The sequence below is a fragment of the Ovis canadensis genome, chromosome 12 (genome assembly GCF_042477335.2).
Source record: "Ovis canadensis isolate MfBH-ARS-UI-01 breed Bighorn chromosome 12, ARS-UI_OviCan_v2, whole genome shotgun sequence".
Lineage (NCBI taxonomy): Eukaryota > Metazoa > Chordata > Mammalia > Artiodactyla > Bovidae > Ovis > Ovis canadensis.
In genome coordinates this window covers 81822472-81893403 of record NC_091256.1, presented here as the reverse complement: position 1 = coordinate 81893403, position 70932 = coordinate 81822472, and the positions used below count along the sequence as shown (strand labels likewise).

General features: G+C 45.7%; 2 protein-coding genes and 1 long non-coding RNA gene across 9 annotated transcripts; 2 read left to right on the top strand and 1 right to left on the bottom strand.

The window, feature by feature from the left end:
• Window positions 1-36907: 36907 nt before the first annotated feature.
• Window positions 36908-41708, bottom strand: LOC138415744 (uncharacterized). Of its 4 annotated transcripts, none has more exons than XR_011247385.1 (5): window positions 41490-41708; window positions 40030-40107; window positions 39579-39863; window positions 38676-38847; window positions 36908-37465 (listed from the first exon to the last, which is right to left on the bottom strand). It is a non-coding gene; the product is annotated as an uncharacterized lncRNA (long non-coding RNA). The 4 variants fall into 4 exon arrangements; XR_011247386.1 differs by lacking the exon at window positions 41490-41708 and adding an exon at window positions 40761-40857 and having other exon boundaries at window positions 39617-39863; XR_011247384.1 differs by lacking the exon at window positions 41490-41708 and adding an exon at window positions 40761-40849.
• Window positions 40460-55321, top strand: ATF3 (activating transcription factor 3). 4 transcript variants are annotated; one of them, XM_069544201.1, is made up of 4 exons: window positions 40460-40585; window positions 48817-49060; window positions 52377-52484; window positions 53881-55321. In XM_069544201.1, the coding sequence occupies exons 2-4, from the start codon at window positions 48821-48823 to the stop codon at window positions 54076-54078; spliced, it is 546 nt and encodes a 181-aa protein (XP_069400302.1). In that variant the 5' UTR covers window positions 40460-40585; window positions 48817-48820; the 3' UTR covers window positions 54079-55321. The 4 variants fall into 4 exon arrangements, with proteins under 4 accessions (XP_069400302.1, XP_069400301.1, XP_069400304.1 ...); XM_069544200.1 differs by lacking the exon at window positions 40460-40585 and adding an exon at window positions 42279-42637; XM_069544203.1 differs by lacking the exon at window positions 40460-40585 and adding an exon at window positions 42407-42637 and having other exon boundaries at window positions 48947-49060.
• A 5497-nt stretch (window positions 55322-60818) lies between these two features.
• Window positions 60819-62803, top strand: GARIN4 (golgi associated RAB2 interactor family member 4). The gene has a single exon (XM_069544444.1). It carries the CDS (start codon window positions 60942-60944, stop codon window positions 62697-62699), a length of 1758 nt encoding a protein of 585 aa, XP_069400545.1. The 5' UTR covers window positions 60819-60941; the 3' UTR covers window positions 62700-62803.
• The last annotated feature ends 8129 nt before the right edge of the window (window positions 62804-70932 follow it).

The following is a 70932-nucleotide window of genomic DNA, read 5'->3' as shown; positions in this document are numbered from 1 at the left end:
TCACTGCAGGTATAAGAACAATGGGGCCAACTTAGTCTGAGGCATTGTGATGGCAGTTGAAAGATATGTAGTTGGACTACATAAACTCTTGGAAAACACAAATTCCACCCAGATACATGCTTGAAGGTATAAAAGAAATTTTTAGGAAAGATTAATTCTGCTATTCCCCCTCCCCCGCCCCCAATGGGAAAAACATTCACTTTCCTGTTCATACAGGCAAGAGCAGATTTCCAGATTCTGTTAGGGCTTCAAGGATAGCTCATTCTCTTGTTCTTTCCATTCCTGCTTCAGCTTCTTGGCCTTGTCTCCTTCTTTTCCCTCTTGCCGCCATCCCTCAATAAATTATTTCCTTTTGTTCTGGCTCCCATGTTGCTTTCTCTCCAAAGCATTTCGTCTCATCCTGTAAAATGTCTAAGGGTTTCTAACCAATTGTCATTCACATGGTGAGCAGTCAATAAAAGCTGTTGTTTTTAATGTAAAAAAGAACACGTCTTTAATTATAAGCTCACATATAAATAAATTGTTTGCAAATAAATTGTTAATTATTTTTAACCCAGCAAGCTTAATCATACACAGAAATGCTCCTGTTCACTTTGGAATGTCTTTGATGAAGCAGTAAAAATCAATTCTATCAAATCTCATCCCTTGACTACCCTACCTTTGAATATTCTATATTTGCATCATGGGAAAAAAAGGAGTGGCCCCCAGCAAAGAATTCACACTAAGAACCCTAACCTGCCCTCAACTGAGAGGCCCAGCTGTGTTTTTTGTGGACTATCTGCATTAACTGATTTCTCCTCTCCCCACCCATGGAAATAATATTCTTAGGCTTACTTCAAGCAGTAAATATAAACCAGTTTATTCATGACTAATCAATCCAAAAATGGTTGTAAAAGAGGATCAGGACATATGGTCCTATCCCGAACATCCGAAGATGATGCCAAGAAAGAAAACCTGTGGGCTCCCAGTGGCTGTCATTTGGTGCTTGCTGCCCTAGGCACGCTCTCCAACAGGGTAAACCCAAGTTGCTTCTAAGGTTCTGAACCCCCACTGGTGTTTCAATCAGAGCCACACGTCCAGGACAGTCTTGATTTCACACCTCCTACTCCATTGTTTGGTACACTAATGCTTGCCAGGCTGGGAACCCTAATGTGGGGTTGGAAGACACAGTCCCTGTACATTAAGGCTTCTTAAGTAAAAAGACTCTTCACTTTTGATCTTGATATATTTTATAAATATTTGTCAATGATTTAATGCTCATGTGTGTTTAGTCGCTCAGTCGTGTCCGACTCTTTGTGACCCCATGGACTGTAGCCCACCAGGCCCCTCTGTCCATGGGATTCTCCAGGCAAGAGCACTGGAGTGGGTTGCCATTTCCTTCTCCAAATGTTCATGTAGTAGTGTTGTTAAGGTAGTAGCAAGTTGCTGAATATTTGAGGTCCAAATGTTTAACATATATTCTAAGATAAACTTGGGCTGTTTAGACCCCTCATAGACTAAACTCATTCTAATTTTCCCCCATATTCTCCCTTCATATCTTTTCCCCTTCTTTCCTTCCCTCTCTTCCTTCTTTTCTCTTTCTTATGCTTTGTTTGTTCCTTTTAGTAGATGTCTTCCTGAAAAAATGTATCTTGAAGAAGATAAGAAAAGCTAATTAAGTCTCCTGGGTCTGGACGGATTATTTTCATCATGCATTTTTTGACTGTTTCAATTTCTGATCATGTGCCTATATACTTTTTCCCAATTAAAAAAAAAAAAAAAAGGTTAACTGAAACAGTATTTTACACTTTCTCTTTTTATTTTTTTACATGTCTTTCCCCCTCCCAGTTTTGAGGCTAGCCTATTTGTTCTTCCCAGAACAGCTTCCAAAGGGAAATGGGAAACAAGGAAAGTTGATAGGAACCAAATGCCCGTGTGTCCACAGCATTGATACAAGGGAATGGGTTAGCCTAACAGGATGAAGGAAATTTTGGCCTTTTGTCCTTTTTTTCTAACTCAAGATGTAAACATATTTCCACACCATTAATTATTTTATAATATCATTTCACATGGTTGTGCAGGAGTGCTAAGTTATATTAATATCTTGTACTGTAACTTATTTCATTAACACTCTCTGTATTAAGCATTTGTGTTAACACCAGATTTGTCAGTGTTTCAAATGATGCTGCAATAAACATTTTTGTAGCTAAATCCTTGTGCATAACTGTTCTTGTTCTCATTAAATATCTCTTCTCAAAGGAGAATAAATATATTTCTCAAAGGAAAATAAATCAAAAGGCATACAACTCCTAGCGCCTTTGATGTGTATATTGCTCCTGATATAATTTAAAATTTCTGTAAATGAGAGAAAATTTCTGTAAACAAGAGGAAATTTCCTTCATGTTTGTTAAATTTGATTTACAATTTATGAACTTTGTGTTTGGAGTCTTTGCCCTCATATCTGTTGGTAGCTTAATATTTGCAATGATTTAGAATGTTTTACACATATAGCAAACTTATAGACAAAACCCTCCTTTTCTAATATTTTTTAAAAACATAATTAATCTCTGGCTTGATATTTGCATTTAGTGTTGGTCATATTTATATGTTTTTGACACACAAAGATTTTTGGGTTTAAAGTGATTAGGGCTTCCCTAGTGACTCAGATCTATCAATATTTTCTTTTCTGAAGAATGACCCTTTCCACATAGAACTTTGAAATTTATTTCATATTTCCCTCTAATAAAAAAGTTTTAAAGATAAAGTTTACATACATATTTACAAGTCGATTATTCATTGAGGTTTGATAAATGAAAATGCATAAATCTACAAAGATTTAAAAATTTGAAGGGTACGATTTCTCTTTAAGCTGGTGGTTGCACATATTGAAGAATAGATGTTAATCATTAATATATTCACATAATATATTAATCAGTGGATTGTACACTTTAAATGGGTGAATTGTATAGCATGTGAATTTTATCCAAATAAAACTATTAAAATATGTACAGAAAGAAATTAATATCATCCCAGAAAGTTCCCCAGTGTCCTTCCCCCAGAGGTCCTTACTCTTACTTTACACCAAAGGCAACCGCAGCCTGTAGTTTCTTCTCTGTCAGTTAGTTTTGCCTGCTTTAGAACTTTATATAAATGGAATCATGCAGCATGAACTCTTTTGTGTACAGTTTGTTTCACTCAACATGATATTTAAAAAATTCATCTGTGTTGATGTGTTCCAAGACTTTCTTTTGGTTGTCAAGAGTAATAGTTCATTATGTGTCTATATTACAGTTGCGTGTCCGTCCTCTACTGATGGACATCTGAACTATTTCCAGTTTGGGGCCATTATGAACATTCTTGTACATGCACTTTTATGGGCGTATGCTTTCCTTTCCTTTGGGGAAATACCTAGAGGTGGAATTGCTGAGTCATGGTGTGAATATTCGGAGAAGGCAATGGCACTTCACTCCAGTACTCTTGCCTCGAAAATCCCATGGATGGAGGAGCCTGGTGGGGTGCAGTCCATGGGGTCGCTAGGAGTCGGACACGACTGAGCGACTTCACATTCACTTTTCACTTTCATGCATTGGAGAAGGAAACGGCATCCCACTCCAGTGTTCTTGCCTGGAGAATCCCAGGGATGGGGGAGCCTGGTGGGGTGCCGTCTCTAGGGTCACACAGAGTCGGACACGACTGAAGCGACTTAGCAGCAGCAGCAGCAGCAGCAGTGTGAATATGAGCTTCCCTGGTAGCTCAGACGGTAAAGCCTGTGATGCGGGAGACCTGGGTTCAATTCCTGGGTTGGGAAGATCCCCTGGAGGAGGGCATGGCAACCCACTCTAGTATCTTGCCTGGAGAATTCCATGGACAGAGGAGCCTGGGGGATTACAATCAATGGGGTCACAAAGAGTCGGACACAACTGAGTGACTAAACACAGCACACGGTGTGAATATATGCTTTCATTTCTTTGGGGGAAATACCTAGGGGTGGAATGGCTGAGTCAGAGGACGTATATATATATGACTCAGTTTTATAAGAAACTGCCAGACTTTTTTCCAAAGTAGTTGTATCATTTTATACTCCCACCAACAATGCATCAGAGTTTCAGTTGCTCCGTATTCTCGTCAACTTTTGATGTTGTCAGTCTTTTTCATTTTAGCCATTTTCTATTGGGTGTGCAGTGGTGGCTTATTATAGTTATAATTTACATTCCCTTGATGATTTAAACTACTAAACTCTTACTTTATTTATTTATTTATTTTTACTAAACTTTAGAAAATGTATTTCTAGTCGTTTTAGTTTTAATGGTTTTATATTTATATATTTACACCTATTTACCCATCTAATGTTATTTTTATTATATGCTCAGTTGCTAAGTCGTGCTCTACTCTTTGAAACTCCATGGACTGTAGCCCACCAGGCTCCTCTGTCCATGGGATTTCCCAGGCAAGAATACAGGAGTGGGTTGCTATTACCTTCTCCAGGGTATTTTCCTGATCCAGGGATCAAACCCATGGCTTCTGCCATGTCTTCTGCTTTGCAGGTGGATTCTTAACCACTGAGCCATCTGAATCTTTAAATTTATATTTTCTTAATAGTCAACCCAGCATAGTTTATTAAGTAATAATTTTTCCCTACTGACTTGCAATGCTGTGTTTATTGTAGATTAAGCTCTTGTGGTTATTATAGTTTCAGAATATCTATTCTGTGCAACTGATTTGTACATTTATATATTTGTTCTTTCGTCAGTTCCACACCATTCTATTTACACCTGCTTTCTAAAATTGTTTAATACAGGGCAGGGCCACTTTCTCATCATTCCTTTCCATGTTCAGCATTTTCTTTGCTGTTTATACCTAGTTATTCTTTCAGTAAACATTATTGTGATAATATCAAATTCTAAAAAGAATCTTATGAAATTTTTATTGAAAGTATATTGAGATACAAACTAATTTGAAAAAATACCGACATTGTTGCCATGGAACAATATCCAAATTCTCTTCTGTATTTGTCAGTAACATTTTGTAGTTTTTATTATATAGATCTTTTACTTTCTCATTAAAGCTATCCCAGGGAATTTAATAGAGGTTTTCAATGTCATCATTGCTCATTTTTACTACTGCAGTTTGAGTTTTTAAAGTTATACCTTCTAACTGGATAGTATTTCTATGTAGAAAATCTACTGGCTTTTGTATCTCTTTTTTACATATAGTAGTTTTCTGCTAGGATGTATACTGTTTAATTGGTGAGAATTCCTTCCAGTTAAAAATCAAATAAAATTGGCAATGAACTGTATCCCTGCTTTGTTCCTGATTTTAATACTATTACCTTAGTATTTCATTCTCACAGGTGGTTTTGAAATAAATATTTTGTTATTGTTAAGGAGTTCTTAAATTTCTGGTCATTTTAAAATAAGAACTAGTTGACTTTTCTGCATCTGTTGAGAATCTCATTTGGATTTTCTTTTTAAACTGGTGGATGCGATATATTATACTGTTGGATTTTTCAAATATTAAGACATAAAACCTTTTCACTCTAGGTTAAATCCTTTTGGGGTTATTCTCTTGATACTCTGTTATCTGTGTTTGGATTTGTTCTCTATGTTCATAATTTAGATAGATTCATTATTTTCTTTTTTTGAGCTTTTTTTTTAGGTTTTGACATCAAGGTTATCTTTGTGAAGTAAATTAGGTACACGCTCCAAGTCTTTCAGTGTTTTTAAATAACTATTGAAGCATAGTAATTACCTAATTCTAAAGATCTGAAAGATTTTCCCCATACAGTTTTCCAGGCCTAGACATTTTCTCCCAGGAGGCAATTCTCTCCATCTTTTCTTCCCTTAGTTTCTTCAGTGTGATTAATGTATTTAGGCTTAATATTTCCAATTTTTGCAATATGTGTATTTACAGAAGATGATTTCATCTAAGTTAAACTTCATAACTTGCAATTTTGCTAAGTGTTATCTTATGTTTAAACTATATCCTCATCTGACATTGAATCCCTTCTTTATATTTCCATTTTATTATTTGCAAGTTTTCCCTTTCTTTACTTTCTCTAAACTTTGTCTATCTTATTGTTTTTAAATAAGCCCTCAAATTAATTTTATAAATTTTCCTATATTCTAACTCATTTAATCTTGTTGTTGCCTTTATTTTTTTCTTTCTCTTGACTTTTGAGGGATTTTATTTTTGTTGTTTTTGTTATTAAATCCTTGGACTGAAAGCTTTCATTTTACCTTTCCTTAAAGATAATGAAAACTTGGAGACCATGATTTCATCTTTCAGGATACTTGAATAGCATTTCATAAATTTTGATACGGTGTGTTCTTACTTTAGTTATCTTCTCACTGCCATGATCTTATACTTTAATTGTTATTTTGTTTTAATTTCTATTTATTAATAGTGTTAGTGCCCTGTGATCAAAGAATTCAGCTTGTGTAATTACTGCTTCTTAGACTATCTCCTACTTATGATTGTATGCATTGCAAATACCTTCTCCTGTTTTATAATTTCTTTCTATTGTGTTTGTATGTCTTTTTTTCTTGTGCATAATCTTTTGATTTAATGTAATCAGATAGATCCCTCTTATTTGGTTGTTTGTATGTTTGTATATTATATAAGAAATCTTTCCCTTCTTGGTGATAATAAATGTATTTTCCTACATTTTCTTCTCAAAGTTGCAAGCTCGCTCTCACATTTAGGTCTTTAGTCTTTATGGCTGGGGGCGTAGGAGGCTGTTTTCTCCTGTTTCCCACGTGGGTAACTAGTTTTCTCAGTCCCTCTGTTTCCCCCACTGTTCTGTGATGTACAGAGAGTTTCCTCATGTGTCTAGGTCATTCCTGGGATTTTGTTCTGTTCCATTCATCTATTTATCCCCTGACTCAATACCATCACAGTCTTTTAAAATATCAGAATATCTAATAAGACAAATCTATCTTCTTCTTCAAAGTTGTCTTGACTCTTCTTGTCCCTTTCACAAGAATTTCAGAATTATCTTATTAAGAATCACACACAAATACACACACATTCTGAGGATTTTAAAAATTAAAATTGCTGTAAGCCTATAAATCTATATGGAGAAAATTGACATTTTTATGATACTGAATACTCTAATGAACATGGTATTTCTCTAAATTTATTTAGGTCTTTATATTGTTCAATAATGCTTTTATAATTTTTTTCACAGAGGTCTTGCACTTGTTTTAATAAATTTAATACTAAGTGTCACATAATTTCTACTATGGTGGATAGAATTCTTTTTTTCCTATTATATTTTCTAATTAGTGACTACTGCTAAGAATGATATTAATTTTGTGTGATCTTTTTATCTAGCATCCTCATTGAACACCTTTTAACTCTAAGAATTTCTCTGTGAATCTTCTTGAACTCTTTGTGTAGACAATTACATTTTCTACAAACAAGAACAATTTTCTTTCTCTTTTGGTCTCTGTCTCCCTCCTTTCTTTGCTAGTGCAAAGAAGACCAGTCAAGACCCTTAGTACTACGATGAATACAGGCTTATAACTGGTATCCTTATGTTATTCCTGACTTAGTGGACATGCCTCTAAAACATAACGAGTTGGTATAATACTTGTAAAATTTTCATATATAGCCTTTGTCAGGTAAAGAAAGTTAACTTCTATACCTAGTTTGCAAACATTTTTCTTCAACCACAAATGAATTCTGCATTCCATGAAATGTCTTTTCTGCATTTATCAAAACGACACTAAAATATAAAAAATAAAGGAAAAGGCTTTATATCTCTTTTAACCTTTAGTAGGGTTTGTAACTTCAAATTATACTTTCAATTTCAGACTAAATCCTATTTGGTCATGATGTCTTCCTTAAGATTTTATCTCTACATGAAAAGTGAGAGTAAATAAATTTTTCTTTACTTGTACTTTACTTGTCTGACTTTAGTATCTCAAAAAATAAGTTAAATAATGCTCTTCCTTTTTTCTCCCTCATTCTCTGAAATGAGGTTTCTTTTGTTTGTTTGTTTCTAAACAGTGTTTATACTTTTGAAGATCTAGTAAAACTATTTGGGCCTTGTTTCTTTGAAAGATGGAGACCTTTTGATTAACAATTTTTTTTATTAGCTAAGGCTTTATTCTGATTTCATCTGAATAAATTACCAAAATTTATTTGTTCTTTCTTAAAAATTACCCATTTCTTCCACATTTCCATATTTATTGACATTAAGTTTTTAATAGCATTCTTTTACATATTTCTTTATCTCCATTGAATTTATTTCTAACCTCTTTTTATTCTAATTTTCTGTTTGTGGGGTTTGATTTTTTTTTTTCCCCATTTTTCAGTTTTGCTCAAGGTTTATCTATTTCTGTAAGTTGTTTCAAGAAATCAACTTTGGGTTTTATTCATTCTCCCTAAATAATATTTATTTAATTTTTCCTATTATATTTATGATTTTCATATTTCTGTTTAGATTTTTCTGCTGTTCCTGTTTTCTTAAGTTGATCACTTTATTTACTGAATATATTTTTAAGGTATTATGTATCCATTGTTCTTTTGATTACAGCAAAGGCCCCAGCACTTTTTTTTCCTCTTTATTTTTTTAATTGGAGGACAATTGCTTTACAATAGTGTGTTAGTTTCTGCTGCACAACAACATGAATCAGCTGGATGTATACACACAGCCCCTCTGTTTGAACCCATCCCCACACCATCCCACCCCTTTAGGTGGGACGAGCTGAGCGCCTGGGCTATACAGCAGCTTGCCACTATTTTGCAGATGGTAGTGTATATATGTCAATCCTATTCTCCCAGTTTGTCTCACCCTCCTGTTCCCTCTCTGTGTCCACAGGTCCCTTCGCTGAGTCAGTGTCTCTTTCCTGCCCAGCAAACAGGCTCATCTGTACCATCTTTCTAGATTTCCATTCATATCCCAGCACTTTTTAGTAAACTGGTGAATCCTGCTTCCTATCTTGTTATTTTTGTTTCAGAGTTGTAATTTCACTCTTTTTAAATATTAAAAAAAGGTTTTGGTTTTTTTTTTTTTTTTTGCAGTCAATAGCTGGCTATATTTACTAAAGTTTAGTTTAGTAGTTCTTTTAGTGACGGTCAGTAATTGGTAAACCCTTGGTCTTGGCATGTCTGAAATGTCTTTCTCAGGATATTGAATTCTGGATTGACGATTACTTTCTCTCTTCACTTGGAACATACCCCTTGTCTCCTAGTATCTATTGTTGTCATGAGAAGGCTGCCATCAAACTAATTTTCATTCCTTTGCAGGTAATTCATCTTTTATCTCTGTTAACTTCAGACTGTCTTTTTCCTTAATGTTCTGAAATTTTGCTACCATGTGTTTAGGTATGAATTTATTCTTATTTCCATGCTTGGTACTCAAATGTAATTTTGATTTGAAATCTTCGAGTCTGAAAATGTCTCAGAACGATCTCTTTAAATACTGCCTGAGTGTCCTCTCCTTGCTCTTCCTTCAGAATTCCCCTTAGATAATGGTCAGTGCGTGTCTCTAAATCAATCCTCCACACCTCTGAATATTTTCTCTTTCTCTGCCTGGACTGTGGGTGTGTTCCTGGCACCCTCTCCACCTTACTACTGCACTCTTCAACTTTACTCAGACCATAAATTTTCTCATCCAAGGCATCTTAAATTTCAATGATTGCATTATTCACTTCTGAGGTTTCTAGTTGAGTCTTTAAAAATAATAATAAACCTGGTATTGTTTTTATCTAGTTTGTTTTATAATTTCCTAATTTTTTTTATCCCTCTCTTTAGATACCTTAGATGTACTTATTCTAAAGTCTTTGTTAGGCTGATTTATAAAGTTAGTGTTAATGTGGAATAAAATCTTGTCCTGATTATTGACTTCATAAAGACTGTCTTTCTGAGCATTAAGTTTCTCCATGTATTTTGGAATTGAATGTGCAGGCTCATTTCAGGTGGAAGTCATATTTGATTTGTTTCTATTTTCTTTCTCTCTCTTCTTCACTCATCTCTCTGTTTTCTTCCACTATCTCATTCTTCCACTCAGCCCTCCACTTCTCAACTTCAAACCAGAGTTTCTGATGGCATTTCAGGGTCACTGCTATATGGCAATGACAAGGACACCGCAGATCCAATCACTGACTCATTCCCAAGCACCAGGCCATGTCTGTATCCTCCTACACTCCTAGGGCTGCAGCTTCTAGCAGTTAGAGCCCAGGCAACTCCCTGCAACCTCAGCCTCTCTTCCCAAGTTTGGGAAACTGAATTCCGTGTACTTCTTGTTGTTCAGTTGCCAGTTGTGTCCAACTCTTTGCAGCCTCATGTATGCCAGGTCTCCTTGTCTCTCACCATCTCTGGGTGTTTGCCCAAGTTCATGGCCATTGCATCAGTGATGCCATCCAGTCATCTCATCCTCTGACACCCTCTTCTCCTTCTGCCCTCAATCTTTCCCAGCATCAGGGACTCCATGTATTTCCCATCATAAAATCATAAGCTCCATAAGGAGAGGGACTGTATATATTTTGATCACCACTGTATACCCAGTGCATGAGATAATGCCAACATATAGTAAGCTGAATGAATGAATGATGACTAACATGTTGTGCATATGTGCATGCTAACTCACTTCAGTTGTGTCCCATTCTTTGTGACCCTATGCACTGTAGCTCCTCTGTCCACGGGATTCTCCCAGCAAGAACACTCAAGTGGATTGTCATGTCCTTCTCCAAGGGAACTTCCCAACCCAGGGATCGAACCCACGTATGCCTGTGGCTCCTGCATTACAGACAGATTCTTTACCCCTTAGCCACTGGGGAAGCCCCAGTATACTGTAAACATGACAAAAATTTTGGAGTTGAACCTGGACTTTGTTTACTCCCGGTCCCCCTGGAGCATGGTCAATCTAATACAGAGGGTAACTGGCATCTGTAGAAGAGAAGGGACACTGGTGTAAGAGTTTTTTTTTTTTTTTTTTTTTTTTTGGTGTAAGAGTTTAAAGACCTTGTTTTCAGGATGCCTCTGCTCCTTGCCTAGCTAAATCAGTTAATCATCCTAAGGCCAGAATTCCTCTTTTATAAAATGAACATCCACGGTTGGACGGCAGCACTCTGTGCAGATGGTGTCCAGCTTTGTCAGCCTGGATTTCAGAGTGAGAACAATAAAGCAGATCTGCAGCTGATGGATATGTAGTATGAACAAGAAACAAATTAATTGTTTTTAAGGCACCAAGATGTTTAGAGCTGTTTGTTACCTACGTAACCCAGGCTATCCCAATGACACAATTACTTACCTGTATCACTCCTCTGCACAGAGTTTGAACTATTGGGGGGAGGGTCTTCTTTTTTGCGGTACTGTTCCCCAATATTCAGTTTAGTATGTAAATATGATCATTGTACTTTATTTTCACTACTAAGGACAGGCACATTAAAAGCCAGTAATTATCCCACAGTTGCAGTCTTCCAACATTCTGAGAAAACTGTGACATTTGTCTAGAATCCTTAGGACACTAACACTATTTTCAGAAGTGTCATGGTGCTCTTCATGGAAACGGGAAGACAAAACTTTTGACCTGAACATAATTTAATTTTTGCATGATGACATGCAACATTATCACATGCCTCAGTGACTCAGTGATGCCCCGACAGGAAATGCCCTCTGAGGGTGATGCTTGGTCCTAGGTTTCTGGGGAGCTGACCTGCTGATGGTGTGCAGCCTGGGGTGGAGAATCCAGACACCTTCCTAACTTGTTCCCCAATGTTCCCTCAAGGTGGAAAACAAGAAAACTAAGAATGCAGAAGGACAATGACGACACAATTCAGTTCTGAGCTGATATCTACAAAAGGTTTAGCAGTGCCCTGAGTAAAGTGCTTCCCTGGTGGCTCAGACGGTAAAGCATCTGCCTGCAGTGTAGGAGGACCCGGGTTCAATCCCTGGGTTGGGAGGATCCCCTGGAGAAGGAAATGGCAACCCACTCCAGTACTCTTGCCTGGAAAATTCCATGGACTGAGGAGACTGGTAGGCTACAGTCCATGGGATTGCAAAGAGAAGGACATTACTGAGCGACTTCAGTTTCAGTTTGAGAAAAGTGTATATGGCCCAAGGCATCTCTTCTGGGTGTAGACTTTTGTTTCTTTTTTGTTATCGCTGTTGTTGTTTTTACCACTGGAAGCATGCTTCATTGAATTTAAAAAGCAAAAAGTACTTGTGATTCCATAGATGTTTGCCCTGCTATAAATATTAAACTTCATGATATAATTGTTAATGACTTAAGGGAAATAACCGACATAAACAAAATATGGCCTGCTTTCCTGTTCAAGTCACAAAAGTCTTCCTCACTGTGATTCTCTGCTTATATGGGCTTCCTAAATGGCTCAGTGGTAAAGAATCTGCCTGCTAATGCAGAAGACACCAGAGATGGGGGTTCCATCCCTGGATTGGGAAGATCCCCTGGAGAAGGAAATGGCAACCCACTCCAGTATTCTTGCCTGGAAAATTCTATGGAATTTTGAGATACTCAAGTGGGAATTTGAGATACTCAGCTAATAAAATGTTATATAGAGTCATCTTTCAATGGAGCAAGTTATAAAAAGCACAGTGATTTTTGAATAAAAGAGAGCTTCTAGAATGTGTATGAGGAGCCAGAAAATAGTGTTCTCTTAGGCCAGTGAAACATCTCTCTTCCCCACCCCATAGGGCTTCCTGATTTAGTGAATAAAAATACAGAACGCCCACATGAATGGGAATTTGAGATACAAATGAAGACTTTTTAGTGTATCCCACATAGCGCAGGCGTGCATGCTGAGTTGCTTAGTCATATCCGACTCTTTGCAACCCCATGGACTGCAGCCCGCCAGGCTCCTGTGTCCATGGGGATTATCCAGGCAAGAATACTGGAGTGGGTTGCCATAGCATATCAGATATACTTATACTAAAAACTTTTTGCTGTTTATCTGAAATTCAGGTTTACCTGGGCATCCTGTACTTTACCTGGCAGCCCTTACCCACCTCACCTCATCTCACTTTTTTAAGCCTCACTTTGCACTGGAAAGAAGTTGGCCAGCCTCTGCCCCAAACTCGATACTAGTAAGCTTGCATGAATGTGTTTTCAATTACACATTGTGAGGCTTATAAAGAGAACAGGATCACCAACCAATGGGTCTCAAACCCACTGCACCCTTGTAAAGCAACGCAGCCTCTAGAACTTCTCCAGGGGGAGGGCTGTGTGGGCTGGCCCCATAACACCCTATTTTAGTCACTGTCATTAGCGCTGGAGAAGAAACACACTGGTCATGAGATTCACCTTAGGCCATGTCGCAAGAGAGTCAAAACTAAATGCCTGAAAGGAAGCTTGGGAGAAAGATCTGTCTCCTGAGCCGGAGTCTCTGGACTCCTCCTTCTGAAACAGGCCTGTATTTTGTTGGCAGTCAAAACCCCTGACAGCTTCCCTGCATAGAGATTTAACAGCATTTTTTTTTTTTTTGACCTAAAAAAGAGACTCAGTGATTTCAGGGACGTGTTCAGGCACTGGCACAAGACCAGGACTGCAGAGATGTAGGAGACACCCACTTTACTGAACTGGTGGTGTAAACACACAGGTCGATTCACTCCTCGCTCCCTCCTGCTGTGCATGGCCCCACTTTGCAAATCGGGAAACAGAGGCTCAGAGAAGTGAAGCCCCCTTGCTCAGTGTCACATAGCTCCTAGCAGAGCTTGGGTTCAAATTCAGGCTTCTGGGGCCACAGAAGGCTAAGGCTGAGCCCTACTTCCGCACCACCAGCGTTCCTCTCTGGGAAGAGGGAGGCCTAAAGAATGTCAGGTCCGTAGACCCTTCTACAAGAGATTACAGGATGTCACGGGGTAGGCTCATCCCTAATCCATTTCTGAGAGGGCAGTAGGGGTAGTGAGGTAAAACAAAATGAAAACAGACTTCTGAACTAGACACACCTGGGTTCAAATCCTGCCTCCACCGCCTTTTAGTTTTGTTACCTAAGTTTTCTTCATCAGTCAGGATCCCAGCAGGAAAATGAATGCACAGACCAGGGATTTAACTGAAGAGAGTTTAATGGAGGGATTATTATCTGAGGCACTGGCAGCATTAAAGCAGCCAACGGGGAGGCCGAAGGACAGATAAATGGTGCTAGCAGGAAGCCGGATCGGCCCTCCCCCTACCCAGGCCTGCAGGGCAAGGAAGGGAAGATTTTATTGGATCCTGTTGAAAGTCGAGACCATAAAATAGGGGGGCTGCCTGACGGACGAGCCACAGCCCCGGAGGACACAGTCACTGTCGGAACCATACGCTGGAGCGGAGGTCTTAACCTTGGCCTCTCCTTCTCTGGCCAGAAGCCCAGGTTATCTCTCTGTAGAGGTCATCTTCACTGGGCCCGGAGCAGGCGGACATGGATGGAAGGGGTGGGGGTGGGGTGTTGTAATCAGAGAGCTCAAGCTGAGCATCGGTTTGCTTTTTTTAAAAATGGAAATTGCAGTCCTGAGCATGTGGCGTTGTTGTGAAGATGAGGAATAAATTGACTGACAGGGTCAACAAGTACTTAGCAAGCACCTACTGTGTGCCAGGCTCTCGCAGACGCAGTGGTGACCGAAACAGTATCTCTGCCCTCGGGCGATTATATATACAAGAAAGGCAGATGTTACAAAAGTACAAGGGGGAGGAGATAAAACACTACCAGAGGGTACTCACAAATAGTAGCTGTAATTATTTTTTCAAGTCTCATTCACATTATACTTTTCAATTTCACACAACAAAATTTATTAACAACTTTTACCATCAGGCTAGTTTTCCCCACTGTATTACAAAGTTATGAGCACCCTGAAAAGAGAAAACAGCTGTTATTATCTGTATTAGTTGGGGTTCGCTAGTGAAACAGAACCTATAGGAGGGAGAGAGAGGGAGCAAGAGAGAGATTTATTATAAGGAATTGACTCGTGCAATCATGGACACTGGCAAGTTCTCAGGTCAGCAGTCAACAAGCTGAAGACCAAGGAAAACTGATGGTATGGTTCCAGTCTGAAGGCCAACAGGCTTGAGACCCAGGAAGAGCTGATGTTTCTGTGCAAGTCTTAATGCAAAGGGCTTCAACTGATTGGATAAGGCCCACCCAAGTTAGTAGAGCAATCTGCTTTACTCAGTCTGTTGATTAAAATGTTGAGTTCATCCAACAACATCCAGAATAATGGTTTGACCAAATATCTGGGCAGTGTGTAGCCCAGGCACGTTGACACAGAAAATTAACTATCTCACTGCTCTAGAGTCAAAAATTCTTCAAGTTGCCCCTCTGTCTTCTTCCTGCCTAAATCTGACCTCTGTTTTTCTCCTGGAGTTTCTCCAGTTGCAGCTTCCAGGTCACCTGCCTCAAACTCTTGTAGGAGTTTGCTGATTGTACAGATTGCAGGGCCCAGCCAGGCCTCCCGCATGAAAATGCCTGGAGGTAGACTGAGGAATCAGCCCATTTTTAAGCTCTTTGACCATCTAATAGTGTCCCCTCTCTGACCTGCCAGATACCAAGAAGAGGAGGTGAAGAAAACTCTCCAGGGGAAGGTCTATTCTGAGGACCAGGGAGGCCTCCAAAGGCACAGGGGAGAAGGCCCTCTGTAGTGAGGCAGAACCGCAAGCAGAGTGGGGAAAGAAGGAGGCTTCTGAATGAAGCCATGGATTGAAGGAGGACTTCTATTTGTGGTGGCTTTGGGGCTGCTAATGACAGAAGTACTTGAAGGCCCAGGTGGACCCGCCTACTTCTCCACCACTCCAAACCCACCTTGCTCCCTCCCTTGCTCATGATGCTGGTCACACTGAACTTCCTGCAGTTCCTAAAATAGCCGACCTCTTTCCTGCCTCAGGACCTTGGCTTGTGCTGTTCCCTCTGCTTAGAGTACTCTTACACCTTTCTGTGTGGCTGGCTCCTTCTCATCCTTCATGCTTCACCTTAAGGAGAGCCTTCTTTAAAGGGCCCTCAGCATCCCACCCCGTTCCACACGGATGCTCCCTCTCAGCCTCTGTTGTTCCACCTGCTTGTTTCCCCCAGAGAATCTATGAAGATGTGTGCATTTTAAAATGTTAAGTGAAGCAGGAGCAAATTTTATAGGCTACATACTTATAGGTGTAAAACGTAGTCAAATATATTTCATAATTATTCTTTGTCATAAGAAAAACAATCTAGTCTTCTTGGGATAAAGTTGCTCAGCTTAATGATTATGGAATGATTTCAGATTATCCGTTCAGTCAAGTTTTGCATTCTGCCCTTGTGTCTCTTTCTCAAAATACTGACCACTGCCATTCATTGCCCTGGCTTCCTCGCAAATGATCCAGGTCTTGTTGTGGCCTCCCATGGTCTCTGGCATCTTCCTTTCCCCAAACTTCCTGGTTCTCCAGCCTCTCTCGACTCTCCTGGGTCCTGCCTGTGGGCGGGGGAGGTGGGGGGTAGGGGGGTCTTGGCTACTCTTTGTGCACCACGCCGTGAGTCTGTTCTGGGCCCATTCCGTATGCATCACTCAGCCACACCTCTTTACCCTCACACGTAGTCTTCTCAGGGAAGTTACTTATGGTAGGGGGTGCAGGTCTCCTCTCTTCTGAGGTTACCCAGTTTTTCATCCGGTTTCTCTGATTCGCTGAGTCTGGAACCTGACTGGAGATGGAGGGAGACCCACAAGGCAGGATCCCCACTTCTGGCTCTCCTGATTCTTCTGTCCCAAGCCAGCAGAGTTTTATCTGGGGTAGCGGGAGGTGAGTGGGTGGGAATACTCTTCTGGGACCACGGTACATAGTTGATGGTGCAGAGTTGATGATACAGAGTTGGTGGTACAGGGTTTCAGATGGTACTCATATCAGTATGAGTTTTCTATCTTGGAGGATAACTCCTGCCCAGAATAACCTTGGAGAAAGTGCCAAAGAACTTAGTTTGGTGAGAGTTTCAAATGTCCCCTGCGAAGTAGTCGTCCCCTCTCCTCCTGAGTGAGAGCGCTGCTCTCTGTGAGCCAGGAGCGAAATAAACACACAAAGTGTCCCACTGGCCACAAGCTCCAATCACCTTTGAATTTTACGGGAAGGCAAAAAATAACCATCGGTTATCAGCCACAAGCCTTTAAAAAATGGGCTCTTTGTTCATGTCAGTGCTAAAGACTCAGAAATCTCAAAGATAGCTGAAAAAAAGCTTATTCCCAGTTTTACCCAAGTCCCTGCAATACCCTGGAGAAAGCATGATGATTACTTTCTAGAAGGGCCCTGCCTGGGCACAGGAGCCCTCTGGGTGTAGCGAGAATCGTTGGGGACCTTCCGTCTGACAAATGAACATTTGCACTGACTCTGACTCCGGCTTCGCTTCTTTCTCTTAAGGTGAGGTGGGTGAGTTGGGGGAAGGACAGAGGAAGAGGGTTATGTTTGGGAAAGGGGTGACCATCTGGAAGTTAAAAACAGTGAGAGCCAAAAACTGAGCAAAGTGATGTATTTAAAAGACTGTGTATTTAAAAGATCTGATGATGATAATATAGTTCTCAAATCACACATAACTTGTGTTCAATAAATTTGGGGCATGGGTACATTAATAAATACAGGGAGGCCTGGCGTGCTGCGATTCATGGGGTCGCAAAGTGTCGGACACGACTGAGCGACTGAACTGAACTGAACTGAATTCATATCTATGAGCTTAAGAAAGCTGGCCTGGGAGCTAAAATATTCCTTTATTATATTGTTTCTATAGAAAAATATGTTTTGCATTCCAAACAACTGACTTTAACTGGATTTTTGCAGAAGTTGGGTTTGCTGCCATGGGGGTGGGTTACATGACACAAACCACAGTCTCTAGCCTGGGCCTCTTGTGACCAACCCACACATTTAGAAGCCTACGGGGTCGGCTCAGGGAAGTAGCCATTGGCTGAGGGACAAAGTATTGCTTACAGGGTGATACCCTAGGATGTAAACTCACAACAGAGAGCAGGAAAATGTTAAATAAAACCCAGCCTTTCTGCTTTAAAGTCAATTGCAAATTAGTTAACCATTAACCATTCATTCACTCATTGCTCATTCAAAATTAACTGGGTAATCTCCATTTTCTCTCTCCACAAATGCTCTGAAAATAACACCAAAGGGATTTTTAAAAATTGCATTAACTTATAAGGACAGAAAGGACAGGATAATAGATAACAACAGAGATATCAGCAGAATTGTGGAAGACAGAAAGTGGGCGTGGGATGGGGCACATGTAATTAGCAGAGCAGAAGGAGCCCAAGTGAGGTGCTTATTGGAGAGGGTGACGGGGCGGGGTGGCAGGTGTGGGGGTGTAGGTCTTTCTACAGATCCCTGTGAGGCTCAGCATCTGGGGGCACCAGTTAGCTGGAGTAAGAGTGAGGGGTGAGGCTGAAACCAGGGAGGTAACTTACAAATCTGAATCAAGAGGATCATCCCCTAAGTAGCTTATCCTACCCCCAACAGCCAGGTGGCTACCCTCCCACCCTGAGAAGATTCTTTTAAAGGAAAATTGAAACTGGGGAGGTTTAGGACATGAAGATTCCAGGCAGGGCATGGACTTGGATGAAAACTAGCAGGTTCAGTGAGGCTCTGTGCATTCTAAACTTTGGGATGCTCAGTACCATTTCCTACCCTACTCACAGACAGCCCCCAACAGAGGGAAGTTGGAGAAAAGACAGGGATGCTAACATCCCTGGTTTTCCAGTGAAGAATCCATCGCATCACCCTGGGGCATCATCACCAGGCCATACGGCTCAGTTCAGTTCAGTTCAGTTCATTTCAGTCGCTCAGTTGTGTCCGACTCTGTGACCCTATGAATTTACAGCATGCCAGGCCTCCCTGTCCATCACCAACTCCCAGAGTTCACTCAAACTCATGTCCATCGACTCAGTGATGCCATCCAACCATCTCAGCCTCTGTCATCCCCTTCTCCTCCTGCCCCCAATCCCTCCCAGCATCAAAGTCTTTTCCAATGAGTCAACTCTTCCCATGAGGTGGCCAAAGTATTGGAGTTTCAGCTTTAGCATCAGTCCTTCCAATGAACACCCAGGACTGATCTCCTTTAGGATGGACTGGTTGGATCTCCTTGCAGTCCAAGGGACTCTCAAGAGTCTTCTCCAACACCACAGTTCAAAAGCATCAATTCTTCGGCGCTCAGCTTTCTTCACAGTCCAACTCTCACATCCATACATGACTACTGGAAAAACCATAGCCTTGACTATGTTTGACATAGTTGACAAAGTATGGACGGACCTTTGTTGACAAAGTAATATCTCTGCTTTTGAATATGCTATCTAGGTTGGTCATAACTTTCCTTCCAATTAGTAAGCATCTTTTAATTTCATGGCTGCAATCATCATCTGCAGTGATGTTGGAGCCCAAAAAAATAAAGTTTAACACTGTTTCCTCATCTATCTGCCATGAAGTGATGGGACCAGGTGCCATGATCTTCGTTTTCTAAATGTTGAGCTTTAAGCCAACTTTTTCACTCTCCTCTTTCACTTTCATCAAGAAGCTTTTTAGTTCCTCTTCACTTTCTGCCATAAGGGTGGTGTCACCTGCATATCTGAGGTTATTGATATTTCTCTCAGCAATCTTGATTCCAGCTTGTGCTTCTTCCAGCCCATTGTTTCTCATGACGCACTCTGCATATAAGTTAAATAAGCAGGGTGACAATATACAGCCTTGACAATATATTCCTTTTCCTACTTGGAACCAGTCTGTTGTTCCATGTCCACTTCTAACTGTTGCTTCCTGACCTGCATATAGGTTTCTCAAGAGGCAGATCAGGTGGTTCGGTATTCCCATTTCTTTCAGAATTTTCCACAGTTTATTGTGATCCACACAGTCAAAGGCTTTGGCATAGTCAATAAAGCAGAAATAGATGTTTTTCTGGAACTCTCTTGCTTTTTCCATGATCCAGCGGATGTTGGCAATTTGGTCTCTGGTTCTCTGCCTTTTCTAAAACCAGCTTCAACATCAGGAAGTTCACGGTTCACGTATTGTTGAAGCCTGGCTTGGAGAATTTTGAGCATTACTTTACTAGTGTGTAAACAGTGTCAGACTTTATTTTTGGGGGCTCCAAAATCACTGCAGATGGTGATTGCAGCCATGAAATTAAAAGACACTTACTAATTGGAAGGATGGAGAAGGCAATGGCAACCCGCTCCAGTGCTCTTGCCTGGAAAGTCCCATGGACGGAGGAGCCTGGTGGGCTACAATCCATCGGGTCATTAAGAGTCGAACACGACTAAGCGACTTCATTTTCCCTTTTCATTTTCATGCATTGGAGAAGGAAATGGCAACCCACTCCAGCATTATTGCTTGGAGAATCCCAGGGACGGGGGAGCCTGGTGGCTTGTTGTCTATGGGGTCTCACAGAGTTGGACAGGACTGAAGTGACTTAGCAGCAGCAGCAGCAATTGGAAGGAAAGTTATGACCAACCTAGATATCATATTCAAAAGCAGAGACATTACTTTGCCAACAAAGGTCCATCTAGTCAAGGCTATGGTTTTCCCAGTAGTCATGTATGGAGGTGAGAGTTGGACTGTGAAGAAAGCTAAGCACTCAAGAATTGATGCTTTTGAACTGTGGTGTTGGAGAAGACTCTTAAGAGTCCCTTGGACTGCTAGGAGATCCAACCAGTCCATTCTAAAGGAGATCAGTCCTGGGTGTTCTTTGGAAGGAATGATGCTGAAGCTGAAAGTCCAGTACTTTGGCCACCTTATGTGAAGAGTTGACTCATTGGAAAAGACTCTGATGCTGGGAGGGATTGGGGGCAGGAGGAGAAGGGGATGACAGAGGCTGAGATGGTTGGATGGCATCACCGACTCAATGGACATGAGTTTGAGTGAACTCCAGGAGTTGGTGATGGACAGGGAGGCCTGGTTTGCTGCAATTCATGGGTTCGCAAAGAGTCAGACACGACTGAGCAACTGAACTCAGCTGAATTGAACTGAGATGAGTGCAATTGTGTGATAGTTTGAACATTCTTTGGCATTGCCTTTCTTTGGGATTGGAATGAAAACTGATCTTTTCCAGTCCTGTGGCCACTGCTGAGTTTTCCAAATTTGCTGGCATATTGAGTGCAGCACTTTCACAGCATCATCTTTCAGGATTTGAAATAGCTCAACTGGAATTCCATCACCTCCACTAGCTTTGTTCATAGTGATGCTTTCATGTGGCTCACCCCCACGCAAATGAGCCCCTACATCCTTTTTTTAGCACCTCACTCTCACCTGCCAGATTGGGTCAGCGGTGAGTATCTTGAAAGTGAGATGAGAGGGATAATTACTCTTTTTTCAAATTTAATTGTAATTCTTATCAAAGTGATACGTGTACAAAGTTTTAAAAGTCCAACAATACTACAAGGCTCCAAAATGAAAAATGCAAGTATCCCAGCTCCGGCAGCCCCATTCCTGTCTTCTATTCCCCAGAGGCAATTATTTTCCATTCTTTTAGCCATTTCTTCTCTGTATTTATAAATCATATGCTTATTCTGCTAACTTCCCTATTTTTCCGTTGTTGAATGCTATGTATTGATTCCAACTATGGACATTTTGGATGTAGCTCTCTTCTTCCACCATCCACATAATCTCTCCTTAAAATGCTCAAAATAATGCCACATTTCAGTTGTCTTCAAAGTTGATCAATAGCTTCCTTTTAAAAAACGTGTAGACATAGTTATATTTTTTAAAAAAGAAAGTGATTGTCTGAACTTGAAGCCAGATAAACATAGCATCACTTTGAGCAAAAGAAACAATCCAATTGACTGGTTTGACTACGTATGTTTTCCGTTTAGTGGCCGAGAGGTGGTGATTCTGAGTTAGCATAGGAGATATAACACCAGCTGGTCCTGGGGAACAGTACAGACAGTGTCGGCTTATGATGCTTCTGTTCAGTTGCTTATAATGCAACTGTTCAACTTGATGATGGTTTGACAGTGATATGCATTCCATAGAAACCATACTTCAAAGTTTAAATTGTGATCTTTTCTCCGGCTAGTGATACACAGCGTGTACTCTGTCTGAATGCTGGGGAGGGGCATTGAGCCACAGCTCCTATTCAGCCACGTGATCACCGGGGTAAACGGCTGATACACTTAAAACCATTCCGTTTTTCACTTTCAGTGCAGTGTTCACTCTATGACATGAGATATTCAACCCTTGATTATAAAATTGGCTTTGTGTTAGAGGATATTGCCCAACTGAAAGCTAACGTATGCGTTCTGATCATGTTTAAGGGTGGCGAGGCTAAGCTTCAACGTTTGGTAGGTTAGGTGTATTAAATGCATTTTTGACTTAGGATATTTTCCACTAATGATGGGGTTTATCGGGATGTAACCCCAGCATAAATTGAGGAAGATCTGTAATCCCAATTTACATAGTTGCAATGATGCAAACCCTGTCTATTAGCTTTTCACCCTTAAAGTCAAACTACCTACAGGCAAGGACAACTTATGGTGGTGACAGAGCTGACTAAAGCTGCTTTCCTTCCGGATGTAAAAGTAAAGGCACAGATAGCAGATAATGGGAAGCAAAAGAGAGAGATTGACAGAAGGGAACAGGGCTAATATCCTCAGCTTACGCTGCAGAGAGTTCAAAGGTACTGCATAGGTGGGAGAGAAACTGGAGGAATAAGCATGTATCAGTGTGCCAAGGGGACCAAGAGAATTAAATTATAAATCAGAAAGCTGGGGGCAGGGAGTAGGAAGCTTACGTCCTCATATTTTATGGAGATGAGTCCAGAAGAGTCATTGTCTTAAACTGACCAAGAAATTGGCTTTTAAAAAATCTGAATGATTTTTTAAAATAATTTTTAAGACAGGCAAGTGAAAATAGTAGTCTCTGAAAAATGGCATGAGTATCAGGGTGAATACTGTTGCTTTGCTTTAAAAACACTTCCAAACTATTGGAAAAATTTTCATCTTGTGCATATGTTGCTTCAATGTTAAAAATGTAAGAGAGGGAAATGCCTTGAAGAAGCACAGCTTTTTTAAGGTTTTGAAACTTTTTCTTTTATATTGGGGTATAGCTGATTAACAATGTTGTAACAGGTTCAGCTGAACAGCGAAGGGACTCAGCCATATATTTACATGTATCTATTCTCCCCCAAACTCCCCTCCCATCCAGGCTACCACATAATATCTAGCAGAGTTCCACGTGCTGTACAGTAGGTTCTCGATGGTTATCTATTTTAAATACAGCAGTGTGTACATATCCATCCCAAACTCCCTATCTCTTCCCTCCATCCTTCCCCTTCAGGCAACCATAAGTTCCTCCACTAAGTCTGTGAGTCTGTTTCTGTTTTGTAAGTTCATTTGTATCATTTCTTTTTAGATTCCACCTATCAGGGATGTCATGTGATATTTCTTCTTCTCTGTCTCACTTACTTCATTCAGCACGACAGCATGGCTTTCCATCCGTGTTGCTGCAAATGGCATTATTTCATTCTTTTTAATGGAAGAAGCATACATTTTTAAAAGTTGAATTCAGTGTGAATACAGGACCCCAAACTACAAATGTTTATTTTGCAATGGTCATGTGTCACTATTCCTTCAAAAACCACACACTTTCCAGGCACTTCTTTAAATGGTAATATAAGCTTAATGGGTCTCTTGTTGAGAGATGTAGGAAGTTGCCATTGGCTACAGGCAGCACTGAGGGAGCAGGATAATGATTTTCATTGCTCTTACTTCTGGCTACAGGAGCTAACCACTTATATAAGGAGGAGAGGCTGCATGGAGTGAGAAACTTCTCTTTATTATGAACCTGGTTCCTTGTGTCAAGCTCTATTTATAGTCTGGAATCTTCTTTTAAGTCCTCAGCAGGTGTCTCTTACTTGCCCTCGTCCCACTTCATACCTGCAAAGCTGGGTGAAGGGGGATTAGAGAGTCAGTGTGTTACATATCACTCTGGACCCTATAGCCGCATGTCCCAGGTGGTACAGTGGGTGATCACTTCCCTTCATCATCTTTCTTCTTAAACTTCTTTGGAGGAAAGGGGCACTGCTCATCTTTGCGAAGAATGTGCCCCTTAGTAGGCTCAGTTTGTTGAAAGGATGAAATTCCTAGCAAGACATATCAAAGCATCCACCACCTGATGCCAGCTAGCTTTTCTAGCCTCTTCTTCCCTCCTGGGTCTCTGCACCTGGAGACATTCCCCTTTGGGCCCCAGGCCTTGGTAGATCCTGATTCCTCCATCGGGAATGTCTTTCTCCATTGTCTTAAGGATATGTCTACAAGACTCACTTTCTTTAAGGCAACCTCTCCCGTGAAGCCTCTTCAGGGACCTTAGGCAACAAGGGTTCCTCCCAAGTGTTTTTAACAACTGGTATCATCCTGTTGCTCAATAGAGGTTCTTTATACTCAGCAATTATCACCAGGCCACTATGACAAGGAAAAATCTAAAGCAATATCTTGGCTTATGCTTGTGGAAAAAATATAATCTAGAAGCTCATCAATCTGGTTGAGAAAAGTTGAGAAAGGTATTAGGTGTTCCCCCAAGGGCAGAGGTCAGGAAAACACTGTCACTGAGGGATGCAGCCTTGAAAAAGCCAGCTCTCCTGAGACACGGATGGCGTATAGAGCATCACAGGGGATTCGGCAGAAGAGGGTCTCCACAGCTCTGCTCCCAGTCCGTGGCGGGCCCTTTCCAATCAAGCTGGGCCCAGTTACATTTGCTGACAGATTTGCACTGTATGTTTTTACTCTTGAGAGCTAGTCATTAAAAAAAAAAATTCAATGGTGGGATTTTTTCAAACATGTACTTACAGATTACCCAGCCTTAACAATGATTAGTATTTTGCCAGTGTTATTTATCTGTCCTTCCACGTGTTTGTTTGTTTTTTTTTTAATGGGGGAGGGGAAGGGAGAGTAGGAGCATCTTAAAGCAAATCATGGGTATCTCAGGGTATATCTTTTTTTTTTTTAATCTTTTAGCCATGCTACATGGCATGTGGAATCTTGGTTCCCTGACCAGGGATCAAACCCCTGCCCCCTGCAGCAGAAGCACTGGGTCTTAAACATTAGACCACTAAGGAAATCCCTCAGGGTATATATCTTTAATAAATAAGTACTTTAAAAAAAATGTGGTAAAGTACACAAACATAACTTTGCCATTTTATCCATTTTAAGCACACAATCCACTGGCATTCACATTGCTGTGGAAACATCACCACCATCCATCTGCAGAACACTATCTTCCTACACTGAAATTTCACATCCATTAAACAACACCTCATCCTCCCGTCTCCAGAGCCTCTGGTAACTTCTCTTCTACTTTTTGTCCCTGTGAATTTACCCATGCCACACAGCTCATATGACTGAAGTCAAACAATATTCATCCATTTGTATCTGGCTCATTTCACCTAGCATAATGTTTTCAGGGTTCATCCATGCTGTAATGCGTATCAGAATTTCATTACTTTTTCAGACTGATGAGGACTTTTAAAATAATAATCACAACATACCTAATAAAATGAACACTGATTTTAACAGTCATCTGATGAGCTAGGCTGTGCTATGTTCCTGGTTCCAAAATTATCGCTTGAACTGCTATTTACAGTTTGAATCAGGTGTCAAAAGTCAATGTGTTGCTGTTAAGTCTTTTCAGTCTCTTTTAATCTATGATAATTCCTCCTTTGTTTTTTTTTCATGCTATTTATTTGTTGAAGAAACAAGGTCATTTGACTCACAGAATTTCCTCCATTCTGAATTTTGCTGATTGCATCCTCATAGCATCATTTAATCATTTCCTCTGTCCCCTATCCTGAAAACCAGTGGTCAGATCTAGGGTATTATTAGATTCCAGTTCAGTTCCCTTGATGTGGTGTTTGCTTCCTAATACACCAGAGCAAGCGGTCCCACTTCTAGGGATACCCCTAAGATCAGTGGGTTCAGGTGCTGCCAGCCTGACCCACTCATTGATAATATGGCTTTTAAAAATTAGTGTTTCCCCCTCAAAAAAGTTAATGTTCTCAAGTCTTTGTAAGAGATCTTAAGCATGCGTATTTATGTCTCTCCAAGTATGTGGTTTTAGTCACCAGGCTCAGCCTAGAGCTGTCATTTACTTGTTCCATAGATTCTGAAAGCTCCCCATAGTCCTGCTCACTCTGTGATACCTAATAGCCACTCCTGGAACTCTTGAGCTTTCTGATTACACCCAAGACAGCTTTCAGTTTCCCGTCAGTCCTTGAATTGCCTACAAATGAGTACCCACTCAGAGCCACACAGACCTACCTGAAAGAAGTCCTCTCTCAACTGTCTTGATAGCCTGTTCTAATGGCTAAGCTCTCATGAGAGTAAATGTTCCTTCTGTCTATTCTAGCCCTCTTCCCGGAGTTGAATCCTGTTTCCTCTAGTTTAGGGCTCAGTGGCACTGAAGAGTAGGTGGCCAGCAGACCTTGCAGAAGGGAGCTGGGGAAATGATGCCCCGGGTTAAGACCGATCCCAGGTACATGAAGCATCTACACAGTTCATGAATTTAAGGAAAGAATGGCAAGGATTAGAATACGTTTTATTATAACTTCCCAGCTTGCATTTGTTATTTTTCTTTTAAAATTAAATACAGGTTAAGTTATTTTTTCAAAGTAAATATCCAGAGAATATTCTTAAACTAAAAAAAAAAAAAAACCAAAACAAACCTTGATAACTTTTCAAAGTTGATGTAGTGCTTATTCTGTGCCCTTAAAAATCAGTAGAAAGCAACAAGCATCAGGCTTAAAAGTCAGTCTGCCTCTTACACATTCTGTCCCATTAGGGAGGAAGGATGGAAGCTCAAGGAGGGAGAAGGCAGAGCAGAGACAGTGGGGCAGACAAGCCTCAGATAAGGGTGGCCAGAGGAAGAGGAGAGCTTGAGTCTATAGATAGAAACAGAGCAGAAGCCAGGATGCTAGCTCTAGATCAGCTATCCAAAAGAAATAAAATACGAACCATGAATGTGAGCCACATAGATGATTTTTAATTTTTTAGTAGCCACATTAATAAAAGTAAATGAGATGACTGACATTCATTTCAACAATGCATCTTATTTCACTCAGTGTATTTAAAGTATCATTTTGACATGCAGTTAACATAAAAATTAATTTGGTGTTCTACATTATTTTTTTTTGTCCTAAGTCCTCAAAACCCAGTGTGCATTTTACACTTTCAGCACATCTTTATTTGAATTAGTGGTCACTGGCCACCTGCAGCAGGCGGCTATCGTGTTGGACAGCGGTGCTCTAGATTTTGACAAAACTGCCCAGACTCTTCCTTCAACTTCTAGTCTGTACAACAGAGATAACTCTCCCTGTTCAGATCCCTTCCCAGGGTTGTATGGGACACATAGGGGCTAATGGGTGTAGGTCCTTCACAGGCCCCCACCTGAGGAGAGAGAAGACAGTGTTGTCAGCCCCTGTGAGCAGAATTAACCCATCAACTTATCACTGGGTCATCTGGACTCAGCACGCACTAAACGAAGTGGAGGTACGGCAGCGCCACTAACATAGGCTTCCCTGATAGCTCAGTTGGTAAAGAATCTGCCTGCAGTGCAGGAGACCCTGGTTCAATTTCTGGGTCGGGAAGATGCCCTGGAGAAGGGATAGGCTACCCACTCCAGTATTCTTGGGCTTCCCTTGTGGCTCAGCTGGTGAAGAATTGGCCTGCAATGCAGGAGACCTGGATTCAATCCCTGGGTTGGGAAGATCCCCTGGACAAGGGAATGGCTACCCACTCCAGTATCTGGCCTGGAGAATTCCTTGGACTATATGGTCCATGGAGTCGAAAAGAGTCGGACACAACCAAGCAACTTTCACTTCACTTAGATTTCACAAAGAAAAAAAAATCAGAGTAATAAAGATGAGGTGACCAACTGTGGTTTCTCCATCCACTATCACAATTGTTCTGTTTGTTTTCAAGTTGAAAGGATATTTCAAGACTATCCCAAGCATTCAGGGATGGTAAGATGAAACAAACGAGCTTCTTGCTCCCAAGGAACTCATAAACAGTGAGGGAACACATACAAAAATGTATAAGAACCAAATAGAAATGTGTTTCCCTGGGATTCTTGTTTGCAGGTGTCAGAAAACCCAATTCCAAATAGCTTATGCAAAAAGGAGGGATTTACTGGCTCAGATAACTGAAAAGTGCTCGGTACCTGTGCCTGGAGGCCCACCTTGCTGCAGAGCCTCTCACATTCTCTATCTCCTGCTCCACGTGACAACCCCAGCAACCTGCTGGCTCACAGCAGTCCCCCACGCCCCTCACTGACACATTCAAGTCTGGCAGGAAAGGGAGGGAGTTGCCTCAGTCAACCGGTCCCAACAGCTCCTTAGCTCTGATTGGGTCCTGAGCTGGTTTCTGGACCAATCACCGTGGCCCTTGGCAAGGGGCGTGGCTTTCCCAGAGGGAAACTGGGAAACCTAAATTGGGGTGGATGGATGTTGAATGGCCAAGAAACAACAATATCGACTAAGAATTATGGGAACACAGAATGAATGTTACCAGGGCTGGCTCGGTGAACATGTGATCTGCCATCCCACTCTTTAAAGGTCCCACGCTTAAAGCTCCGCTGTCACAGTTTGAAATTCTTAATCATTTTTGAACAAAGAGATTCATGCTTTCATTTAAATTACAAATTCATAGCTCATCCTGGTTGGGACTGAAAATGCATACGTGAGAAAGTGACTTGGGAACTGGATTTTGAAAGATAAAACACAATAGCAATTTTCCGGGCAGAGAGGGCTGGGTTGTGGGAAAAAGGAGGGAATTTCAGGCAGAAGGGTCAGCACACGCAACGACGTAGTGATGAGAAGGCAATGGTACCCCACTCCAGTACTCCTGCCTGGAAAATCCCATGGACGGAGGAGCCTGGTGGGCTGCAGTCCATGGGGTCACGAAGACTGAGCGACTTCACTTTCGCTTTTCACTTTCATGCATTGGAGAAGGAAATGGCAACCCACTCCAGTGTTCTTGCCTGGAGAATCCCAGGGACGGGGGAGCCTGATGGGCTGCCATCTATGGGGTCGCACAGAGTCCGACACACTGAAGCAACTTAGCAGCAGCAGCAAAAGTGATGTGAAAGGCTCAGTGAAAAGCTGGAACTACTAGCACCTCAAGTGGTTGGGACCGATAGTGCTGGTGGGAGTGACCCCAGCTGAGCTGGAAAGAGGCGCCCGAGAAGGACCTGGAGTGGCAAGTCAGGAGGTTGGCACTCAATAAGTATTCCTTAAATGAATTAATACATACAAGCCAAGTGAATTGCAACCTTAGAGAAAAAGTATTTTTAGAACCTATATTATTCCAAATGATCCTTACAAAATAACTGCCCAATTTTCCACTTTTCTTCTGCTCCAGACTAAAGCTAACTTTTCACTGTGTAATATTAGTATCTACTGATCCTTATCATCAGCGTGTTAGCAAGGTTAGCATTCCACCTCTGTGACTTCACGATCCAAGTATTTATGAATCAGAGAGATGTTTCTAAGAACATGTTTTCCAATTGTTTACTTTATAGCAATAATAGTGTGCTTTAATTACAAAGATGACGTTTTTAAATCTAAATAGAACCAGTCTCAATTGTGTGGGAGTGCATTGCTTTGGTGATAAAGGAGAAACACAGACAGTGACTCAGGTAGAACACTTGTTTCGTTTTCATTTCGTGTTTCCCTTAGTTCTACATGTCAGGACATGTAGCAGAGCCAAAGCAGAGGTGCGCTGCGGGGAATGTGAAAATTAAAGCCAGAGCTTTCTGTGGAAGAATGAAAGTACATGGCCCCCATTCGCCCAGCCTCTCCCTTTTCGAGGCCAAAATGAAAGGGGAAAAAAAGGTGTTGGCTTCCTTCCAGCACATAGACAATGAGCTGGTAAAAGTCAGTATTTTGTTGCCTAATTATTTTTTAAAAAGTGTGACAGAGACAACATTGGTTCTTCTGAGCTGAGAATCCTTTTGAGTTTCCACACCAGCTTTATTTTAATTTAAATTAAATGTAAGAAGATCAATGTTCAGGTATCAGCTAAGTGCCAAATGTGGTGCCTTTGTCTGCCTTGTTCTTTCTTGTCTTCCTAGCACCTTGAACAATATATGGTATGAAGCAGGCATTTAAGAAACATTTGATGGATAAGTCAATGAATTTATTGCCCACAGTAATCTTATGTGGCTGTGGCAACTTTTCAGATCAGAAAACGGAGGCCAAGACTATGAGCTAGAAATTGAGGGAAAGAGATAATCTGTCTGGGCAGGGGGTGTTTCCCAGGCTGGCAGAGATAACATGGGGCTTCCTTGATGATTAACTTTTATGCAACCAGGTAGGTATCTCTTCTGTAGAATCCTCGGTCAACAGAAAATGACATCAAGAGAAAAGGGGCTTTTAAAGCGTCACATCCTCATCGTGGTCATCGTCATCTTCATTGACCTTAAACATAGAGCTTAAGATCAGGGAATGGAAGAATAGTTTAAAAAATTCGGAATTTATACCACTATATTTATATAAGTGAGGTAAGAGACCTGGGTTCAGTCCCTGGGTGGGGAGAAGGAAATGGCAACTCCCTCCAGTATTTTTGCCTGGAGAGTCCCCTGGACAGAGGAGCCTGGCAGCTACATGTAGTCCATGGGGTTGCAAAAAGTCAGACACAAGCAAGTGAGGGACAGCCCTCCAGATGGGATAAGTTCTGCATTAATGAAGGAATTTCAACTTTGCGATGGAAAGAGGGGACAAGCAGTGACTTCACTTTCAGTACACATAAGAGCATATGGTTCATGGATAATTTTTATTTCAGATGAACAACACAGGAGAGTGGGGTACCACCACTTCCTCAGTTCATCTGGTCTTCCATCCTGACCAGTTGCAGCTTTCTGATGCCTCCACCTGCAGCCTCCTCTCCCATCCAGTCCCCCCTCAGTCCTGTACCAGCAGTTTTCCTAAACAGGTTTGCCGTGTCCATACACTGCCGAAAGACCTTGTGACCCACCGCTCCCCCATTGTCCTGGGACACAATCTGAACTGATTATTACAACCTTCAAGGCTGGTCACAGTCTGTTACCTACCCACTAGCTCCCAATCCCCTTCCCTTCCACACACATGCCTGCTCAACAGCTGCTTCACCATTCTCCAGACCTGCTGTGGGCTTTCACAATTCTGTGTTCTCACTCATGGCATGCACACCTACTGTGTGCCAAGTCGGTGTCTGCAACAGTGCAAGGAGCTGGGGATGAATAGACAGACGAGCAGGGCACAGTCTCTGACTTCCTGGCACCCGCTGCCTCTGCCTCTGCTTCTCTCTATGCCTGGAATGCTGCCCTCCTTCCCTGCCCAGAAGATGCTCAGCTTCAACATCTGAGCTCAAAAGTCACTTTGTCCATCAGCCTTTGCCAGCTCTCCCAGGCAGAGCTTTCCTGCCCCACTTTAGCCCTTATGACATCAGCTTTACCTGTTGTCAAAGTCTGTCTCTCCACGAGCTGTGAGCATCTTCCAGGGAGGGCAGCAGCACCGTGTATCTGCAGCTTTCATCATACCACCCAGCACATCGTTAAGTACCCATTAAACGTCTGCTGAAATAAACAACCGCTATGTGCTGGATACTGTTTCAGGCATCTTCATTTGCCATCTAAACAAGATTTTAAACTCTTCAAGGGCAAAGGATACTCTGGCATTGCCCTTGTAATCCCAAGATGTCTAAACATACTGCCGAGCACATGATCTGGCAATAGCACAGAATCTGAAGGATTGACTGGTAGGTATACAACTCACCGGAGTGACTCACTCCACCCTCAGCCACTCCAGTTTCAAGTCCAGGTTCATCATCAGATGATTTCAGTTCATCGTATTTTGGGAAACTGAACAAAAGTCCGAAAAGCCCTACTCAGTTTACTCAGTCAATAGCCGGGCTTATGTTTGTGGTTAAAGCAAATTATGGAATAATTGCAAATTTGGCAGACAGGATAGTATCACGAGGGCACAGGGATCTGGAATTTGTCACATGGGAGACTTCTGAGACTTTAGGAGTACGGTAAGGTCAACACTAGAAGGTTCCAGGCATTCAACAAGACTTGGGTGGGTGGGTGGGGGTGGGGGAGGCTTTTCAACAAGAGAGGCAAGGCTAAAGGAAAATGAGCACATTTTAAAACTCTCTAATATTTGGGGGGTAGTGGAAGTTAATAGAAGTTTTGAAGGGAATTAGACCTGTGTTTGAGTCAAGTGCCTAAGATTCAACCTTTCTGAGCTTTGGTTTCCTCATTGATAAAGCTGAAGTAATAATACCTGCCTCACAGGGTTGGCACAAGGATGAAAATAAGATACTGGATATTTTTTAAAGTGCTTACTATTGTGTCTGGCATGTAGTGTGTGCTCAGTATATAGTAATTACTAAATATGACCTAGCCTCCCATTGATTTTTAAATTTCTTTTAAAATCAGTCGGTAAGTCGACCTGACAGATGGTGTTTTTCATTGGGCTCTAGACATTTCTGATGTATCAGGGTTCTTTATGATGTGTAGCCTTCAAGAGTAAGGCAAGGGAAGGAAAACAGTGTAGGTCCAAGGTTCTTTCCACCATCCCTGCCTCCCACCCCTCTGCCACTCACCTTTCAGCTCCGGGGTTGTTGCCCATGGTCAGTCAGGATGCCCCCAAAAGGTTGCCCATCCCTCTCACAAGTGGCTGTTCTTTACCTTGACCCCATCTTAGCAATGGAGCATCTTCTGGGGGCAAAGGGCATGCAGGGAGCTCAGAAGTCTTCTGTTAAGCTTCCTTTCAGTGTAAGAATTTATGATTCTGCACATTAAGTGAAATAATTCAGAGAAAGACAAATGCCACGTGGTATCACTTATATGTGTAATCTAAAATACGACACAAACGAACATGTCTATGGAACAGAAACAGACTCACAGACACAGAGAATGGACTTGTGGTTGCCAAGGTGGGGGGTGAGGGGGAAGGATGAGGTGTTTGGGATGAGCAGAGTCAAACTATCATATATAGGGTGGATAAACAAGGTCCTACCATATGGTGGCTCAGCTGGTAAAAGAATCTTCCTGCAGTGTGGGAGACCAGGGTTCGATCCCTGGGTTGGGAAGATCCCCTGGAGAAGGGAATGGCTCCCCACTCCAGTACTCTGGCCTGGAGAATCCCGTGGACTGTAAAGTCCATGGGGTTGCAAAGAGTCAGACACGACTCAGGGACTTTCACTTTCCCTTCACTGTATAGCAGAGTGGAACTACACTCAATGTCCTGTAATAAACCCTAATGGAAAAGAATATGAAAAAGAACATGCATAACTGGATCATAACTGTCCAGCAGATATTCAAACACTGTAAGTCAACTATATTTCAATAAAATAAAAACAACTTATGGTTTGTACGAGCGCCACTTTTCCTCTGTGAGTCCAACATCCCACCGCATCCAGTCAGGATGCTGAACCTTGTCAGAGCTCCCCAAGTGTTCCTGTGAGCATTTGCTGAGAGGCAGTAGGTGTCATGACTTGGAGCCAGCCCAAGTTAAGTGAAAGTTGCTCAGTCATGTCCGACTCTTTGCGACTCACGGACTATGCAGTCCACCAAATTCTCCACACTGGAGTGAGGAGCCTTTCCCTTCTCCAGGGGATCTTCCCAACCCAGAGGTCGAACCCAGGTCTCCCGCATTGCAGGCAGACTCTTTACCAGCTGAGCCACAAGGGAAGCCCACTTGGGAGCCAGCCTACTTGAGCTCAAATCTTGCTCTACCACTCAATAGCTGTGCAACCTGTCCATTATTTACCCTCTCTGTGCTTCAGTTTCCTCATCTACAAAACAGAGATGTCCATAGTAATTACCTAATAGGGCTGTTATGAGGATGACAGTCACTAACTACATGTAAAGGGTTCAGCCCATTGTCTGGAACACTGTAAGTGCTACACAACAGCCTTTGCTCATATTACTTTATATTTAAAGGCACTTAAGAGAGGGAACTTTTCATACTGTTCATGGGGTTCTCAAGGCAAGAATACTGAAGTGGTTTGCCATTCCCTTCTCCAGTGGACCACAAAGAATGCTCAAACTACCGCACAATTGCACTCCTCTCACACGCTAGTAAAGTAATGCTCAAAATTCTCCAAGCCAGGCTTCAGCAATATGTGAACCGTGAACTTCCAGATGTTCAAGCTGGTTTTAGAAAAGGCAGAGGAACCAGAGATCAAATTGCCAACATCCGCTGGATCATAGAAAAAGCAAGAGAGTTCCAGAAAAACATCTATTTCTGCTTTATTGACTATGCCAAAGCCTTTGACTGTGTGGATCACAATAAACTGTGGAAAATTCTGAAAGAAATGGCAATACCAGACCACCTGAGCTGCCCCTGGAGAAACCTACATGCAGGTCAGGAAGCAACAGTTAGAAGTGGACATGGAACAACAGATTGGTTCCAAATAGGAAAAGGAGTATATCAAGGCTGTATATGGGGTCGCGGAGTCGAACACGACTGAAGCGACTTAGCAGCAGCAGCAGCACTATATTGTCACCCTGCTTATTTAACTTGTATGCAGAGTACATGATGAGAAATGCTGGGCTTGAAGAAACACAAGCTGGAATCAAGATTGCCGGGAGAAATCTCAATAACCTCAGATATGCAGATGGGAGAAGGCAATGGTAACCCATTCCAGTACTCTTGCCTGGAAAATCCCATGGATGGAGGAGGCTGGTGGGCTGCAGTCCATGGGGTCGCTAAGAGTTGGACACAACTGAGCGACTTCACTTTCACTTTTCATTTTCATGCATTGGAGAAGGAAATGGCAACCCACTCCAGTGTTCTTGCCTGGAGAATCCCAGGGACTTGGGAGCCTGGTGGGCTGCCATCTATGGGGGCGCACAGAGTCGGACACGACTGAAGCGACTTAGCAGCAGCAGCAGATATGCAGATGACACCACCCTTATGACAGAAAGGGAAGAGGAACTAAAAAGCCTCTTGTTGAAAGTGAAAGAGGAGAGTGAAAAAGTTGGCTTAAAGCTCAACATTCAGAAAACTAAGATCATGGCATCTGGTCCTATCACTTCATGGCAAATAGATGGGGAAACAGTGGCTGACTTTATTTTTGGGGGGCTTCAAAATCACTGCAGATGGTGATTGCAGCCATGTAATTAAAAGACGGTTACTCCTTGGAAGGAAAGTTATGACCAACCTAGAGAGCATATTCAAAACCAGAGACATTACTTTGCCAACAAAGGTCCATCTAGTCAAGGCTATGGTTTTTCCAGTAGTCATGTATGGATGTGAGAGTTGGATGGTGAAGAAAGCTGAGCGCCGAAGAACTGATGCTTTTGAACTGTGGTGTTGACGAAGACTCTTGAGAGTCCCTTGGACTGCAAGGAGATCCAGCCAGTCCATCCTAAAGATCAGTCCTGGGTGTTCATTGGAAGGACTGATGCTAAAAGCTGAAACTCCAATACTTTGGCCACCTCATGCGAAGACTTGACTCATTGGAAAAAGACTCTGATGCTGCGAGAGATTGGGGGCAGGAGGAGAAGGGGATGACAGAGGACGAGATGGCTGGATAGCATCACCGAATCAATGGACATGAGTTTGAGTAAACTCCGGGGGTTGGTGATGGACAGGGGGCCTGGTGGGCTGCGATTCGCAAAGAGTCGGACATGACTGAGCGACTGAACTGAACTGAAAAGAGGGAACAAATCCTTCCCAGGGTCCTCGGAGTTTAACTTTTGGTAGCCTATCCCAAGCCCAAAATGTATTTGATGTCTTCTTCCTTTCCTTAAAAATTCTTGTGTGACGTATTTAAATTCAATGTACCCACATTTGTTTCATATAAAACAATATTTAAGGCATGTATTAATTAAGACAGATGCCCTCCAGCAAGATGCCCTCTATCTACTGCCTGGCTCTGGCGCCCAACAGTGAAGCCACGAACAAGTTCATGCCCAGTTTGATGCAAGCATATGATTTCCAAAGTCTTTTTGGCACTGGTGTTTTATAGTTTGGAAAATCAGTGCCAGCAGACTCAAGGGACCTGCTCCAGTGGCTGCCTACCTGGCATCACCCATGTCTCCCATGCTGCCGCACTGGCATAGATTTTACACCAGAGCTGAGGTGCGATCTGTGCCATAGGGAACAACTGCCCGGAAGGCACAGTTGCTCCAGCTGTTCTGCCTCTGTGCCACTCACCCGTGCCACAGACCCGATTGTCTATTTTAAGGTGGATACACAGAAAATAAAGGAGGCTGGCAAAGAAGTGAGCGTGCGTGCATGTCAAGTCGTTTCAGTCGTGTCTGACTCTTTATGACCCCATGGACCATAGCCTGCCAGGCTCCTCTGTCCATGGGATTCTCCAGGCAAGAATACTGGAGTGGGTTGCCATGCCATCCTCCAAGGGATCTTCCCAACCCAGGGACTGAACCTGCGTCTTTTACGTCTCCTGCATTGGCAGCTGGGTTCTTTACCACGAGCACCACCTGGGAAGCCCAAAGTAGTGAATGGAAGGATTAAAGGAGATGCTCCATGGGAAAAGTTCCTGTGGGAGTTTTTTGTTTGGATACTTAAGAACCAAGAAAAATGCACTGGTAATCACGATCATTCGGGATCCTCCCATCTTCCACTACGCCCCGTGTAGCACTTAAGATAGAAATGAAGACCCTTCTCTAACTCCGTGCAAGCAACCTGGACAATGATGGAATCTGACACCTCTCCCCGTAATAAAGATTTAAATCTACTGCTAAATGTGTACAGCACTCTAGCAGCACTCTGCTAAAGGTAGAGGAATGACTAAATAAATCATATCACCACTACCAGCCATTAAAAATTATAGTAACAAGAGTTACCATTATGGTAACAAGACAGCAGTGACCTCTGGGAGATAGAGAGAGGCAGGCGTAATCAGGAATGGTGGCATGGGGGCTTCTAAGGACTTGATCTGGTGGGCTACTTCTTTACTCAAATGATAGGTCCTTGAAGTTTTACTATTAAAATAAGTACATATGTTCTATAATCATCTGTATATGTGCTACATTTCACAATAAAATGAACAACACTTTTGAAAAGAAATAATTATGGTAATAAGGACCATATTCAATTCAGAGTAATAAGCAAAAGAGCAAATTTCAACATTGCTTGCAATCCCAATCACAATTCTGTTTTTAAAAATCATAGGCATGAGAAAGAAGACCAGAAACACACCAAAATGCTAATAATGCTGAAATGATGGGTAATCTTTTTCTGTTGCTCATTTCCCAAATTTTCACAATGATTAAAAAAAATTATACTAAATCCTCCAAAGGAATCTTTAAAAGTACAATTTTTAAAATTGTTTTCAAATGACTTTCACAGCTATTATCTCACTGCTTCTTTCGTAAAATGTGTATTTATTTACTCTTGGCTGTGCTGGGTCTTCATTGCTGTGCGGTCTTCTCTCTAGTTGTGGCAAGAGGGGCTGTTCTCCAGTTGAGGTGCAAGGGCTTCTCATTGCAATGCCTTCTGTGATTGCGAAGCACAGGCTCTAGAGCATCCGGGCTTCAGTAGCCGCAGCACATGGGCTCAGCTGTCCTGCGGCACGTGGGATCTTCCTGGCCCAGGGGTCAAACCCGTGTCTCCTGCATTGGTAAGAGGATTCTTTACCATTGTGTCACCAGAAAAGCCCTATCTCACTGCTTCTTGCAACAGTTTGGAGGGAGTCAATATTAAAGAGTCAATGAGTGTGTGTTAAGTCGCTTCAGTCGTGTCCGACTCTGTGCTACCCCATAGACTGTAACCCACCAGGCTCCTCTGTCCCTGGGATTCTCCAGGCAAGAATACTGCAGCGGGTTGCCATTTCCTCCTTCAGCTGATAATAAATATGAAATAAATTTTATAGACCAGAACATGGAGGAAGTGTTTATGGCTTGCACTAAGTCACGCCATTGGCTGGAGGGGAAATTTCAACTGGGTCCCAGGTCTCCCAAGTCCTGATAATCCCTTGACTTCGGGGACTCAGGTGTTCTGGGGCTCCAGGATCCCCACTCAGGTGCAAAAAGCTGATACTTAGGCTTTGGTCCTGTGGTCTAAAGAGGATGTCTATGGCACACCAGAAGGTCCCCAAAGAGGCAATCTCTGCCTTGGGTACTCCTCTCACAGCCCCTCCTACCTAGCAAGGCACCAAGCTCATGGGTAAAACTCTTTGGAAATACTCCTTAGAAATGTTAAGAGAGAGAAGAAGGAAGAGGAGGAGAAAGGAAGGAAAATGTGTGGATGGAAAATGGGGATTGCTCTCATTGTTTTCTTTGTGGTGTCCTATCCCCGCTCCCCTGAAGATGGTCATTTCCTGGATGTAGCTCAACTTCATCCACAATTCTGCCACTGACCAGGCAGACAGAAGGGCTTCCCTAGTAGCTCAACTGGTAAAGAATCTGCCTGCAAGGCAGGAGACCCCACTTCAATTCCTGGGTCGGGAAGATACTCTGGAGAAGGCATAGCATAGGCTACCCTCTCCAGAAATCTTGAGCTTCTCTGGTAGCTCAGATGGTGAAAGAATCCACCTGCAATGTTGAGACCTGGGTTCGATCCCTGGGTCGGGAAGATCTCCTGGAGGAGGGTATGGCCACCCACTCCAGTACTCTTACCTGCAGAATCCCATGGACAGAGGAACCTGGCGGGCTACAGCCCACAGGGCCGCAAAGACTCAGACACGAGTGAAGCGATTGAGTACCACAGGGAGACAGAATGGGCTCTGGGACTCGGGTTTCCCCAGAATGCCTCCCTTGATTGGTAATTAATGATACCCCTACTGAAGACTGGCTGTGTGTCCCATCCTCAGGGAATCCTTACATGTTAAATGCCAATATGAGGGCCATTTTTCAGCTGAGGAAACTTAGGCAGAGAGTGAAATGACTTATCCAAGATGACACAGCTGAAGAATGTCACAAGATAGGCTGAATCCCGAATCAAAGCGCCACCTGCCACATTTCAGAGTCCTCGATATGCTGCCTCCTCGTGTTTCCTGAGGGAGAAGACTCATATTAGTAATCCCCCATGCAAATCCACTTGATAAAAAGTGTGGGTTTTTGGAAAGCAGAAGAGAGAAGAACAGAATTCCCTTCCTGAGGTGCAGAAGTCGGCTGGGCCAGCAGGAGCGGGCTCCAAGTGCTCTTTCCCTGGCGTTTCACTTGGCTCTCTAGAGCTGCGAGCAGATATAATCCGGAGGTTTGAAGAAGAATAATGGAGGGTGGGGGAAGGAGTGGGAAGGGACTATTCCCTGGACTAAAGAAAGGGCTAAAACCTTTAAATATCTCTTGAACTTTTATTCCCCCCTCTCTTTTGGCTCCCTGCAAATGTTTTGATGTTTAGATTCGGTTGCCACAGTGGGCTGTTTTTAGCTGCCTAGTTCCATCCCCTCCCCTTTTAACTTTTTCCCTTTCCTTTTGCACTTGCCCCAACATGAAGTTTCCAATTCTTATCTCACTCAGCAAAACATACTGGGGCTGGTTCTGAATGTGGATTCCCCAGGCATTTTCTCCAGCGTAAAACCTCAGCAGTATTCAAGTCTCTGCTTAACCCTCTTTCATTGAGGATTAACCCCTGAAATAACTCTACCCAGGCTTCCTTCTCAGGGAGGGGACAGGCATTCTTTGCCTTGTGCAGAGAGGCTCTGTGGTCTGGGAATCCTCTCCTGCCCCTCCCCTAGATGATACACGGGTTGGGGTTCAAAGTTAGGGTGAATTGAGGACGCACCGAACTCAGGGATCGATCACCCCACCGGGGCACACAACCTGGGGCTGTCCCCTTCTCCGGCTCTTTCCCGGTGTCTCTCTCCGACCAGGCAGGTTTCACAGTCCTCCTGGGGGCTGGGGGCAGGGAGGCACGCAGCAGTCGTTTTTGTTTTCCTTGGATAAGAGCTTCATTCACAAGGGGGTGGACTGACTTCTCTGTCAAGATTCTTATCGCTTTTCAAGTTTCCGTGGGAGGGCGACGCTCAGACTTCTGCGAACAGCTGACAGCGTTTCTACCCAGGTGTGACTTGGGTATTCAGAACCAAGACTTATTAGAATGAAGCAGGCTAACGAGGGAAGCGGGAGGTTCCATGGTAATAAAAAATAAACCGACCAGGGGTTGTGGATTTCTCTGGCTTAATTACCCTTCTGTGGTATTGTTTTTGCGGAGGCTGGTCTGGCTGTTTGCTTACCTATGCTCCAAGCTGAATTTCCTTTTAACGACAGGACATAAACCTCCACAAATCTGGCTTGGGTGTATTAATGGATTCCTAGTTTAAAATGTAAACCGGTTAAAGATTCCTGTAGGCATTTCACAAAGGGGAAAAAAAAAAAACTAGTGGTGGGGGACGGGGGGGAGCGGGTAGCCTTCACGTGTTCTCCCCCATCTCCTTGTTTCGCTTTATAAGGGTGGCGTTTACTCGAGGGCAGTGGACGAGCAGCTAGAAAAGATATGTAGAGACGCTCAAATAACTTCCATGCAAATTTGCAAACGCCCTTCCTCCTGCTCTCGCGGTGTTCTACGGGTTGTTAGGACACGCCCGGGGTTTACCTGGCTGCCCCGGGTCTACCTGCCGGTGCGTGGGCAGGAGGGCGGGTGAAGAGGGGTGGAGGTGTGGGGACGTGGAGGTGGGGCCCGGAAGTCCGTTACCAGGGTGAAAAGTAAAGCAAAAACAACGGCCCCACGCTTCCCGCGCGACTTCGCTGGAGATTCGCTGAGGTCCTCGGCGGCATCCTCTAGGACCCTGCGTAGGACCTCCAGGCTACCCGACGGGCCGGGGGCGAGGGTGGGGTGGGAGTTGGGTGCGGGATGACTTCCAAGGCCGCTCTCCGCGGGGTCCTGGGCCCCGAAGCTTGTGGGGCGGGTGTGTGTCCCGATGAGGCTCGGGTTCTGGGGAGGGGAATCAGGGTGCTGGGGACTCACCTTTACCTATAGCTCTGAGGGTATCTATCCCAGGCCGCTGGGCAATCGGAGAGGCCGGGGAGACGGGCCGAGCCCTCGAGGGTGCGGGACTGTGTGTGTAAGGGAGGGAGACAGACACAGAGAGGCCCTTCCTTGACGGCTGTTAACAGCCGAGTGGGGCGGGGCTGTGGGAGAGATCTGGGCTCCCAGAGCCTTTTAGTTCCTAGCCCAAATTGCCACACTAGAACCCTGGACCGTCTCTCTGTCTAAAGGCAGGTGGAAGCAGGTACCCCTCAACCCCACGGGCGCGCGGGTCTCCCTCTCCCACAGGTGCCAACCAGAGCTGGCCACAGTCGCGTCCACCCACATTCGTCCATGAGCGGTTGAGAAGGTCTCTGGTCCTAGACAGCTGGGCTCGGGGAATCAGAACTGGAAGCTCGATTTTAAGATTCAGATCCAGTTCTAATGAAGACTCGGCTCGAGTCTGGGCCGCGAGATCCCGCCCCCCGCCCTGACTTTAGGGAGAAAAGGATTTCTGCTACGGGGCCTAATTTGCTATGCGGTTAATGCGTCTCCAGCCCCGGCGGTCCCGTCCCCGCGCGATCCTCTCTGGGCGCAGTAAAACACGCGAAAGCCGAAGGTGTATTTTCCAGCAACATTGCCAGAAAGCCGGGCGACCCCCGCCCTGCCCGCGGAGACCAAAGCACCTTCTCTTTACTTCTCCTTCTAGTCTCTAGGCTTCAACCTTACTTTTAGCCCTTCTCTGAGTTGACTCTGATTTTTCCAGGTCGCTCATCTTTTCACTGGCTTGTTCGTTTCACTGTCAATTTCAAACGCTTTGTGGCTGTTAAAAAAAAAAATTATCTCCCTGCCGCTCGCCCTGGCCTCAGCGTCGGGTTCCCAAGCCGCCGGGAGGCGGTTCCGCGTGTGCGCCCACGTGGGGTGTGCGCGAGCCCCGGGCGTGGGCGCACCGTGCCCGCCGATCGCTGACAAGTCTTCTCACGGTCCCGGCCGCAGAGGTCACCCCCGGCGGTAACGGTGTGGATTCACCGTAGGGTGCCTCTGAGCTCTTCTTCCACACTGGGGAAATGACACTCCTCTTCGTACCCCGTCCCCTACTTGAAAAGGAGGCTTTCGACAGGGAAGCGGAAGAGGAGGGTGGGTGTACTTTCCCGAAGCTCCAGAAAATGACCACGCATTTTAGAGAAAGGTCGTTTCTAGCTTCCCAGTCTCACCTAGTCTGGGCAGCGTCCAGGACCCACCTCTCCAACCTCACCGCCCCCCCACCCCCCACCTCCCCAGCCTAGCGGAGGGAGAGATGCCAGCGCGGTGGAGTCATGCCGCTGGCTTGGGCACCATTGGCTCATGCCTGGAGTACGCACATCTGGCGGCCAGCCCGGGCGGCTCCGGTCCTGATATGGAGCGAGAGGGCGGGCGGGTGCGTGCGTCCCAGGAGAACTCGCCGCGGCCGGCTCCTCCCCGAGCTTGCATCACCGGTGCCCCTTCTCCCCTCCTCCTCGTTGGCCCCTCCCCCCCGCCCCCCGCCCCCCGCTCACCCCTCCCGTCCTCCGGCCCAGCCTAGTTCTGCTGGTTCGCCGGGGAAGCTATTAATAGCATTACGTCAGCCTGGGATTGGTAACCCAGAGTATTGGGCGCGCCGCCAGCCCGAGGGCTATAAAACGGGTGATGCAACGCGCTGCCAGCCACAGTCGCACGCAGAGAGGCGCGCACCGCACAGCGCTCACCCTGCGCCGCCGTCCCAGCGGACCCGCCAGCCCGCGCGCCGGTCGTGAGCCCCTCTGTGCTCGCCATCCGACCCCGCAGCCAGCCAGCCAGCCCGACCCCACCCCGACCCTGCCCGCCCTCCGGACCCTGGCCGCCCCGAGTGGATACAGGAGGTGAGCGCGGCGAGGGTGGCTTGCTTTATCTTTGCGCCCATCTAGTAACCAGTCCCCGACCCCCGCGCCCACTCCCCCGGCACTTGCCCCGCAGCCTCCAGCTTGGAAAGAACTCTGGCTGAATCTCTCTCCCAACCACCGCTGCTCTTCCGCGCTTTAGAAACTTTCTCGCAAAGAACTTTCTCTTTTGATTTGGGGCGCGAAACGTTCCTGGCAACTGAGAGGTCGTCCGCTGGCGTCGGAGCACAGCTCCTCGCCGCCCTCTCGTTTACTTACTCCCCGGGGGCGATCGAGGTGCTCAGATCGGTGAGTACTCAGTGGCCGAGCCAATCAGGCTCGCCAGCCGGCTCCATCCCTGGCTCGGTGCGCCGGCACTTGCTACTCCCGAGCCCAGCTTTCCCGAGACGCACGGAGGCCGGGGCTCGCGGAGCGGCTGCCGCAGGGGCGGAACGGAATGAATGGGGAAGGAATGGGAGAGCCGGGGTCGCGGGCGCGGCCGCTGGGGGTCGCCCTGCCCACCCCGGAGCGCGGGGCGGCAGGACTGCGCGGGTAGCCGGAGGCTAAAGTTAGGAAAAGTTTTAAGCCGTGGCGCGCGCTCCTATCGCTGCCCTGGGGCAGAAGGCGGAGAGAGAGCACCGGGGACAGGTGCCGGAGACTACTTGTCCCAAGTTTCTCACACGCTTTTCTCTCGTACCTGTGACTCCAGTTCTGGGCTCTTCCTCTGGCGGGCGGCTCGCGGATTTCTCTGCTTTTCATCCTGAGAGACCCACCGTTGTGGCGGGGGGTGGGGGGGGGAGGAGCGAGAGTGCGAAGCCAGTTGAGATCTTTGAGCGACAGGATCTGTGATCCAGGGAGCCGGCACCCTGAAACTTTCACTGCCCTTAGTGGCTTGGAGCCTCAGCATCCCTGGCCGCTCCGCCTGTTTGCAAGCACAAGACGCTGGTTGGACCGGATAACCATTACGGTCCTTTCTGGACAAAGGTTTTCAGATTCTAGAGTGGTGTTAACTAAAAGAAAAGCGACCTAGGAGGGGACTTGAATGAGGGGGCTTGGATGTCGCTGGCCGACCTCTGAGGCAGTGAGGGGAAAGGGACTTCTGTACGGGGCATCTCTTCCCTTCCCAAGGTGCTTTCCAGTGGATGGTTCTCCTTCTCTGCTCCCACCGCCCCCCCCCCCGCCCCGCCATTTTCATCTCATCAAATTACTTCCTTTCCTTCTAACCGTTTCCTTTCCCCTAATTTAATTACTAAATCACAGTAGGCTGCCTTTCCTATGAAGGAGCTGCTCACCCCTTAATAGAGCCAGAAAAAAAAATAAATTGGGCACTAGAAAATGTGGGTGCCCTCTGAATGCATCTATTTCAGTGTGGGTGACAGTCGCATATGTTTGGGGGCCTCCCAGTCTTTCAGTTTGAATGAAGGAGAAATTGGTATGACTGTCCCCTTGTTTGGCAGTTCCTATTTGTTGTAGAATAACACTGCAACAGGTAAGCTGTTGCTGTAAGGATTATCTGAATGAAGACCAGGGTGGGTTGCAGTTGTTACTGTCTAAATAATTTCAGAGACAGTGCTGCAGGAAGCACTCCAGGCGCAGGGTGAAAATAAAATACAGCACCCAGCACCTGTGGCAGCCTCTGGATTCTTCTTGTCTTAACCCCACCATTCTCTCTCTCCCCTTGGTCTTTTCCCTCCATTATTCTTTCCTCCCCCCCCCCCCCACACTCCTTCCCTGTTTTAATCCTATCAAAGCCTCCTCTCTGGTGGGCACAGGCTCCCTGGACTGTTGACCATTCATCTACCTGGCCATTGGCTCGCTTCTCTGTTTGCCTTCTTGGGAATGGAGCAAAATGAACAGCAGGTGTGTGGTCAACAGCTTGGCCTGGGCTGGGCCATTCACCAACTTTATGGTGACCTTGGGCAAGTCACTTTACCTTTCTGGACCCCATTTTACTCAGTTGCAAAATGAAGATCTGACCTAAATGACTCTGGTTTTGGGTGTTCTATCCCATTGTACAGAGCTCATGATTTCCTCCTTTTTCAGTTGGGCTGGGCAGGGGACAGGGTCCGTGGTTCCAAGTGTTACTCGGCCCGGGAAGGAGGAAGTATGCAGCCAGGACACCACAGAAACCAGAAATGGCTTCATGTGTGAGAGCTGGCTATTTCTCAAGTACTTAAGACCAGTGGAGACGAGCTGGTGCCAGCAAAGAGTGGGGTGGAAATGATCTGTCAAGAGCCCTGAGGTCAATCAGAGTGCGAAAGAAGCTGTGACTGAGCTGAGTGTCTTGAGGGCTCCGGTTAACTTCTGATTAATAGGACCTAATTTCATTAACAGGAACTTTATGAGCCCCCACCCCCACCCCCCTGAAATGAGGGAAAGTGGATCACATCACAGTAACAATGGCTTTCCAGGATGTGTGTAAATCCACCTTTGTGTTTGATCTTCCTGACAGCCCTGTGAAGGGACTGGGGCAGGCAGTACTGGTCTCTCTTTTACAGACAAGGTGACTGAGGCCCAGGAAGCATATCCCTGAGAGCGCAGCGCGTGAGTGGTAGTAGGTAGGCCTGCAAGCATCGTCTCTGTCCTGATGCCTAGTCTTCCACCTACAACTGGAGTGTCTGTGAACCTACCTCCAGTGGGCTAGGAGAAAGACCAAGATCGGAAGTCAGTGAAAGAACTGGCTCTCTACTATGTTTTACAAGTAGTGCTTAGTGGAAAAAAGATGAAAATTAAAAGTGAAAATTCAATGTAGTAGCAGCTACTAGGAAATAAAATCTGGGAGCTGGATTTCCAGTTAGAGACATAGATGAGTAAAGTTTCACTTTCTTGAAAATGATGAAACTACTGATGATATGACACGATTTTTGACTAGAGATAATGATGCAGAAGCCAAATGCAGGTTCTTTGTAACAAGTCTGGACAATTTTAAGATCAATATAGAAAGTCAGCTCAGAAAATCCTCTGAAATGTTTTTCTCCAAATGGAGATAGTCAAGGGTCTCAACTTTCTGAAAAACCGAAGCTTTACCTTCATTTTTCTTCTCAGGGACACAGCCTTGAGTCTAGGCTTATCACACTTTTAAGAGAACGAGGCAACAAATAACGAGAAAGTATCTCAGTTCAGGTCAGTCGCTCAGTCGTGTCCAACTCTTTGTGACCCCCATGGACTGCAGCACGCCAGGCTTCCCTGTCCATCACCAACTCTCAGAGTTTACTCAAACTCATGTCGGTGATGCCATCCAACCATCTCATCCTCTGTCGTCCCCTTCTCCTCCCACCTTCAATCTTTCCCAGCATCAGGGCCACCCAAGACGGACAGGTCATGGTGGAGAGTTCTGACAAAACGTGGTCCACTGGAGAAGGGAATGGCAAACCACGTCAATATTCTCGCCTTGAGAACCCCGTGAACAGTATGAAAAGGCAAAAGATAGGACGCTGAAAGAAAGTATCTCAAGAAACTGAAGATGAGCCGAGTGCAGGAATAGCCCAAATCTCTACAGATACCATTGCTTTACTTTCTGAAAAGCTTTTAAACATTTTCACAACCAGTCTGCATCTTCAAGTAAGCCCACCCGATGCTTTTCATAAAAGCATTGCATGCCACTGGCATTCTTCCATTTCTTTTATCAGGACTGCTGACTTTACACTAAGAAGGGGAGAAAAAAATCCCAAAGAGCAGATGCCAAGCCCTGAAAGCTCATTAATAAACTTGGGAGGTGAAATGGAACTACACTCAACTGCAGTGGAATTCAAACTGCCTCCGTGCGCGCTGTGCAGTCCTCCAGACAAAGGCCAGCCCAGTGGTAGCTCTGAATTCCATTCCTGAACTATAGGGCTTTTAATAAAGTTGGAAAGGTAGGGAAAACACAAATGCCTGGGAGGCTCTTAAGTCTTTCTGGCTTTGGAAAGCTGGCTTCTCAGAGAGTTTAACACCTGCCAGAAAAGTCTCCTCCCAACATCCTAAGATTATGGGATTAAATTGATAGGTAAGCATCAGTTCTGATTCATGACATATGGCTTTGGGGAGAGAATTAGTCAATTCATACATTTCCTGGGTTTCTTTGAATAGTCGGCAAAGGTGGTGTTTGTTGACCTGGAATTCTTGCCTCCATCAGTGGATCTTGGATCCACTGGGGGATGTAGAGGTCAGAGCGTTCTATTCATTAAGTGTTTGAGATCAGAGAGAGTGACGAGCCACCCGTCTACCTGGACCCCCTCAGAGTCAGCCCTGGGCTGGCAAGATCCCTGGGAGGCCCGGTAATAACATATTTCCTAGTTGCATTATGTTTTTCCAGGGCATATTCAGGCATTCTTTCGTCAATGCCTTGCCCAATTCTCTGGGAAAATAGGGTGATTGTTATTAGCCTTCTTTCTCGCAGGGGAGAGAGAAGGCTCTGGGAGGTATGATGATGACAGAGGAGGAAATGGGCCTCTAGTCTTGACATTCTGACCCCAGTCTGGGAATTTTGTGGATAAAAGATGCCCTAACACATACTCCCTGAATGTGGGGGCAGCCCGGGTGTGCACCCAGGCAGAGAAAGCTCAGCAACTCATCTCAAGCTTTCCATAGCCCTTTGTTTCGTCTCCTTCTCTGTCCCTTCAGCTCCAGGGCCCTCACCCCCTCCCCACACCTGCTCCTAACCACCAAGAAAACTGTGCTCTGGCTTTTGATTTGCTTTTGTAACGTAGAGAATCATATTCTATATTCTGTAAAGTGGGGGCATGAGTCTCGGAGTCAGACTTCATTCTAAATCCTGACGCTGCCGCCTACTAGCTCTGTGACTTTGGCCAAATTATTTAGCTTGTCTAAATGTTAGTCACCTCATCTCTGCAGTGGGACTGGGACCTAAGTGCATTCTCATGAAGGTGAAGTGAGGTTTCTGGTATGAGGGAGGCACTTGTGAAACATTAGCAGCTTGCCAAAGGGCTTCTCATCTGGTGGGATGTAGCTACTGACCGCAGCTTCCCACACAGAGAGGGGTACTCCAAGAGGACCGCCCACCCTGACAGTTCGCACATTCATTGCCCCTGGAGAAGTGACTGCAGGGATGAGGGGCTTGGCCACTCCTGGAGGGAGTATAGGGCAGGGAGAGATTTACAGAGGGCTGTTCCAAACTGGAACCGTGGAACCATTATTATTTCTGCCCACTCCCCGCACCTTTTCCCTTGGGGTTCCCTGGGCTGTAGAATGATGGAGATAGATGGGACCTCAGAGGCCATTTGATTTGACCGCCTCTCACCAATTCCATGTATTCAATCAGATGGTCTCCAGCGATCGGCAGGCATTGGGAGCAGCCAGAGCCAGGGTCAGGTTCTGGAAAGATCCACAGCGGGACTCTGCGCTGGTGCGGCAGGAGCTCCCTGATGATTGTCAGATGGAGGCTGAGCTCAGGTCTCACACCTCTCCCTAATGCCAGGTCCAGTCCCAGCCTCCTGTGTCCCCAGTCCACGCCCCTCCAACCATCACAGGGGTGAATACTTCCTCAAAAAAAAAATCCACATTCTGCACGCCTCACTTTTCTTTACTCTGAGGTCTTTTGCTTCACCAACCTTAACCTTGAGGGGTGACCTGAATTCCCACACCCAGTTCCTCTTAAACTAGGGTGAAGAAACCCACCTGCGACCGTGACTGTCCTTACTCTGACTGACTCAGATCCGACTTCCCAAGGGAGAGGCTTCCAAGATAGATTTCCTAAACTCAAGGGTCCCCACTCCTTGCTTTTACTTACCACTCACAGATAGATTCTACTTGGTTTCAGATACCCTCCGAGTTTCTTTTATAAAAGAGACTGCAGATGGGGTTACATAAGAGTCTCTGATTTTTTTTTTTAATGCTCTTCCTCTTTCAGGACTGTTTGAGGCTATATTTGCATATATGCACACCAGCCAACGCTAATAGCTCCTGTGAATTCAGAATAGCCTGAAACACCACCCTTTATAAACTTCAACCAAGCATTTTATCCACATCACTGAGCTGGGTTTTTTAAGAACCTGTTTTACTTAAGACAGGATGGCACAAAATGAAAACAAAGCAGAAGCCCGAGGGCTGATGGGATCTTCCTCTGGAGGTGGGGAGGTGGGACTTGGGTATTGGAGGTCTCAGGTGCGGGGGTGAGAGTGGGGGGACTTGATCCTGAGCCCCCAGATCCCTGAAGTAGTTTGGGTTTCCATGTGTCTTTTCAGCAAAATGATGCTTCAACACCCAGGCCAGGTCTCTGCCTCGGAAGTCAGTGCCTCTGCCATCGTCCCCTGCCTGTCCCCTCCTGGGTCACTGGTGTTTGAGGATTTTGCTAACCTGACACCCTTTGTCAAGGAAGAGCTGAGGTTCGCCATCCAGAACAAGCACCTCTGCCACCGGATGTCCTCGGCGCTGGACTCCGTCACCGTCAGCGGCAGGCCCCTCGAGATGTCAGTCACCAAAGCCGAGGTGGGTCCTCCCAGCGGCGGCCGTTCTTCCTGTGCTTACTTGTTGCACAGCTCGCCTGTGCCAGGCATGCTGTAGGCAGGGGGTCACGGTTGGATATTGGGTCTGGAGTTTAGAGGAGAGTCAGGGATAGAGATAGTGTTGGAAGCCACCAGAGTGTGGAGGGTATGGAAAGCCATGAATCCGTACGAGATTACCTTCTGTGCCCAGTAGTTCTGAAGAAGCAGAGTGCGGTGATGGTTTTCAACACCGTAAGAACCCAGACTGCGGAGCAAGGACCAGCCAGCTATGCTCACTGCCTTGGTACAGATTCTGACCAACGTTCACTTCTGTCTCTGGCACCTGTGCAGTTCTCCACTTGGCAACCTTTTATAAGATGCCTGGAGTAATAGGCATGCTGAGAAGTTTGAGAGGTGGTTGCTGGCGATGCTGGGGGGCTCTCAAGGACTTCAGAGCTGGGTTCTCCACTGCTCTGTTGGCCTTGCCTTCCTGTATGCAAGATGGGAGTGTTTCTGACTCACTTATCTGGCGTGATCACTGCCTTTGGGCGAGAGGTAGTAGACCTAGCCAGAAAAGAACTGAGCTCAAAAGGAAGTTGGGGAGGGGGGGTCTTTTATGATTCTAAAAAGGAGGGTGGAAGGGGTAATAATGTTCTCTGTAGAAATGATCCAAGGGGTTAAATAAGATGGCATTTGTTAAGAGTCTAACAGAGGGCCTGGCTGAGAGTTAGCATCCAGTGAATGGTAGGCAGGATGATGCTATATGATGCTGTATTCATAAGACATCATTAGGGACATTGGCTGTACCCTAATTAACGTCAGAGGAAGTCATTGGTGCCCAGTCCAACATTGGACAGTGTACGGTGAAACATGGGACCCTCAAGGAAAAAATTTAAAAACAATTTTTTTCTAATTAAATATCTTGAAATAACAGAAGCAGCTATACTCCAACAAAAAATTAATTTAGAAAAATACCTTGAGATAACAGGATAGCCTGGAAGTAGTGGGGCCCATGGAAAGAAGGAAAGCATTTCAGAAGGATGTGTGGAGGGCTCTTCTGAGGAAGAAGCAGGCCTCTTGCTTCATGGAAACATTCCTTAAAGCCACTCATCCACTCTGCTTCTGTGTTCATCCAGTGATCTTCTGATCTTTGATCAGTTTAACAAGTAGACTTTTCTATAGGGAAGAGGATGCACCTAATGGTCTAATTGAGTGGTCTGGTCTCCTTAGTGGTGACTGTAATTCACAACCCTGTGGGCATCCTTTGTGTCTGGGCAGTGCGAGCCTCCTCCCCAGGTCTCGGCCCCCTCTGCGAAGGCAGCCTGGGGTGACGAGACAGCTGTGACCCAGAGAGGGTGTGGGATAAGGAGACACACGCCTGGGTTTACATCCGGTTTTGCAGCCTGCTAGTCTGGTCGCCATGAGCTGGTGACTCCTGGTCCTCCTTGAGCACAATACTCTTGGCCACTCTTTGCCTTAGTTCCATGTCCATAAAATGAGGGGATTGGGACTTGCCTGGTGGTCTAGTGGTTAGGAAGTCACCTGCCAATGCAGGGGACACGAGTTCGATCCCTGGCCTGGGAGGATCCCACATGTCGTGGAGCAACTAGACTCGTAAGCTGAGTGCCTGGAGCCCCTGCTCTGCAACAAGAGTAGCCTACACACTGCAACAAACAGTAACCCCTGCTCTCTGCAACTAGAGAAAGCCCACCTGCAGCAACAAAGACCCAGCACATCCAAAAATAAATTAATAAATACATTCTTTTTAAAAAGTGAAGGGGTTGAACTACATGGCCCTTAGAAAGGCTTCTCCGTGCCTGACAGTGTGTGACTCTTGAGATTTGCTCTACTTTCAAGTACTTCCTCTTATGAGAAAACTTTGAATCCTTCCTCTACAAAAATATCTGCAGAGCTAGTTGCAAAGGAAACACTAGAGTTGCTGATTTCTTGATGAAGAAATCTGTGATGAAGTTACTGATGATAACTGAAGCCTTCCATACCACTGACCATAAGTTAAACCTTATGCAGGGGACTTTATTGACATTAATTTGACCCTCATCACAACCCTATGAGGTAGGTAAGATGATTGATCCCATTTTACAAGTGAGGAAACTGAAACTCAGAAGAGCGTAATAATTTGCACAAGGGCTCATACCTGATAGGTGGTGGAGCTGAGATTCACAGGCAGTTTAGTCTAAACCCAGCATCTGCCTGTGGTTCTAGGATCTAAGACATAAAGGGTAGAAGTGCCTCTCATTGTGTTTCCCCCTTGGGCTTGGTTTCCCTATGTTCTGAAGCCTTCATCTCAGCCTAAGCTAAGTCAGTGTCATCTAACCCAGAGTCAGATATGAGGTGATCATGGTGGTCCAAGATCTCTTCCGTTTGAGGTGGGGCTCCCATGCCCTTTCCAGCTGTCTGGAGCAGTGACAAGTGACATGGAGGCCTGACATTAGTGGCCTAAACCGTCACCCACTCTGCCCTGTGTGAGTTCACTCCAGCTGGACTCCAGTCTCTGAGTCAGTCCAGCAACTGGACTTGCTGATTCCCCATCAGTCCTCAGATAAAGTCAGAGTGATCGTCCATGGATGACCAGATCCTAAAGCCAGACCCAGGCCGGATCTCCGAGGATCCCAGGGCTGACTCAGGGTGGGGCTCAGAGGGAGAGATCAATATCATCAATACTTGTTGGATGAGTCAATGGATGGTTCTAGTTCTCCACCCACAGGTGGCACCAAGCCATGGGCTGATGATGCCTCTTTGATTGAGGAATAGGCTTGGGTTCCTGTTCTCTAGGAGTTGCGTGGGCTTCCTCTGAATTTAGGAAGGAGGTGCTATGATGATGCTCCAGGTGATGATGGCAATGGATAGAATATGAATAAGAGAGGCAGGGGAGTGAGTGGCGAGGTGATGCTCCTGAGGTCATTCTAGAGGAAAGGCCATACTTACTGAACAAAATCTGTTTCTTGCTCTAGTTGATTACAGTTATTACCAGTAGTTATCACTTTGAGTATCAAACCCCTATTTTAAAATCCAAATAAATGCTTTTTAAAGGTAAAATTTTAGTTTACCAGTATTGCCAATATAGTTTTAACAGTTCTTTGATTTCCGTTATTCATTCTTAAGTGTGAGTGTGTGTGTGCGCATGCATGTGTGAGTATGTGCAGGTGTGTTAAGGTTTCGTGCAAAAGTCTAGAGCTTTACTTCTAGATTCTTCAAGGCTGTCCTGGTTTGTCAGTTTTAGCTGGAAATAAAAGGCAGTGTATTTGAGGTGGGTTGAATTTCTGGCTTCCCTTTAAGCTTGTGCCTCTTGAATTTTACAGGTAGCCCCTGAAGAAGATGAAAGGAAAAAGAGGCGACGGGAAAGAAATAAGATTGCAGCCGCCAAGTGCCGAAACAAGAAGAAGGAGAAGACAGAGTGCCTGCAGAAAGTGAGTGCCTGTTTGCCTCGCCCCTCCCGTCACTCTCACCTGGCCCCTTTGACCTCACGCCCTACCCTTCCTGTCTCCTCTCTCACACCCGGCCCCTCGGACCTCACAGTCCCATGTGGAGAGGAGTTTGAAAGACTCCACCCAGAAGTGCTCTCCCAGGAAGGACCTGGTAGCTGGTGGCAGAAATGCCAATTGCAGAACAAGGAAGTAGTAAAGCTGTTAGTAAGATAAATGTCTCTGGATGTATAAGATGCAGGTGTGTGAATTGAAAATGACAGGATCATCTGATGCCCGCACTCATCCTCAGTCAGTCCACACATGTCCAGACACTTCCAAGCTGTCGGATATGTCCGTCCAGTTCAAGGGGCTTCGCTCGCCCATTTTCCTGAGAAAAGGAAGCTGCCAGCTTTCATTTGGCTCACTGTGAAAAGCCTTTAATTAACCTCTTCAAACAAGTTATCTCCTTGCCCCGCAGGCAGAGGTTACATTTCTTTGCATTCTTATCTGGTTCTTAACTCTGCAGCCCTTCTCCTTGGCGCAGCTGAGAGTCTGTTCTCCCAGCTGTGTTCAACAGGCTCCCCTTCCGGAAGGGAAAAACACCCGTGGGAGGGGTGTCTCCGGGCAGGTGGAGCGGGGCTCTGGTGCAGTCCTTGCAGTGGCCGTGTCCCCTTCCCCAAGTGAGGACAGGCCAGGGCAGAGTCTTCACTTGGGTTCCACATGTCTCAGGTTCCACAGGTTGCATCAGGGGGGGTCAATGAAAATTAAGACATTTTGTTTATTTCTACGTACATTCTTTCTGTGGAGATGAGCTTCTCAGTGAAATCAGACTATAAACGTATAAGACTATAAATACCATTGAGTCTGGATTTCTTTCCAGCCCCCAAGGTCCTTTCAGGTCCAGACGACCTGCCTATGGGCTATTTGATTCTTAGAAGGGAGGCCTCTGCGGTTGGTTCTACTGCTGTTCCATTTCTGTGAGGATCACAACCTGCCTCCACCTTGAGTGGAAAGGATATCTCTGAAGGAGCTCTGAGTTCAAAGGCTTCTCCAAGCTCTGGACTCTTTCAAACCTAATGCTGCTCTCCCAGCTTTGTGGGGCTTCATAACAGGGCGCCAACGGCATTCCCCTGCAGGCCATTCCCTACTTGATGAGCCCCGATGTGTTCCAGCCCTTGCCCCTGCCATCCAGGGGCCACCAGCAGGCCACCCCTTCCTCACTGGACCTTGGTTCCTTTCCTTGTTTATTTTTTGGCTGCACCAGGCAGCTTGTGGGACTTTTGTTCCCCAACTAGGGATCGAACCCGGGCCCCAGCAGTGGAAGCAGAGTCCTAACCGCTGGACCACCAGGGAAGTTCCCTTGGCTCCTTTCCTAATACCTCTGTTGCTTGTGCCCCAGGAGTCGGAGAAACTGGAGAGCGTGAATGCTGAGCTGAAGGCACAAATTGAGGAGCTCAAGAATGAGAAGCAGCATTTGATATATATGCTCAACCTGCACCGGCCCACGTGTATTGTTCGGGCTCAGAACGGGCGGACTCCGGAAGATGAGAGGAACCTTTTTATCCAACAGATAAAGGAGGGAACATTGCAGAGCTAAGCAGCCGTGGTATGGGGCAACTGGGGAGTCCTCATCGAATCCTCCTTTAACATCCGAAACCCTGAAGCCATTGGAGATCTGACTTCCTATGCACCTCTTGAATCCCAGCAGGCAAGAACCATCAAGGTGGGAGTGCCCTCCGTGACTCAGCCGGGCCTTTCCACTCTACTCCAGAGTGGACTTTGGACCGGGGCAAGGGCATCTTTTGCCTCCACTCCAGGATTTAAGCCTTAACATCCCGGCCATCCTTGGATTCTCCAGATGACCCCCAGTTAGGGTCCTGCCTCCCTCGCATCTGGATTCTGCAAAATTCAGGACTCCACCATTAGGATCCATGCAGAAGTGTCTGTAACCTTGGGTGGGTGGGGTGGGGCCACCTCCTCCGCTGCTGCCGCCACTGTCACTTGTAGGGGACATGGAGTGAGAATGGCATCTCGTGAAGTTGTGCAATGGCCAGGGTTGTGCTTTCTAGCAAATACGCTGTTCTGTACAGGAGTTGCTGTGTGCAAGGCGTTCGTTTCAAAACTAGGCGTTGTGCTCTACTGATGTTTGTGCCACACGACACCGCTGTGACTTTTTCGTGACTTAGCTCAGACCTGGTTTCTGAGAGTCTGGGGGGCTGTCGCCACGTGCAGTGTCTTGCTAAGTGTTCAGGTGGCCAGAAGGGCTTGCCAGCTCTGGCAGGAGAGAACTGGGCCGGGCAGTGCTGAGTGCAGTTTTGTGCCAACAGAAAAGACCTCTTCCGCTTGGCTCTCAGGCATTAATGCGGGCCCTCTATTGCAAACTCAGTTATAAGGTCACAGGAAGAAAGCAGAAACACGAGTCCAGCTTCCAAAGGCTTAGGAGTCTCTGCTCAGTGACTTAGGTCAGGAATTTTTTTCTAGGCGGGAAGAGCCAAAGAATATTCCACTTTTCCTGTTCTTGCAACTGAAAACCACATTCAGTGGACGCGCATTTTAAGCCAGGTGATGCTAGGCTTTAGCGTTATTAGATGTTAATGGCATCGTTCCTGTCATGCAGATGTTTGTGGAAATCTGGCCCAGAGCACTGATAGCTGTGAGAAAGTCGACTCACACTGGCCAGGAGGTCTCTGGCTACTGTCTGTTTAAATTCTGACGTTTCTGTGAAATCCTCAGTGTTTAATCCTACTCAGTAGTATCATTACAGTTTTCTGTAAGAGAAAATATTACTTATTTATCCTAGTATTCTTAACTTGTCAATATAATAAATATTGGAACCAAGACATGGTGAACTACAGTGTGGTGCTGGTTTCTGTTCTTTTAAAGCAGTTGGTCCTTGAGCTCTGACCATTCTCCCCTCCCCTTTGGAGACGGTGATGTAGGGGGTGATTTGAGCTTTGACTATTCTTCAAGTGTTCTTCTTTGTTCTCTGGGGTGCCACTTGGTGGGCTTTTTGACTTTCAATCCTATTCCTCAATTTCTGGCTTTTAATGCTCAATCTCTCATTGACAAACACTAGGACACAGCAGCAAGTATATCCTTTAGACTTTGGATACTAGGATAGAAATTTTATATAAAATCTGAATACCTGAACTTCCTGTTTCTCTATATTCAAAGGCCTAAAATGTACACCTGTTGTTCAACCTGAACCTTACAATCTGTGGTAGAACTCTTTGTGAAGGCTTCACTCGAATTACATTTCTTGTAATGTCCAAATATGTGTCTCACTGTTGCAAATAAGCATTTCAAATTTTGGAAAAGGACGGTGGGGAGGAAGAGAGAATATAATTTCAGACAGGATTAGTTCAGTTCAGTCACTCAGTCGTGTCCGACTTTTTGCAACCCCATGAATCGCAGCACGCCAGGCCTCCCTGTCCATCACCAACTCCTGAAGTTCACTCAGACTCACGTCCATCGAGTCCGTGATGCCATCCAGCCATCTCATCCTGGGTCGTCCCCTTCTCCTCCTGCCCCCAATCCCTCTCAGCATCACAGTCTTTTCCAGTGAGTCAACTCTTCGCATGAGGTGGCCAAAGTATTGGAGTTTCAGCTTTAGCATCATTCCTTCCAAAGAAATCCCAGGGCTGATCTCCTTCAGAATGGACTGGTTGGATCTCTTTGCTGTCCAAGGGACTCTCAAGAGTCTTCTGATAGGTGTGATAATTCAGAGGAAATAGTCCACCTAATTTTCTGGAATCTCTGGAGCATGTGATTCCTTTAGGTCTCCAACAGAATCACGGTGCCTTGCTCTTGCCCTGTGCACACACCCGACACTCACAGGCTGGCAATAAAAATTGGCTCCTCTGTCATCAGTGCCGTTTTACAGAGCGATCCTGACTTTGTTGACTGTTCATACATGTGGATGGAGCCTGCTTCTTTGAACCCATGTTTGTTTTCTTTAAACTATCACCTGAGACACAGGTATCCTAATTTTGCTGTTTTAGCTACATCTCAGGGGCAGCTCCTAATCTGTACAGAGCATCTGGTGGAAGTACCATTCACTGTTTCTTTCAGGAGGTAGTCTGTTTTCTTTATCTTGCTGGAGGAGGAAGAATTTCCTTGCATTAACCTTCTGCTTGTGCCACCAATCAGCCGTTAGGAAACTCAAGACAGTTTTAAAGCTGCCACGGACAGCAATGAATTAGAGCGGAAGGAAGGGGGAGGCGGCTGTTGCAAGAAAAAGTGATCTGAGAAACGCACTGTAAATCATCAGTGGAACTGTAAGTTCTTTGAACAAATGCATTAAAAATAGTTTTGTTGTCTGTCACCAAGTTTATGTTTCCACTTAAAAAAAAAGGGTTAATATGTATTTACCATCAAGTTGCTTAGTTCATCTTGTTTCACACTCAGCAGCTAGGGGAGGTGAGGGTTCTGAGAGGATAAATTGGGATGGGACCTCTGCTGGAGTCAGACGCCTGGTCAACAAGGCCGTTTCCTTGGGCCGTCACCTGCAGGGGTGGTAATGTCACACTGGCCAGGCATGGAGAGCCCACCCTGCCCCGTCTCTTGCCCTCATCCTGTCCCCATGTCTTTCCCTGAGATCTGGCCTGACACTTGCTTCCGAGTATAAGAGCCATAAGGGGTCTGGCCCAGGACAGGGTTTCTGGGATCAAAGTTTCCACTTTCTGCCAGAAGCTAAAATGCCAACTGTTTTCCATCTTTATCCTAATTTCTCCCACAGGCTTTGAATAAACCTGAAATCCAAACTCGCAGTAAGCTTTTCCTGTCTTCTGCATCCCATACTCTTTGGTGGGGTTCAAGCAGTTTCTCAGTGGAGTAGTGTTTTCATGGATTTGCCAGAGGAAAAACCTCCGAGGAGGCCAGCTTTGCCCAGTGAGGATCCTTCTCAGTTCTCACCATGGCTCTAAACACAGAATCTTCTCTGTCTTACCGAAACCTGCTGTCAGGAAGGAATTCACACTGAGGCTTAAAGGGCCAGCTGAGACTGACGTTAATAATAGCTGACATTTACTGAGAAATGCTACTCAATACTTTACATTATCTCATTTAATCCTCACGGCAACTATTATCCCCATTTTACAGATGAGGAAGTGGAGAGTTAAGTAGTGTGCCCAAGATCACACAGGTGACCTTTCTAAAGCTGAAAGCTATGTTTTTTAACTATAAAGCTTCTGAGCAGAAGTGTGTGTGTATGTGGTAAAATACACATGAAATTCACAACTGCAATTTTAAAGTGTACAGTTCAGTGGCATTCACAATACCATGTAACCGTCACCACTGTCAAGCTCCAGAACTTTTCATCACCCCCCAAAAAATATCCAATACTTCTCATTCTCCCCTCTTTCCAGCCCTAGGGAACCGCTGACCTAGTATCTGTCTCTATGGATTTCTCTTTCCTGGATATCTCGTAGAAATAGAATCATTATAATACGTGATCTCTTTCACTGAGAGATCCATGTCTCTTTCAACGTTCATCCATGTCATAAAATGTATCAGTACTTCATTCCTTTCTTTGGCTGAATAGTATTCCACAGCATAGATAGACTACATTTTGTTTATCCAATCATCTGTTGATGGGCATCTGTGTGTATTTTAATGGAAAGATAGCCCTTATCCTCAAGGTATGACTCCCTAAGGTGGGAGTTCAGGCATTGTATCAAACTTCGGATAAGAGAGATGGGAGCAGGGTCCTTTCTCAGAACTTTCAAGTCACAGTTTAGAAATCACTTATTCTGTGATTAGCTCTGTGAGAGTGGCAGTGAGACAGAGTGTCTAATAGTACATGTTCCCTGTAGGTGTCAAGGCTTCCAAACCATTTCTGCCCAGTAGAGAGATATTACCCTCCAGGAGGGCACCTAGCAGACTCTTGAAACTGGAGCTTACATTTCAGTCTACCCATCCCCCAATTCACCATGGGAGGACATGTGCTGAGAGCGAAGAGGTAGGTTTCCATGCAGGAGCTCTTTGCACAAGCATAAAGAAGAAGGGCAATGCCAAAGAATGTTCAGATTCCTGCACGATTGCACTCATCTCACAGGCTAGCAAAGTAATGCTCAAAATTCTCCAAGCCAGGCTTCAACAGTACTTGAACCGTGAACTTCCTGATGTTCAAGTTGGATTTAGAAAAGGCAGAGGAACCAGAGATCAAATTGCCAACATCCTTTGGATCATCAAAAAAGCAAGAGAGTTCCAGAAAAACACCTACTTCTGCTTTATTGATTACGCCAAAACCCATAACTGTGTAGATCACAACAAACTGTGGAAAATTTTTCAAGAGATGGGAATTCCAGACCACCGTACCTGCCTCCTGAGAAATCTGTATGCAGGTCAAGAAGCAACAGTTAGAATTGGACATGGAACAACAGACTGGTTCCAAATCGGGAAAGAAGTACATTATGCTGTATATTGTCACCCTGCTTATTGACTTATATGCAGAGTACATCATGTGAAATTCTGGGCTGGATGGAGCACAGACTGGAATCAAGATTGCTGGGAGAAATATCAATAACCTCAGATATGCAGATAACACCACTCTTATGGCAGAAAGTGAAGAGGAACTAAAGAGCCTCTTGATAAAAGTGAAAGAGGAGAGTGAAAAATCTGGCTTAAAACTCAACATTCAAATAACTAAGGTCACGGCATCTGGTCCCATCAGTTCATGGCAAGTAAATGGGGAAACCATGGAAACAGTGACAGGCTTTATTTTCTTGGGCTCCAATATCACTGCAGAGGGGGACTGCAGCCATGAAATTAAAAGACACTTGCTCCTTGGAAGAAAAGCTATGACCAAGCTAGACAGTATGTTAAAAAGCAGGGACATTGCCTAAAAAGGTCCGTCTAGTCAAAGCTATGGTTTTTCCAGTAGTCATGTATGGGTATGAGAGTTGGACTATAAAGAAAGCTGAGTGCTGAAGAATTGATGCTTTTGACCTGTGGTGTGGAAAAGACTCTTGAGAGTCCCTTGGCCTTCAAGGAGATCAAACCGGTCAATTCTCAAGGAAATCAGTCCTGAATATTCATTGGAAGGTCTGATGTTGAAGCTGAAAACTCAATACTTTGGCCACTTGATGTGAAGAACTGACTCACTGGAAAAGACCCTGATGCTGGGAAAGATTGAAGGCAGGAGGATAAGGGGATGACAGAGGATGAGATGGTTGGATGGCATCATTGACTCTATGGGCATGAGTTTGAGTAAGCTCTGGGAGTTGGTGATGGATAGGGAAGCCTGGCGTGCTGCAGTCCATGGGGTCGCAAAGAGTCGGAAACGACTAAGTGACTGAACTGAAAGTGGGGAGGATCTGAGGCGATCTCTCAGGTAATTCAATCCCCAAACCAGCCCATGTGATGCCTTGGGTTCTCTCCATAATACATATACACACATAGAATTATGCAAATTCTAAAAACAGGTCTTCTCGTAAAGGTAGTTAAATCAGTCCAGTGTGAATACTTTTGGTGGGCCCAAGCATTGTTTGTGAGGCTAAGTACTATAGCATTCAGAACAAAGATTCTAAACAACATTTAGAATCAGGTAGACCTGCATTCAAATACTGCCTCTGCTACCATCAGATCTAAGAGATGGCACCTCAGTTTCTTTAACCTGGGAGCTGGGAACAGTAGCAACAGTACCAAACTCAATGGACTCTCACGAGCATACGTGAAGAACGCTGCATGGGCTTGGAGAAGCAATTTTTAACGTTATTATTAAAATCACCATCAACATTTACTGAGATTTTATAAATGGACAGACTAAGGACTGAGACTGCCAGTTCTACATTGTTCGATACAATTAAACCATGAGCTCGAATGCCTCAAGTGCATCCCATCCTCTGACATTCCTATAGGCTTCATCCAGTTGCCGAATTTGGGGGAGGGTAAAAGAGAACCAGACAAAACTTTCCCATTTGTAGACATTTTTATTTTGGTACATGCCTGAGTCCCTGGCAGGGTGGACCTGTCCTCTATGCAGGGCAATGGGGTGGCCCTGCCTGGAGGGGGTGGCTGAGGGATGGGACAAAGGCATATGAGACAGTGACAGGTCACAAAGGACAGCCTGGATAAATATGGCTGCACAGGGGGTTTAGGCTGAGAAAGCGGTCACTTCTTTCACTAGGACTGCAGTTTCACAGCCTCTCGCAGAGACAAAAAGCCAGAAGCAGAAGCGAGGTGAGGCTGAGTGGGGCCTACCATACCTCTGCAACACACTTGAAGAGACTCAGCCTGGGGTCCAGGCGCCCTGCAGCATCCTCACGGCGATTACCCACACCCTTACCCCCACTCCTGCCTCTGGGAGGCTCTGTGGGGTGTGGTGGGGTTGGGGGACCTGCCGTGGAGCCGCCTGCGTGACACAGGAGACCGCGGCTCCCTCTTCTGCCAAGGAGGCCAAGGAAAGGAAGACCCAGGGGCCCGTCTCGCCAGAGCAGCTTGTCGTGATCACAGCCAGCCATGAGCCGGGAGTCTCTGCTACCGTATCACACGGCCCAGAGCGGCGCCGGAGCAGGCCTGTTCAACACCACCATGGGCAAACTGCAGCGGCAACTGCACAAGGGTGAGTACGACATATTCAAGTATGCCCCAATCTTCGAGAGCGACTTTATCCAAATCACCAAGAGGGGAGAAGTGATCGACGTGCACAACCGCGTCCGCATGGTGACCGTGGGCATTGCATCCACCAGCCCCCTCCTCCCCCTCCCAGACGTCATGCTACTGGCCCGGCCGGCCACCGGCTGCGACGACCACGCAGGCCGTGGCCAGACCACCAAGGCCAAGAGCCGCAAGGCTGCAAAGACCTTAGAGCTCACCAGGCTCCTTCCCTTGAAGTTCGTGAGGATCTCCATTCACGACCGCGAGAAACAACAGCTGCGCCTGAAGTTCGCCACCGGCCGCTCCTGCTACCTGCATCTGTGCCCCCCGCTGGACTCGCGGGAAGACCTCTTCGCTTACTGGGAGAAGCTCATCTACCTCCTACGGCCGCCGGTGGACAGTCAGAGCAGCACCTATGCCATTCCAGCCGGGGACATGATCTGCATGCCCATGTTCGAGGAGGACAGGAGGAGCCCAGCGGCCATGGATTTCCAAGGCCGGGGCGATCAGGACCAGGTAAGCGTCAGGAGCCTCCATGTGGGCTCCGAGGTGTCCGGGGCCACCTCTGCAGCTTTTGCCGGCGGGGAGGGCCTCCCACTGGACTTCTACAGTCCCGATCCTATGCCCGACGGGACCATGGCAAACACCAAACCCAGGGAGCTTGATGAAGAGTCAGCAGCGGGGGAGATGATGCAGGTGGCCGCAGCAGACGCCACAGAGGGCGATCTGAACGTGACCAAGTCCCATGCCTCTGAAGAGCAGAGCACGGCCATTGAAGTCACCGTCACCAAGGGCCCAGAAGGAAGCAAAAGCAATATAGCCATGGCAGGTGCTGCCAAAACCTCCCTGAGGACCAGGAAAACGGCCTTGGCTCATGGCGCCAAAAACTTGGAGTACCCTTCCAGCACATCCACCAGCCTCTCCCCAGAAGCCAGCATGACTGTGTTTGGAGCGGAGGCCACCAGGAAGACCGCCAAAGGAAAAGCCAATCAGGAGGATGAGGGGACCCTCATCTCAGCCTTGCCGCAGGAAGACCAAGAGAGTGAACAGGAAGAGAGGCCCCGGAGAATGTCCCAGGCCCGCAGGGGAAGAAGGGAGAGGAGGGAACGCCGGGAGAAGGAGCGCGCTCTCAGGGGCTCGCGTCCCCGCGGGTCAGCCGAAGGCCGCCACAAGACCGTGGGGGACAAGGCAATCCGGAAGACAGCCGGCCGGTCCTCAGGTGGCCGGAGAGCCACGAGGGATGACAAAAAGGAGAAAGGCCACGGCAGCCCGGGGGACAGCAAGCGGGGCACTGTGCACAAAGGCGTCAGCCACGCTCCCATCACCAAGGAGTCCAGGACCTCGCACAAATCAGCCAGGAGCTTGTCTACCGGGAGTTCACTTTCCACCAACAAGAGACTCAGCAGGATCAGCTCTTTCTTGAGGAATGTCCGAGCCAATCTCACTACGAAGACAGTGGCCTTGTCACACAATAAAGACGTGGACATCTTGGCGAAGGCGGTGGAAAGGAAAAGAATGGAGGCCATCATGGAGACGGCAGAGAGTGGCCAGGGGCTGGAAATCGTTGGGAGTGTGACATCTGAGGCCACGGAGACAGTGACCGTTGCAGCTCATCAATAGGACCCAGAGCTGGAAGCTGCAAAGGGGACCAGAGCTCAGGGAAATATCCCTGGCGAGTGTATGCCAGCTTCCTTACTGCAGGTTAAATAAAAGAACCATACAACCTGAAAGTGGCCTGCAGCGTTCTCTCTGCATTTCCAGGTCCCGAAGCCCGACTATGACGTCACAGTGGATTCTGTGATGTCAGCTGAGCCGGAGCCTGAGACTGGTCCACTCGAGGACAGCCCCACCTCACACACATGCCCAGTGCCAACAGCGGTGCCCCATCCAGCCTCCATTTCTTTCTGGCTTTTGCTGCTCAGGGCCGTGGCCGGAAGTCAGACTGTGGCCTGGGAAACTCTTCTTCACTGTCTCCCTATCCTTTCTATAAATGTTTATTACCCCTGCAGGTCTGTAAACAAATTGAGAACAGAACTCCCATGCCCCCTGGCTGTTCAGTGCACAGAAATAAGGTGCAGCAGTGTTTGCTGGCAGTCAGAACAGCGAGGACACTCATCTAGACTTAGCCATTCCCCTCCCAGGTATATACCCAGGAGGAACACACGTGTTCTAAGAAACAACTATGAGCATGTTTATAGCAAAATAATTTAGCAAAACACTGGAAACAGCCCAAATTTCCATCAACAGGATTAATACAGTAGGATAGGAAGAGAGTGGGATATTCAATAGTGAGAAATGGAGCTATACACATTATCACAGATAACCTCTCATGATTTTTAAAGACATCAAAGAATGGGATGTAATCTACTTACAGAACCATTCAGAAATAAGATCAATGTATTGCATAAGGGGTAGGTTTCATAAAACTGTACCAAAAGTGAGGGAATAATAAACACAAAATTCAGGACAGTTTTCTCTAGGATGGATAGGCTAGATCAAGGAGGTGGGTCCAAGTCTGTCAGTGTTGCTGGGAACTGTTCTGTCTTAAGCAAGAGAGTGGGTACATAGGTGTGTTTTTCACATTGTACTATCTCTGAAGTTGGATCACTACAATCACCGTGGCAGTTGTGAAATTATTGCCAATGCCTTTCCCTCGTGTTTTCACTTTTATATATGCACAAAAGTGATCTGTCTGAAATGCCTGGTCTCTCCACCTTGCATTTATTTAAGGTAAATTACAAGAACTCTGGTTATTAGAAAAAGAAGGAACGATATGCCTATTTTACAGATGAGAACACTGAGGCTCGGAGAAGATAACCTGCTCCAGTCGCACAACAGGATCTTTGCAGAATAGTGATCTACCAGCCCACTTTTTTATGCAAAGTCCTGTCTGAAGTATGGCAAGGAGGCAAGTAAACAAGCTTTAGACAGAAGCAGCACAGGAACCTGAGGCACCAGCATTCTTACCACCATGTTCCAAAACCACAGAGAGGAGCATCAGTTTTACCGGATTGAGAAGGGGGTACTGGGGACACTCTGTGAATCCATTTTTGAACTTCAGTAAACCCACAGCTGACCTTAACTCAACGGCTGTGTCTGGCTCCCAAGCTTCTAGCCCCTGGCATGACCTGCGTTGCAGCCATAAACAGGCTCCTGCCTGGAATTCCAGGGTCCACTCCTGAATGGAGCTGCCTGTTTCTGCAATCCAGTCCTTCTGAGCTGCTAATTAAACTCTTGAATGCTAGGCTCAGAAGGGTTTCTCCATACACAAGCTTCAGGGACATTTTTATTCTTGAGGTTCCAACACCAAATCCTTAAATCTCATATGAAGGAGATTATTTGTTAGGCGACAGCTTCCTGGACCTTCAGTCTGTGACTTCCACAGATCACAGCGTGGGGAGTGGGGAGAGGAGAGGTCTCTTCTGTTTGCCGGGGGATAGTGGGCTCTTGGTGATGGTGGGGCCACCGATGAGAAAGGGAGACAGCCTGAGACCTATACACATGCACTGCATTTCCTGGCAGAACAAGTTTCCTGACCCCAGGATGAGTCAAGTTTTTCTTAAGAAAGAAAGGACACACCATGCCAAAGATTAGATACAAATTGACCCTGTGAGGAAAACAACCTCAGAATCATTAACCCAGGGCTTCTGAGAAGACTAGGAGCTGCTGGAGGGGACAGAATTAATGGTTTACCCTTCACCAGCTTTCCCCTGGACTCAAGGTGGAGAAACTACAAAAAAGATCACATCCACATTCCTTTGATCTTATGATTTCCACACAGGCAAGTGCAGGTAAACACTAGTCTGGAGGAAGAAAACGCAACAAAACCACGTGCCCTTAACTGCTTATTAGCTTCTTTCACGTACGTGCCCCCTTCCGAAGCCCACATCTCTTCATTTTGCAGATCAGCAAAGGGGACATTCAGGAGCATTTAAAGGACTTGTTCAAGGTGGGAGGTGATGGTGCAGAGAGCCAGCTACCTAGGTGCAACAGCTTTCGGGCAACGTGCCACCCCGGTCCCATAGGGAGGTCCAGAGATGGGGAAGGAGGCCAGACAAGCTACAAGGAAATATCACAACTCTGAGCGACAGACAAGAGATGTGTGTTTGGGGGACAAGATCTATTCAGAGGAGGGGTGCTGGGGCATGGGAAGGAACTGGGGCTTAGGGCAGGCCTCGCAGGGGCACTGGCAGCTCTGAGGATGAACAGGGCTCTGCCAGGTGGAAGAAAGATGAGGAACAAAGGTAAAGGTGGGGGAGGCTGGGAGAGAGGTGGGTAGACCATCAGGCCACGGGAAAGATTGCGGGCAAAGTACAAAGGCTTGCAACGTCACTTGTGTTGAGCAACCGCAAGTATTTCAGTGCAGCTGGTTGGAGGGCAAGAGAGGAGGGCGGTGAGGCTGGAGAATCGGGCCGCTGGGTCTTGGGGAGCCCTGGAGTACTGTCTGAGTGGCCGAGACTTGGGGGACCACTGAAAAGCCAGTGCCTGGTGAGAGTTACATCTCTCTGGCTCCAGGGTGGAAAGCGGATGGGCAGGGGGCAGTCTGGAGACAGGAAATCCTCCAGGAAGCCATTGCATTCATCCTGGCCAGAGTCAGGGAGCCTTGAACTTGGGGGGCAGAAGCGGGCAGTGTGGGCAGAAGTGGGCAGGCAGGAGGTGTTGAGGAGACAGACGGGACAGTTTCCTAGCCCACATCCTGAAAGACAGGGAGCTCATGGTGTAGGTGTGGCCCTCATTTAAAGGAAGAGGAACTGACAAAAGCGGAGGTGACCTCCCCCTGTGGCCGCGATCAGTAGAGGGGGTGCCCAGAAGAGAGGCTCATGGGAAAGCAGAGAGTACTGGGTTAAGATAGAAAACAACAGCTTACAGATGGCTACGGGTAAAACATCAGGATGAGGCAGCCAAGAGGGATGGTGGGGCGTCAGCACTTGGAGACCCCCCAAGGCTTCATCAGGGAAGAACTGCCCACGAGTGACCTCCTCCCCTGGGTGAAGAGGCACCTCCAGAGAGCCCCTTGTGGCCACTTGCTGGTATTGCAGGCTGGCTCTTGAAAGGGGAGCCAGGACTGAGGCTGGGTCACCGGGACACTTTCCCTTTGTACAACACAATTAGCCTAATGCCAATCCCAGCGCTGTGAGCTGGAGGAGGTGAGGGGGCCTGGGCAATGAGGGTGTGTCTCATCCAGGCAGCATGGCTCCAGGCCCCTGGCAGTGGAGGGCCTGTGCTGCGGTGCTTGGTCACCTAGTCATGTCTGACTCTTTGTGACCCGATGGGCTGTAACCCGCCAGGTCCTCTGTCTATGGGATTCTGCAGGCGCGATTACTGGAGGGAGTTGCCATTCCCTTTCTCCAGGGGATCTTCCCGACCCAAGGATCGAACCCAGGTCTCCCACACTCCAGGCAGATTCTTTACTGTCTGAGCCACCAGGGAAGCCCAAGAACACTGGAGTGGGTAGCCTATCCCTTCTCCAGGGGATCTTCCCGACCCAGGAATCAACCCGGGGTCTCCTGCATTACAGGCGGATTCTTTACCAGCTGAGCTACCAGGGAAGCCCAGTGGAGGGGCAGAGCATGAAACGGCTGAAAGACAGGTCTGAGAGGCTGGGGATCTGGACTCATGAGGAAGTGACCACCAAGAACAGGGGTGGAGTTAGTGTCAGGGTCGCTCCGCAGCCTGGAAGTCATTTGAGAAATAATTATTGATCACCTACTGTGGGCAGGATAGGAAATCAGAAACCACAAGGATGTTCACAAAGACACATACACACTTATAAACACAAATCACAGTATGGTAGTGGCCTCAATGTATAGAAAGAGGCTTTATGAGAAACTATAGCACAGGGGCCTCTACTCAACATTCTGCAGTGGCCTAAAGGGGACGGACATCCCAAAAAGAGGGGATATATATATAGGTGATTTACTTTGCTGTACAGCAGAAACTAACACAACATTGTAAAGCAGGTATCAGTTCAGTCACTCAGTCGTGTCTGACTCTTTGCCACACCATGGACTGCAGCATGCCAAGCTTCCCTGTCCATCACCAACTCCCAGAGCTTGCTCAGACTCACGTCCATCAAGTCGGTGATGCCATCCAACCGTCTCATTCTCTCTCATCCCCTTCTCCTCCTGCCTTCCATCTTTCCCAGCATCAGGGCAACTGTACTCCAATAAAAAAAAATTTTTTTTTAAAAGAATGAAAGAAAGAGTCTTCATAGAGAAGGGGAGGACTTAGCAGAGAGATGACAGGCTGAGCACACTGGTGGAGGGAATAGTGTGATGGAGAGAAAGAATCCTAAAGGAAATCAGTCCTGAATATTCATGCTGAAGCTGAAATTCCAATACTTCGGCCACCTGATGTGAAGAACCAGCTCATTGGAAAAGACCCTGATGCTGGGAAAGATTGAAGGCGGGAGGAGAAGGGGATGACAGAGGATGAGATGGTTGGATGGCATCACCGACTTGATGGACATGAGTTTGAATGAACTCCGGGAGTTGGTGATGGACAGAGAAGCCTGGCATGCTGCAGTCCATGGGGTCAGAAAGAGTCAGACAGGACTGAACGATCGAACTGAAGTGAGAGAGGAGGACTGAAGAAATGTTCACAGATGACAGACAAGTACAGTGTGCCCCGGGTGTGACGTGCTTGGGAGAAAGGGTGAGGTGTGGGATGAGGGTGCAGTGGGAAACGAGGCTGGAAATAGAAGTGAGGTCACAGCATAGAGGAGAACCCAGAATGTCGCTCAACCCTTCTGAACCCCATGATATTCATGACTGCAAATGGGACCTGAAGTGCAGGGGTGAGGGCTGTGCAGAGCTGGTTTCTCCAGGAGCAGAAGGGCCATGGAAGCCCAGACTCTCCCCCTTTGCCAGTTCAGAGCATGTGAAATGAATAATGGAGGCCAATGGCTTCCCATACACTCTCTAGAGGATGTTACCCCCCACAGGTGTGCCAAGGTATTGATACCCCTCCTCCTGGGAGCACGTGGAGGACCAGGCCAGTTGGCTTCGGCCGCCAGGAGCCCCACCTGCTACCCCAGTGTGCCATTCCAATGTTGCCATCTTCTATACATGCCATAGCCTATGAAAGGCTGGGAGACATCTTTCTAGACAAGCACACACATACATGTAAGTGATACAGCTTGAGTGTGGACTGTGAGTGCAGCAGCCAGGAGCTGCTGAGATGCACCCCCTGAAAGCTGGCCTGCTCCCCACAGCTTTGGTTGATGTTCACCATTTCACCCCTCTTTCCTCTTCCCACTGACACTGTTACATTCCCAGGACCCTGCCATAACACAATAGATGCTGATTCAAGGAGAAATTAGAAAAACCGTGACAAACACACTGCTTTTCATAAAACTTCTTATAAAGCTAAATTAGCTTTTTGAAGATCTATCCTTTGCTTTGAGATCATGTCCTGCCTCCTTGTTTTTTAACATTTTATTTTGAAGTGCAGTTGAGCTTTACACAACATGAGTTTGAATTGCCCGGGTCAACTCAATTTTTTACTGAATACATACTATAGTACGACACGATCCACAGTTGGGTGAACCCGCATATATGTAACTGTGGATTCAGAGGGCTGACTGTAAAGTTATATGCGGATTTTTACCTGGAAAGGGAGAGTGGGATTCCTAACCCGTATTGTTCAAGGACCAATTTATAACATTCATACAAAAAGGTGTATCATTGTAAGCATTCCACTGGATGAGGCTTCATAAATGAACAATCGCATGAAACTAGCACCTGGTGAAGAATCAGGGCATCTCCCTAACCCTGGACATGCTACCCTGCAGTTACTCAAGGATAACCACTACCCTAGCTTCTAACACCATAGATGAATGTCATTTGCTTTTCAACTTTACATCAGTGGAATCACATACTGTGTACTCTTTGCGTCTGGTTTCCTTCCCTTTACATCATATTTATGAGTTTTGTCCATGACTTTGCTGGCAATCATCCATTTATTTTCACTGCTATACAGTATTCCATTGTGTGACCATAATTTACTTATTCTGTGTTGATTTGAGTTATGATTAGTTCTGACCTATTGAAAACAGTGTTACTATGAACATTTATATACAGATCTTTTGGTAAAAATATAAACTTCTGTTGGGCATAAACTTAGGAATGGAATTGAATATATGCATATGTTCAGCTTTTGATTATACTGCCAAGCTATTTGCCTTCCAAAATGACTATGAAAGTAACAGTTTCCACCAGAAATGTATGAAAATCCTGGTTGTTCCATATCCTTGCCAATACTGGATATACTTTTTATTGCTTTCATTTTAGCCATTCGGCTGGGATATAATGCCTTTTCTCCCTTTTTCATGATAAAAATATACTTAAAAATATACAATATGGTGACCTACAGAAAATGGCAGTTTTGTTGTAATGTCCTTAATAGGCAAAATTCAAAGTTGGTTTACAAATTAATTTTGAAATTTCACACATCTCTGGACTGTTAAAAGTCTTGTTCAAACATTTAAAAAGATTTTTCTCAAAGGACTTTTCATTTTGAGGGGGTTTATCTACTACGTGTTTCTTTACAGTTGGCTCCTCACTGCCGCTTTCGGGCTTCTCTAGTTGCAGCGAGCAGGGACCCTTCACTGCGGTGCAGCTACTCTTCTCACTGTGGTGGCTTCTCTTGCTGCAGAGCTCAGGCTCCAGGGTGCAGGGGCTTCAGCAGCTGTGACCCACGGGCTCGGAAGTCGCAGCCTGCCGGCTCCAGAGTGCAGGCTCAGAAGCTGTGGTGCGCGCACTTAGCTGCTCCGTGACATGTGGCATCTTCCTAAACCAGGGGTTGAACCTGTGTCCCATGCATTGGCAGGTGGATTCTTAGCCACTGGACCACCAGGGAAGTCCGGGAGTTTGCATTTTTAAACATCTCCTATCATCTCATTCTAGTACTTTTTGCCTTATAACAAACTACCCCAAATCTTTGTGGCTTGAAACAACAGTCATTTTCTTATATCTCCTAGACTCTTCTACATAAGGAATATGGGCAGGGCTCAGCAGGGTGAATCTTCTACTTCTTGTGGTATCAAGCGAGGTTGACAAGTAGTCTGGCCTGGAGAGTCAAAGGTAGCACCATTCACAAGTCTGGTGACTTGAGGGATATGCTAGAAGGTGGGACTCAGCTGGAACTGGTCAATGGGAATGCCTACATGTGGTCTCTCCAGCATGATGGTCTCAGGCAGTCAGATGGCTTCCCTCAGATCAAGTGCCCAAGATAATAAGCGGTGTTGGGACCTAACAAACACCGATAGGCTTCAGGGACTAAGGTAGGACTCACGGGCAAGGCTGAGTCATTGCCCAGTGAGGTCATCCCCACGGATGCCAGGACTTGTCTAATCAGCATACTCCCTGTAACCTGGTTTGAGTTTATCAGGATGTAAAAGACATCCCCCTGCAGCCAATAGCCAATTAGTAAATACCAGGAAACCCCTGCAGCCAATAAAGATTAGCCAATTAGTAAATACTAGGAAACTCCTGCAGCCAAGCAGCCCTTGCCAACGCTCTGTTCTAAAACCTATAAATACTGCTGCAAATCTGGGCTCGGGGCTCCTTGCTCCACTCCACTGCATTGGATGTGGCAGGAGCCCTAGCTCGAGCTAGAAATAAAACCCCTTCATGCTTTTGCCATTGCTGTGGATGTCTTATTCTCTCAGTTTTGGGGACTCGGACTCTGGGCATAACAGTGGAAGCTACTTCTGAATGAGCCTCAGGAGCAACCCAGCCTAACTTCTACTACATTCTGTGGTTACAACCAAGTCGCAAGGCCAGGCCAGATTTAAAGGGAGAGCAACTAGATTCCGCCTCTTGGTAAGGAAATGGGAAGCTCACAGTGAAAA

Coding starts and splice junctions, on each gene's coding strand:
- ATF3 (XM_069544200.1), top strand. CDS start 42,426: ATGCAACGCGCTGCCAGCCACAGTCGCACGCAGAGAGGCGCGCACCGC. Junction 49,061..52,376: donor TGTCAGTCACCAAAGCCGAG/GTGGGTCCTCCC, acceptor TGAATTTTACAG/GTAGCCCCTGAAGAAGATGA. Junction 52,485..53,880: donor AGACAGAGTGCCTGCAGAAA/GTGAGTGCCTGT, acceptor CTTGTGCCCCAG/GAGTCGGAGAAACTGGAGAG.
- GARIN4 (XM_069544444.1), top strand. CDS start 60,942: ATGAGCCGGGAGTCTCTGCTACCGTATCACACGGCCCAGAGCGGCGCC.